The sequence below is a fragment of the Glycine soja genome, chromosome 9 (genome assembly GCF_004193775.1).
Source record: "Glycine soja cultivar W05 chromosome 9, ASM419377v2, whole genome shotgun sequence".
NCBI classification, from domain to species: domain Eukaryota; kingdom Viridiplantae; phylum Streptophyta; class Magnoliopsida; order Fabales; family Fabaceae; genus Glycine; species Glycine soja.
Window position 1 is genome coordinate 26,789,703 of NC_041010.1, and position 50,746 is coordinate 26,840,448.

The 50,746-nt window shown below is 32.2% G+C and overlaps 3 protein-coding genes and 1 long non-coding RNA gene across 4 annotated transcripts in view; 3 read left to right on the plus strand and 1 right to left on the minus strand.

The window, feature by feature from the left end:
- The window catches only part of LOC114367242 (MLP-like protein 43), a 1,537-nt gene extending 1,285 nt beyond the window's left edge, over positions 1 to 252 (minus strand). Inside the window, exon 1 of the mRNA XM_028324387.1 lies at positions 1 to 252. Within this exon, the coding sequence (XP_028180188.1) occupies positions 1 to 187 (187 nt within the window). The 5' untranslated portion in view covers positions 188 to 252.
- A 23,898-nt stretch (positions 253 to 24,150) lies between these two features.
- Positions 24,151 to 24,944, plus strand: LOC114368289. The gene is made up of 2 exons (XM_028325605.1): positions 24,151 to 24,525; positions 24,639 to 24,944. Exons 1-2 carry the CDS (start codon positions 24,151 to 24,153, stop codon positions 24,942 to 24,944), a joined length of 681 nt encoding a protein of 226 aa, XP_028181406.1.
- Positions 24,945 to 32,572: 7,628 nt separating this feature from the next.
- On the plus strand, positions 32,573 to 33,941 carry LOC114368648. The gene has a single exon (XM_028325863.1). The coding sequence runs from the start codon at positions 32,652 to 32,654 to the stop codon at positions 33,780 to 33,782; it is 1,131 nt and encodes a 376-aa protein (XP_028181664.1). The 5' UTR covers positions 32,573 to 32,651; the 3' UTR covers positions 33,783 to 33,941.
- Positions 33,942 to 40,060: 6,119 nt separating this feature from the next.
- LOC114425466 lies at positions 40,061 to 42,424 on the plus strand. Its single transcript, XR_003669228.1, has 5 exons — positions 40,061 to 40,278; positions 40,354 to 40,660; positions 40,891 to 41,013; positions 42,022 to 42,094; positions 42,175 to 42,424. It is a non-coding gene; the product is annotated as an uncharacterized LOC114425466 (long non-coding RNA).
- The last annotated feature ends 8,322 nt before the right edge of the window (positions 42,425 to 50,746 follow it).

Below are 50,746 nucleotides of genomic sequence, written 5' to 3' on the forward strand. Positions count from 1 at the left end.
CTATGGTAAAGTCCCAGTGTTTGACTGAACCAATATTTTCCCAGTCACCTTCATGCACTTTAGCTCCATGTACTCTTTCTGTAGACATGTTAGGAACATGATGAATTTGCTTTCTAAAGACGTGGTAGAACTTAGCTGCAGGTGCTTGAATCTCTACTTCAGTCTCCACTTTCCCACTCAGAACCATGTCTCTACTCTCAAAAAATTCAGAGAAAAAAGAATCTAGATTTCTTCTAAAGAAGCAAGGAAGGAAATTTACTTAAATAGAAGGTTGCCATTTTACTAATTAAACTTAATTATTGATTTAACATCTCTATCAAATGACGGGTTTTGGATTGCGTGCATTATATATAAAATTAATTTTATTAAGTATTGTCTAAGTTAACAAATTAATAAATAAAAATATTATAAAAAAATTATGGTAGACTTATATTAATAATAAAAAATTTATTTATTAATATTTTTTTTTTGAATTCTTCAAATGTTATCTTTGGAATTAATAAAAAGATTAAAATATATTTTTCATCTTCATAAATATAAAAATATTTAAAATTTATTCTTATAAAATTTTCAGTATATTTTTTTCGTCCTTACAAAATTAAATTATATTATTTTTTTTAGCTCAAGGTTAGACATCTAAACCTATGTGTATAGCTTTTTTATATCGGTTATATGGACAACTAATGTAAAAAAATGAATTTTACATTTACATCAGTTATATGTATAACGGATGTAAAAAGTTATCATCGTAAAGTACATCTGAGTCAAAAAATAATAAATTTTAATTTTATGAAAACGAAAAATGTATAAAAAAATTTACACAAATGAATTTCAAATATTTTTATAATTATGTGGAAAAAAATATATTTTAATCTAACAATAATTAATAAAAATAATATATAAAAGAAGTCAAAGTTGAATACTTGCCAATTGGCATTAAAATATGAAAAATGTTGCTGGACCAAATATTCGCTTACATAATATTGATTAGACAATGTTCTTCGTGTATCGCGAGATATACAATTTTTTAAATTTTGTTTTTTCTTGTAAGCTAAGATTTGTTGATAAGATGGCCTTAAAGTAGAGCACAATGTGTGTCCAGAAAGATTTAAAAAAAAAAAAAACAGTTACATGTGAATAGCCCTGTATGCACCAATTGCAGGGAAAAGAAAAGAAGAAAGAAATGCATGTCACTATACCAGCCATTCAAGAATTATATTTTCAGTATGCATGTATAACTGACCCAACAATTCGATGGTCAATATTACACTACACTGTCAATATTATACATGTTCCACCCTTTAATTTGTTGGTTTCACCAATTCAACTGTGCGTATCACATTGTACATATAAATTTGTATAATGAGGTAGCATGTCATCAACACTATACATCCAGGGCCTCGTCTAACATTGTACATATCAAAGAATTTTCGCCGCATTGCCTCTACCACCCACCAGCCGTGATATAAATTGAAAAGAACCATGATCAACTGGATCAATCTAGGACAAAACCAGCTGCAAAAGTTCCTTTCTACCTACTCATATGATCACCAGCATTCCTATTGAAGCAAAACATTAACATATTGAAATGTTTTTCCCGTATGTACAACACTTACCAGCAGAGCTTTGAATTGTATTTTCTAAATTGATCCATGTCGCTTGAACTGCATTTGACGAAAAACTATTAGGTAGTTTGGATTAAGGGTGTGCAACGGGTCAGGTCGATCAGATATAGGCCAAAAAACCTCATCCAACCCAACCCTACAGGTTGATATTCACGGACCAATCCCGCCCAAAGTACACTTTTGGTTTGGACGGGTTTGGATCAGTGTGGTGAAGGTCTTGTGTTACCATTGCCATAGACAACAACCCCCGCCTAACCCAGTGTAATTTTTGACGCCATCTCCCTCGTTTTTTATTGTCTCTCCATTAACAAAACAAAACAATGTTGCAGATATGCCATCGTCATGGTAGTGCTTACAAAAATGCCTCCACCATGGCAGAGATGTTGCCACCATCTCCATTGTTTGTCTCTCTCATTGGCAAGCTTTGCGATATGCCTTCGTAATCATCAGTGTTTCTCTCTTTCGTTAAAGATTTTGTATGTCTACTCCCTTGTGCCCTTTCGAACATGACTAGGTGAACCGTTAAACACACTAGCCACGTCGCCTCGTAATGCGGGGCACCACACCACTCCCTTTTCGAACAACTTGAAGGGTTCACCGCGAGTTTGAAATGGTCTCTTATGAACAACCTAATTGGAAGCCATAGAAGATACAGGGAGATGAAAACAAGATTTAGAACAAGAATATTCATAAGGGGGAAGCATGGGGAGTGTATGTTTGAAATTTGGAAGGGAACAAATCTAGGGTTTGAAAGTGAAAGAAGGGAACAACGCTGGATGACAAATGAAGGGCCAAAGGATTAACAAAGCTTTTATACATTGGGTTTTTAAGCACCCTCTTATCATTTGTTGATAATGGGTTTTGATGGGTCAAGTTTTTAAATTTGAAATTGATTTGAGGAACCTCTTTGGAACTGATTTGTCAACCCACTTTATCACTAAACCGTATAAACCCACCCGAATACTCCTTTTTTTTGTTCGGTTGGCTCGATTTTAGGGTCGGATCGGGCCTTTTTAACATCCCTAGTTTGGTGGACCACAATGTTTTGATAAGATGTAGAGTTTTCAATATATCCCTCGTCCACTCGTAGTCATCTAGTCATGCATGCATGTATGTATAGCCATTAGACGATATGTCCTTTGGAGGCAGAGTGTAACTTGTCGGGCATTTAGACATTAATTATTCTTTTACTAAGGCCATCCCAAGCTGATCCCTTAACAAAATCAGTATTTCTTCAATTAAGGGTTTTGTAAAAATGTCAGCAAGCTAATCATCAGTGGGTACAAACTATAGTTCCTATATTCCCTTCTGAACATGGTCTCTTAGACAGTGATGTTTAATTTCTATATGTTTGACTCGTGAATGCAGAGTAGGGTTTTTAAAGATACTTATTGCAACTTTATTATCACAATAGATAGGGATGTTTCTTCATATATATTGTAGTCTTCCAATTGATTCTTTATCCATATTAGTTGAGTACAACAACTTGCTACTGATATTTATTCAACTTTTGCAGTGGATAGTGCTACTCATCCTTGCCTTTTGTTGATCCAAGTGACTAGGTTTCCTCCAATGAGATGGCAGCTTTCACTAGTGCTTCTTCTTTCAATTTTGTCACCAACATAGTTAGCATCACCAAAACTAATCAACTTGAATTTCTTGCTATGCTTAAAGTAAAGACCAAGATTAGGACTTCCAATTAAATATCTAAATATTGTTTTGACAATAGTTAAGTGAACTTTCCTTGGGTCTTGTTGGAATCTGGCAAATAGTCCAACACTGAACAGTATGTCAAGTCTGGATTCCTCATTGCTGTGTATTGTGAGTTGTCTACTTTGTTGGATTCCTCATCCAATCCAAGACATGCCGTTGGATGCATATGAGTCTTCATTTCTCTTGCATCTTCCAGTTTGAACTTCTTGAGAAGTTCCTTAACATACATGGTTTGATGGATATAGATTGCATTGTTTGTTTGTTTTATATGTAGTCCTAAGAAGAACTTCAGCTCCCCCATCATACTTATTTTGAATTCAGCCTGCATTAGCTTAGAAAAATCCTCACAAAGTTCATTAGTAGCACCAAATATAATGTCGTCCACATAAATTTGAACTAATATAAATTGGGAGTCATAGTTCTTGTAGAACAGAGTTGTATCCCTTTTTCCTCTTTCAAATCCATTGCTTAAAAGAAATGAACTGATACATTCATACCAAGCTCTAAGAGCTTGCTTAAGTCCATACAAAGCTTTATTAAGTTTAAAAACATGGTGTGGAAAAGTGTTACCCTCAAACCCATGGGGTTGTTCTACATGGACTACTTCTTGTATTGCTCCATTGAGGAATGCACTTTTTACGTCTATTTGATATAGTCTCATTTTTGTATGAGCTGTAAATGAGAGTATAATGTGTATTGCCTTAGACGAGTAACATGAGCAAAGGTTTATGTATAGTCTATACCTTCCTATTGTGAGTAACCTTTGGCAACCAATCTTGTCTTGTTTCTCACAACCTTACTTGCCTTGTCTGGCTTGTTTCTAAACATGCGCTTAGCACCCAAGGCTCTTTTCCCTTATGGTAGTTCTACAAGCTTCTAGATGTCATTCTTCTAGAATTGTTCAAGTTCCTCTTGCGTGGCTTTTACCTAGTTCTTATCTTCCATAGCATCATCAATATGCTTGGGTTCCACTTCTAAAATGAGAGTTGTGTAACCTTGTTATCTGAGAAATCCTCTTGTTTGGACTTTGGTTGAGGGATCTCCAATGATTTGACTCTCTGGATGGTTCTTCCTTAGAGTTCATCCAGTTAGTTCTCTTTCTTCTTGAGGTTGTTCTGTTACTTGATTGGACGCGTCTAATCCTAAAGAATGTTTTGTCAGTGGTCCAATGCCTTCATACAATCTTATATCTACAAAAGATTCATCAAGCTCTGATATTTTTGTACCATGTATTGTGTCATTAAATCTTACATGAATATTTTCTTCCACAACTAAGGTTCTAGAGTTGTAAACTATGTATGCCTTGGATGTTTTAGAGTACCCAAGTAATGCTTCATTATCATACTTAGAATCAAACTTTCATAAGTTGTCCTTAGTGTTAAGAATAAAACACTGACATCCAAAAGGATGGAAATATGAAATGTATACTTCATATTCATTTAGCATCCTTTTACAGAATTTAAAGAAGACCTCAAAGGAATCATTCTTGTAAGCAAGGAACATCACCCATCTCCATCTTGAGAAGGGAACAAGGTTTTCCCCTGCAGATGTACCTTGCATACAAGAAAGAGAAGCACTACAGTGCAAGTTATCAAGGTAAAAGAATTAAAACAGAAATTAAATAAGGAATAAAAGAATAAAAAATGATTGCCCGCAAATTAGGGTTTGTAACAATCAAGTACGAAGGACAATGTCCCCAGCAACGATGCCAAAAATTTGTTAACTCATTGGCAAGTGCTCCAAATTCTCTCAAGTAGTAAAGTACTCGAAAGTCCAAGTGTCAAATTCACAAGGACTTTTTTTGTACTTAGATTGATGCAAACCCAATTTACAAGCAAGAGATAAGGAATTTAAATGTAAATTTTAAAGAAAGTAAGAGATAAGAAGGATAAGAAATTTAAAATAGAAGATAAAGAGAGGCAGGAGATAAGATAAAAATTTTAAAAGATAAGAGATTTAAAGATAAAATAGTAGAAGATAAAATAGATAAGATAAGAAAAGTAAAAGATAAAGATAATAATAAAAAGATGAATTTAGAATGCAAATATGTTAGGGCCTAGCATGCCAAAACTACTTCTGATGCAATGTTAATAATTTTCTCTATCTAATGTTATCCCAGTTTCCACCCACATCTACTATGACACTCTATCTTTGGTTTCCCACATGAAGAGCCTAATTTATCTATTTGTTTCTCCTAAATTTCTTTGCAAAGATAAAAATAATAAATCGCATTAAGAATAGAGATGCATGAAAATAGGCTAAACGAATATCAACCTATTTCTAGCAATGATTTCATTTAGATGTGTTGGATCAAGTGGCCTCGAAATAATTAAGAAGGGTGGGGGGGTTGAATTAATTATTAATGAGCCTTGACTAATTAAAAACTAATCATTCTTAATGTTACTAGATTCAATTAGGCTTTTACTACAAAGTTAAGATAGTAAAGAACAGAAACAGAAACTTAACCAAAAGTAAAAGCGACAATTAAAAGTACACAGAGGAAATTAAAGAGTGCAGGGAAGAAGAAGACAAACACAAGATTTATACTAGTTCGGCCACAAACCGTGCCTACATCCAGTCCCCAAGCAACTTGTGGTTCTTGAGATTTCTTTCAACCTTGTAAAAACCTTTACAAGCCAAAGATCCACAAGGGATGTACCCTCCCTTGTTCTCTTTGATAAACCAAGTGGATGTACCCTCCACTTGAACTAATCCACAAGAGATGTACCCTCTCTTGTTCTTAGTATAACAATCCCCAAGTAGATGTACCCTCTACTTGTACCACAAAGTATGTACCCTCCAATGTGTTGGGACAAAGAATTCTCAGGCAGTTAGTCCTTTGAATCTTTGTAAAGGGGAAACAAAAGATATCTCAGGCGGTTAGTGATCGAGGCCGTACCCGAATCAAATAAACATTAAAAATGCAGTATCTAGGAAGTGATCCTAGGTTGTCTCCCAACGAGCAATGATCAATCAACGTTCATAATAGATAGTGATAAAACAGTAACGAATTGGGGGGGGGTTGTTTGTTTTTGTAAATTAAACAGCAAGCAAATTTGAATTAGAAAATAACAGAATTAAAACATGTTGTTCCCTCTTGATTCACAAGCAAGTCTCTTTTCCTAGGTTACGAGGATTTATCCCTAATCAGTTCAACCACTTAATCCAACCCTAAATTAAATTAATAAGTGAAAATTAACATAAGGCTATCATTATGTGATTAAGCAACACATACACCAATTAATCATGAACGAAATTGATCATTAAGCATGAACGTAAATTAAGCGCAGAGGCAATTAATCAAGCACTAAGCATGCATGGATTAATAGCAACAAATACAGAGCAATTGGTGAAGAGGAAAAACTGATCAGAATTCAATAATAATAACAAAACCTCAAAGAGAGTTGTGCTTGGTCCTCAAGAGAAAACAACGCTGGAGAGTTAGCTTTCCATTAATCAACAGAAAATGAAATTGCAATTGGAAGCAGAAATTGAAATTGCAGATTGAAGCAGAAAACAAAATTGCAGAAAACGAATTTTATTGCTACGTGAACAATGCGCATGAACAGTAAAAACTGGAATTGCAAACCCTAAAATTATTCCTCTCTCCAAAAACTCCTTAAACTAAAACCCTGGTGCTGTTATATAGGTCATCAGCCCCAAAGCTTACAAATCTCTTTTAAGTCCAAGCCCATAAACGAAATAAAATAAAATCTGGACAAGATAAGATAAGATTGGATGAAATAAAATCTGGACAAAATAAAATCTAGATGAAATAAAAAGTGGATAAGATAAGATTTGATAAAATAAAATTATCTGCTCTTTTCAAGTCCAAGCCCAATTCCAGATTCAAACCCAATTGCTTATAATTCTCCTGAAATTAAATTAAAAACACAAAAATAGTCAAGTAGGCCCAAATGATAAAACTACATAATTAATTTGACAATTAAGGCTAATCAGTAATTAAAATGGTGACAAAAAGGGTTAAGAAATAGGAGAAAATAATGACACATCAATTAGTCCTTTGAAATCTTTTACTTAAGGGGAAGGGAAGAATCAAAAGAATTCTCATGCGGTTAGTCCTTTGAATCTTTTGTAAGGGAGAAGAGAGACACAAAAGAATTCAGGCGGTTAGTCTTTCATTCTTTTGGCAAAAGGAGAAGAAAGACACAAAAGAATTCAGGCGGTTAGTCCTTCGTTCTTTTGGCAAAGGAAAAAGAGAATGAAAAAGATGAATAGCACAAGTTTTTGAACAAAGAACTTTTCTTGGAAGAAAAAGTGTTGATAAAAAACTTTTAGAAAGATGAAGAGAAAAAGAATCAGAAAATTTTGTAGAAAAAGTTGAAAGATATTGAATGATGTTGAGAGAAGATTGAAAGATTGATTATTCAAAGATGATTTATGATTGATTCTTTATAAAGATGTTGAAGGATAATTTTTAAACTCATACCATGATCACATATTTATAATCTCTTGATGACTCAAGTCAAAGCTTGTGACTCTTGGCAATTTCTTTAAAACTAGTCACTTAAAAAGTTGTGACTTTTAAAAAAATCTTCAGAAGCAAGTCACTTGAAGAATTGTAACTTTTGGAAATCTATTTTTCGAAATCAATCATTGGTAATTGATTACCATTAAGGTGTAATCGATTACACATCCACAGATGTGACTCTTCATTTTAAATTTTGAAAATTAAAATGTTTAGAAACTCTGGTAATCAATTACAAGTATTATGTAATCGATTACACAAGTTAAAAAAGTTTAAACACAAGTTGTAACTCTTGAAATTTGAAATCTTAACGTTTTAAAATACTGGTAATCGATTACTACCTTCTGGTAATCGATTACAGCTTTGTAAATCAGTTTTGAAAATAATGCTGGCTACTGGTAATCGATTACTACTTTTTGGTAATCGATTACCAGAGAGTAAAACTCTTTGGTAAAAGATATTGTGAAAAATTCTTGTGCTACTCAATGTTTTGAAAAACTTTTTTAGTGCTTACCTTTATTGAGTCTTCTCTTGATTCTTGAATCTTGATCTTCATTATTCTTGAATCTTGATTCTTGAAACTTGATTGAATTTTGAAACTTGATTCTTTGGAACTTGCTTAACTCTTGATTCTTTGGCATCATCAAAATAATCTTGGAAGACATTGCTTCCACAAGATGCCCTTTCCCAGTTCTTTAAAAATAACCATTTTTCAGTGCATTACTACTTAAACACTATATGGGTGATCAGACCATAATAAACATTAAAGCACATAAAAGAGCACTAGAAATAGGATTGCATTAAGTAGATAATAAGAAAGAGATGTTGGACAAGTGGCCTCAATAACTTAAGAAAGGGTGAATTAAGTTTCAAAAATTTCCCACTAACAAAATTTTAACCCTCTTTTAAATGATAGGCTCAGAATGCAGAAGAATAAGCAACAATCAATTTAATCGATGTTCTTTCAACATGCAAGACAAAATTTATTGCAATAAAATAAATGAGATAAGGGAAGAGAGAATTGCAAACTCGATTTATACGCGTCCGACCACTTCCTGTGCCTACATCCAGTCCTCAAGAAACCCACTTGATATTTTCCACTATCTCTGTAAATCCTTCACAAACTTTGAACACACCTAGGGATCCCTCACCCTTGTGTTCAAGATTCTCACACTCCAAGAGACACACCGTCTCTTGATTACAACTAAGTTCAATAGATGAACAGAAAGATTTCTCCCCTTTAGAGTAGATGATACAAATTGAAGATCCTAGAGGAATTTCTCTCTTTTAGAGATGATAATAGAAGTTGAAGTTCCTAGATGAACTCTCGATAGATTTGCAAGTGTTTGGCCAAGGGTTACTTAGAGAGCATTTGACAATTAAGTTCTCTTTGAAAACTCTCTCTCTTACTTTTTGAAGTCAGACACACATGTATATAGGCCCCTCGTGCCTTTTCAAAATGGTTTGAAACATATGTGTCTTTGCAAAAAGTTTTTCTTAAATTTTCTCACTAGTAATTGATTACAGGGTTCTGGTAATTGATTACACAATTATATTTTGAAGAGTCATGACTTTTCAAAGCGTTTTTTGAAGTGTTGTTACTGGTAATCGATTACAAGATTCAAATTTCAAATTTCAAAACCCTTTTGAAAGCTTACTTGCAAACATGTCTTCTGGTAATCGATTACACTGTCTGGTAATCGATTACCGGTGCCTTGATTTGTTGGAAACAATGTGTTTGAGGAAAAAGTTGATCAAACAGTGATATTCTTTATCTTTTTCTTGATCTTGTTTATTCTAAGGCCTTATCTTTTTCTTGATCTTGTTTGTTTGACCTTGAATTAATCTTTAAGCAATCTTTGTTTGCTTAACCTTGAATGTTTGTTGAAGCAATCTTATTTGATTATACCTTGGCATCATCAAAACCTATATTAATACATTTACATTCTCCCCCTTTTTGATGATGACAATCATTATCAAGTGAATTCTTTTTGGCATCATCAAAACCTGCATGATTCATATTCTCCCCTTTTTTGATGATGACAACCATTATCAAGTATATTCTTTTTAACATCATCAAAACCTGCATGAGTCACATTCTCCCCCTTTTTTGATGATTACAACCATCTGTAGGTTAGGAGTAAAAAGAATATCTATTTCTATTGTTCACTCCCCCTAGATTTTGCAATGATTGCTTATATGAAACAGTTGAAGATTTCATATATAACAAAACTGTCTCAAAAAATAGATAATTCCCCTTACCATCTTATTTTTTATTCTCTCTCCATTTGTCAACATAAAAAACAAATCATAAGCAGAGAGAAGAAAAGCATTCAGCAATTTATAAGAAATTAAAAGAGTAGAACATGTCATACCGTTCAAAGTATCATTTCTTGGCCTAAAAGAAAATGTTACCACTTGTTGGAATATATGAGAATCAAATGATACCAAAAGGCCTTTATCACATAATTGATAAATACTTAATAAACTATGCTTGAGACCATCAATAAGTAAAACATTTTCTGTGGAGGTAGAGGGATTCGTACCTATTTTTCCAACTCCAACAATTTTACCTTTGTTGTTGTCTCCATAGATCACATGTTCACTATTTTTGGGAGAAATATGAATAGACTTTGATGCATCTCCAGCCATGGAGCAACCACTATCAATGTACCAACTTTGCTTCAAGGAGTCCATCATTCATATAATCATATTTTGATTTTGGTACCCAAATTTTCTTGGGTCCTTGAATGTTAATTTTGACTAAGGATCATTTTGGAACTCATACCATTTTTCCAATGCTACTACCATTCTTTCTAATATAACATGTTAATGCATTATGACCTTTCTTACCATAGTAAAAGCATGCTAAGAAGGGAGAACTAGTCTTTTGAGTGGAGGCAAAGAAACTTTTATACATCTTTTGTTGATTTTTAAGATTATATCATAATCCAGCCTTATCAAAAACACATATGTGTTTGCCTACTATAATATCTTAATTATTTTTACCAAGAGTAAATTTGCCAAGAGAAATTTTTAAATCTACAATTTCTTCTTTAAATTTATCACAACATTCACATGAATGAAATGCTTTAGTGTTTTCTTGTATTAAGCATTTTCTAGAAGATTGGTTTTTATCTACTGATTTTGATGGTTTAACTTCAGATTTAAGATTTTCTAACTCTTCATTTAATTTCAAAATTTCCTTTTCTAAAATTGAAATATTTTTCTTAGAAAACGAAACTAATTTGGCAAGTTTGACAGATTCTTTATGCAAATCATTGAATGCATCTTGGAGTTCATCAAAAGAAATAGATAAGTTATAGTTAGAAGACATTACCTCTTCTATGTTTCATAGTCCTTGGCCATGAGGCCTAGATTTATGATTTCATTTTCTGAATCACTTAATGAATCCATGTAATTATCTTCCCAAGTGATGTATGTTTTCTTATCTTTCTTATCTTTGAAACTTTTCTTGTCGGATTTTTTCATTCTTCTTTTAAAGACAGGACAATCAAATCTCAAGTGCTCAGGTTGATCGCATTCATAGCATTTAGGAACTAAGGAGGAATCTTCTCCTTTCTTCTTTGGATTGAAGTTTAATCTCCTTTGATTTTCTTTGTTTCTCAGAAATTTATTGAATCTCTTCACAGAGTCTGAAATCATCATCTTCTTCTAATTTCTTTTCATTTGAGTCTTTTTTGTCATTTTCCTCATGAATAGAAGAAGATGAGGTGCAATTCCTTTCCTCTTTTTGTCATCCTCTTCATGTTGATGGAGTCTCATAAGTTCCATTTCATGTTCTTGAAGTTTTCCAAAGAGAGTGGCAAGAGACATGTTGGTGAGATCTTTTGATTCTGCAATTGCTGTTACTTTTGGTTGTCATTGTCTGCTTAAACATCTCAACACTTTGTTAATGAGATCTTCATTAAGAAATATTTTTCCTAATGATCCAAGATGATTAACTATATGTGTAGATCTCTTTTGTATATCTTGTATGGTCTCATTTTGATTCATTCTAAACAGTTCATATTCATGTGTGAGAGTGTTTATTCTAGATCTCTTGAAATCAGTTGTGCCTTCATGGGTTACTTGTAGTGTATCCCATATCTTTTTTTGCATTTTTAAAATTTGAAACTCTAAAATACTTATCCATGCCCAATGCAGAAGTAATTATATTCTTGAATTTTAAATTATAATGAACCCTTCTTCTTTCATATTCATCCCATTGTTCTCTAGGTTTTTCTATAGTTGCATTTCCCACTATTATTGAAGGAATGAAGGGACCAATTTCAATGGCTTCCCATATATTTAATCTATGGCTTCTATAAATATCTGCATTCGGGTTTTCCAATAATGATAACCCTCGCCATTGAAAACAAGAGGCCTATTAATAGAATTTCCCTCGGGAAATGGAAAGTTAGATGAGGTCATACTTATTCTTGAAGTTTTTTAAACTTTAAACAAGAATCCTGCTCTAATACCACTTGCTGGACAAGTGGCCTCAATAACATAAGAAGGGGTGAATTAAGTTTCAAAATTTTCTCACTAACAATCTTTTAACCCCCTTTTTAATGATAGGCTTAGAATGCAGAAGAAGAAGCAACAATCAATTTAATCGATGTTCTTTCAATGTGCAAGACAAAATTGATTGCAATAAAATAAATGAGATAAGGGAAGAGAGAATTGCAAACTCGATTTATACTGGTTCGACCACTTTCCATGCCTACGTCCAGTCCTCAAGCAACCCACTTTATATTTTCCACTATCTCTGTAAATCCTATACAGACTTTGAACACACCTTGGGATCCCTCACCCTTGTGTTCAAGATTCTCACACTCTAAGAGGCACACCGTCTCTTGATTACAATTGAGTTCAATAGATGAACAGAAAGATTTCTCTCCTTTAGAGTAGATGATACAAATTGAAGATCCTAGAGGAATTTCTCTCTTTTAGAGATGATAATACAAGTTGAAGTTCCTAGATGAATTCTTAATAGATTTGCAAGTGTTTGACCAAGAGTTGTTTAGAGAGCATTTGACAATTAAGTTCTCTTTGAAAACTCTCTCTCTTACTTTTTGAAGTTAGACACACATGTATATAGGCTCATCGTGCCTTTTCAAAATGGTTTGAACAAATGTGTCTTTTCAAAAAGTTTTTCTGAAATTTTCTCACTGTTAATTGATTACTGGGTTCTGGTAATCGATTACACGGTTATATTTTGAAAGTTCATGACTTTTCAAAATGTTTTTTGAAGTGTAGTTACTGGTAATCGATTACAAGATTCAAATTTCAAATTTTAAAACCCTTTTGAAAGCTTACTTGCAAACATGTCTTCTGGTAATTGATTATATTGTCTGGTAATCGATTACCAATGCCTTGATTTGTTGGATACAATGTGTTTGAGGCAAAAGCTGATGAACCAGTGATATTCTTTATCTTTTTCTTGATCTTGTTTATTCTAAGGCCTTATCTTTTCTTGATCTTGTTTGTTTGACCTTGAATTAATCTTTAAGCAATCTCTGTTTGCTTAACCTTGAATGTTTGTTGAAGCAATCTTGTTTGATTATACCTTGACATCATCAAAACCTATATTCATACATTTACAAGAGTTACATTACAAGAGTTAGTCTATCAGGCTCCCAACAATGGGATTTAGTATGAGAGGCTTTATACTTTAGGGGCTGATGTGGATAGAAGAAAGGAAGGGATGGATAAAGGAAGAGAAGGGGATAATGGACATAGAAAGAGGGTTTCATCTATTTGAGATGCTCAGGCTTAAGATGTATTCATTAGAGAGCTCTGAGTCTCAATGTATTGGTGTGTCTTTCCTCTCCTTATCCTTTTATAGGCCTAAGGTAACTTACTTTTCGTGCTGACTTTGCACTGAGCGCGCACTCCTAGGCTTAGCAAGAATGGCAATTTAATCACGCGCTAAGCGCGACCTGGGGCTTTCTCGTGGGCCTTCTTCGTGCTAAGTGTGAGTTGGTTGTTAAGCGAGCATGCACGCTGAGTCGGTTTTGTGTGCTAAGCGAGCTGTCCAAATTTCCAACTTTTCTTCAAGGCTTTTTCTTCTAGGTTTTACATCAATTTTCCTCCAAAGCACTTGAAATTTTCTTCTTTTGACTTCTGCTAATAAAAACTTACAATGATATTAATTTCTTCATTATTTCATTAAAAACAATAATAAAGTGAAGAAATTATAGTCATTCTTAGTTAAAATTGACTATCAAATTAACTTAAATTTCACAATTATGAGGAGTATATAGTCAAATAGGTTTTGTGGGATTTCCTTTTGTCTTCTACAAGTCTATTATGGGTTGCATTCACGTTAGTATTGGCAACATATATGTTTACAAATTTTATATAGGTTGGGTTTAAATCATTTGGGTTACAACATTTAGCACATACATATTATGTTTGTAAGTTTGTAAGGGTGGGTACCACTTGTACCCTTCATCCAATTCCTCAATGAAATTATTTTTTTGCTAATAAAAATATGCTTTATTTTAAATTTTGAGAAAAATGACCAATGTAAAATAAGTTTCATTCAATTATAAACCACAATTTATTATAAGTTTTGTTGATTTTTGCAAAATTATCTTGAAAATCATACCAATTGTGATTTGTGATTGAATGACAATGTAAACCCTTTTTAGACTGTCACTGCATTACCATTAAACTCTTATTTTTTTGTGTTGAAAGTAATTAATTTATTGCGTGATCACACAATGAACTTTGTAACTAATATGTGCTCTTGGATCACACAAAGAACTTTGTTATGGAATAGGGATAGAGAAATGGTTGAGTCCATGATACTTGTTGACTGATCTTGGAGAGTTATGGATCCGCCCCTGCATTTATGTATGTGTCCATGGACTAAGATGGTTTTCAATATGATAAATTTTTTCTTTTGTGTGTGTGTGTGTGTAGGCTATGCACTGATAATGTAAATAATTTTACACCATTATTCAATCACAATTAATCATGCATGATAAGTTTATTAACTTTTATGATAATCATTTTCACTTTAGAAGTCATATCAATGATGAATTGTGATTGGATGATAGCGTAAAATTATTTTACACCCTCATCGCATGACTATTAAACTTCATACAAAGACATATGAAGTAAGGGTATTCAAATACAAACCGTTCCAAGTAAAAATCATAAATTGCAAAAAAAAAAAAAAAAACCTGAAAACTGATCCAAACAAATAACTTTTGGATTTGTTTGGATGAATGTGTGCTTAAATTGATCTGTTTGGTTCAGTTTGTGGTTTGTGTTTCTAAAATAGAACCAAATTGAAATGCATACTACTTTAGTGTTATGTTTTTTATGTGTATATCACTTGAATTTCACATTATTTTATAGTATTGCTTATATGAAACTTAAAGAGTATTTACTCTTTTCTTTTTCCATACGACTTTTATCATAGAACTGATGGAAATTTAGCCTATTTTTATTATAGAATGTTTATCATATTAACAAGTTTTGTAGATTCTTATTAACATTTTTTAATATATTTTGATTTTTAAAAAGATGAAAAGAAAGTATATAATTTTCAATGGAATAGTATGTTAGTAAAAACCACAAAAACCGATCTAAACCAAACTGCGAAAGATTGGTTTGATTCTGTTCAAATTTGATAGTAAATTCAAACCGAACCGAACCAAACTATATATAACTTTTTGTTTGATTCAGATGACTTTTTGATAATAAAAAATCAAATCAAACCGTACCGAGAACACATCTAATTTCAATAAATAAACTAGGTGTAAGGCTACCACATAATGACCTTGTTTTTTTATTAAAAAAAGTTATGTGGGTCTGGTTTAATATTCTTAGAATCCCAATCCCAGGTTTCACCTACACTTCTAAGCCCTAGCATATGACTCAGTGAATGGGTTACTTCTTTTTTATATAGGCTTAAATATATTTTTGGTCCCTGATATATATTTGATTTTTACATCTGGTCCCTAATAAATTTTTCCTTCGAACTAAACCCTTAATATTTTAAAAGTTTTGTCCAAGGTCTCTGCCTTTAGTCAGCATTCATTAAATGTTTACGTGGCCATTAATTGGACACGTTGACATGTGATGTGTGATGTCACGTGTACTCATTGCCTGAGAAGGATTACACGTAGGAAAAAAATAAGAATTTTGTTAATTAAAAATGATGTTGTTTGAGTGTTGATCTCTCTTCTTCCTCAGAAAACCTAGCTCTTTCTCTCCACCTCATTCTTTCTCTTTTCTACAAGCTCTCCATGCACCACCGTCACCATCAAACAACGACCCACACCACCAAATAACAGATCGCGACGCTAGCACACCACCATGACGCGTCCTATTCCATCGTCTCACACCATCATAACTCTTTTAGCCATTTTTTCAACCATTCATGTCAATTAATCTGTCACTCTTTTTAAATGTTCAATTAAAAAGAGTGAAAGAAGGGTCAAAAAGTGATACAAATAATCAATTTTAGGAATAATCTAGGCATTGAAAGAAAAATAAAGTATATTATTTTTGGTTCCTACAAATTTCATCAAAGCAAGTTCTTACTCCAAAATTTTTAAGTCTTAGAGAAAATCAGTTTTGGTTCTCACTGATTTCATCAAAGGATAACACGACAGTAAATTGGAGTTTGACTTTTGGTTTCACTCTTGATGAGCCGTGGAAAAGAAAACAGTAATTCAGTATATTTTTTCAAATTCTTGGCTCTCTCATGTTGCCATTCTCTGTCGAGACCATTCGAATTTGAAGCTCCAATCCAAACATCATATCAAAGATGTGATTTGTAGCTCAAAATAAAACAACCAGACGGTGGTTTGATGATTTGAGTTACAAAACCAAAAAATCATAGCAGTAACAACTGCGAGTCACAAAAAGGATACTAACTTCCTCCCTTATCTTCTTTCTAGTAATCTTGACATTTATCACCAACGATTCTTTGTCAATGAAAAAATATCAGAAGTGTAACGATGACTGAATTATGACTTATTCAATAAACTCACTATTCTTTTAAAAAAAAAATTGAATATAATCCCCCAATTCTTGCAGCCACAAAATTCAAATTTTAGGATGTAACACATAGGACAAAGGAAGTCAACATGTTACCTGGTCCACTAAAGTCAAAGGCAGCAAGCGAAAAACCACCACAATCCTGATCTACTAATCCATCTTATTTTCCAATATCCTCCCAACAGGTTAGTACTCATAACATATAAGTTTTATAATTTTGTATTCCTTATGTTTTCAATTCATCTTATTTTGGTGAAAAAAATATTAGCCACTGTTATAATATTAGAGCTAACAAATGTTTTTAAGTTTTTTTTATTCTTAAAAATTGAATATGGCACTAGAAAGTTTACAATACTCACACACCTTACTCAATCAACTAAATTAAATTCCTTACTAAACATTTTTATGTTCCGTTAATAATTAGGACAATTATTCTCCCCACTCCACTAAGATTATACATTTTTAAATTACCTCATTTAAAAGCTGAAATGTTTTTTTTGGTGTTGCAATAACTTCTCCCACTATATGTCCATCATGCCCTTGCAATTGCCTAGTCAACAGCAAAAAAAAAAAAAAAAAATGAACCAAAAAGGCAAAAGAAAGAGTTATTCATTCTTGTGTATCATTCTCAAATCTCAATAAGTAAACCCGTGCAATTATAGTTTGTCATAAAATTTATGTAAATATCTTAAGAACTTGTTGCCTCAGCTACCAATTATCCAACTAATGAGTAATATTTAACTTCATTTCAGCATTGTGTGCATTGCATATATAACCCGTGTAAATGGGCTAAAACAAATAATTTTATAAATCTAATGAGAAATATTCAGATCCATCAATATCATAGTCACTATAAATCTCAATCTAGATAAAATTTCTAGGAGAACCAACTATTAAGTATGAAAAATCATAAAATGTATAAAATATCATTTTAACTGCCAAAATCCGTAATAACACTCACCGCCACTGGCCTTTTCACGTGTCCTCAAATTACTCTTGGAAGGATTCTCACTTGTTGCACCCAAAACCCAAACAGAAAATATGAGATTGACAATAGCTACATAAGCAGTGACACAAACGGGATTAATTGTTAATTTGGTCTCCATATTATTATAAATGGTTTAATTTAGTCTCCAAAATTTTAAAAGATTTAATTTAATCTTAAAGTTTTTAAAAATAAATAAATTTGGTCCCTAAATTTTTTAAAGGTTCAATTTGATCATCAAATTCTTAAAATGAATAAATTTGATCTTCAAATTTTTAAAAACTTAATCAAATTGAATCACTTAAAATAATTTGAAAACCAAATTAATTGATTCTTAAAAATTAAATTGTACATTTTAAACATTTGAAGACCAAATTAAACCATTTAAAAAATGAAAGACCAAATTGATAATTAAGTTGACATAAACACTCCTATTGTTTTCTTTCCCTTTCAAACTTATAAAAAGGAAAAGATACTGATATCCCATAAAATTTTCCTTCATGTACTTTTCAGTGAATTTAGATGGACAATTGAGAGTATCGGACGTGATATTTGCAACAATCATCAGTCAAGCAAACCTCTTGACATGAGTTTTTTTTTTTCCTTAGTCTGGCCAGCAAGGATTTTGGTGAGCATCATGTAACCGAGAATGGCAAAGGCATTGCAGTGAATACCTTCGTATTCTAAAATGAGATTCCCTAATATATTACAGTAAATCTTTCAAATTTTAGGTTTTAATATTATATATAGGGTTACTTAATTTTCAAGAGCAATTGAAATATAACAATAAAAGTGCCCTAGACCATATGAACAGACTAATCATTCATGTCTTTATAGTTTTCTACCTAAGATGCATAAACTCCCTTGTGTTGATCCTTTCAAGAAACAACAGTAATCAAATTGCACATACATATTCTAAGGTATTCAACTTAAAAAGTGAAAAAGATAAAAGATGAAGAAAAAAACATCTAAGCACATGATTAAGAAAAGCCCAGTATAAAACATCCATATTCATTCAAACATTTCACCAAACAGTTGATGGGCAAAAATAAACTGAAATATGTACATGCTGCAAATCAGTTTAGGAACTTATCAATGAAGTATATTTATCAATCAGAAGAACAACAAACCTGTTTGGGAAAATGTAAAAGCCTCAACATGATTTAGTATAATTATACAGTAATGAAAAAAAACTTAAATATATTTTTAATCCCTAATAAATATCTGATTTTATATTTGTTACTTAATAAATTTTTGATTTGTGAAGAGTCTCTAATCAAACAATAATTTTATTTTTTATCTTTGACACTTATTTTTAGCCCCTAATAAATTAGCAAAATATGTGTTTGCTCCATGATAAATATTTTTTATTTGTTATTAATACAGACTAAAACAAAATTTGCTAATTTATTAGGAAGCAAACACAAAATTTTATAATTTATCAAGGACTAAAACAAGATATCAAGATCAAAAATAAAAATGTTAGTTTTATTATGTATTCAATGCAAAACAAAAAATTATTAGGGAGCAAACACAAAATTCGAGTATTTATTAAGGATAAAAAATATATTTAAGCCAAAAAAATAACTCACCCTGTCATGGTGACCAGCGACGCCTGCTACGAATATGCAAGTAGGTGTTAGCATGGCTTGTAAGTTGTAAAAATTCAGCAAAAGTACTTCCAATTTAATTTGCCCAATCAATTTCCTCCACACAAAAACTCAACAACATAACTATGAACTAGGGCATTTTGGTCTTTAATCAATCCTCTCAAAATTTTCAATGATTTAAAAAAGACTAAAATATATTTTTTATCCTTAAAAAATACTCTTAAATTTGTGTTTTGATTCCTAATAATTTTTTTATGCATTGAGTCTCTAATAAAATAATAATTTCATTTTTAGTCCTTGACACTTTTTTTAGTTCCTGATAAATTAACAAATTTGTGTTTGTTCCTTGATAAATAAAAAAATTATCAAAGAACACACAAAATTCCCTAATTTATCAGGGATTCAAAAAAAGTGTCAAGGACTAAAAACAAATTTTTTGTAAAAACAAAGAAAAAATATATTAAGGAACAAACACAAAATTTGGGTATTTATTAGGGATCATAAATATATTTTAGCTTTTACAGAAAAGTTGTACAATAAGTAAAAGAGAAGATTGATTAAAGACCCAAATGCAATAAAAATGAACAATTGTCACAAAGTAAAGAAGGCTAGAGTAGTTTTTTTATAGCATAAAAAAATTATATTTAGATAGTAGATGTACATCATACTTTTCTATAAATAGAATTTAAAGAATAATGAAGATAAGATGAAAATATGATTTTATAAAGGGTTTAAACATTTCTAATGATAAGATGAAAATAAGACTAACAAATATAGGGGAGTAAGATACACATTTATTTTCTAATATAGGAAAAGTCTTTCCAAAATAACATATATCTATTCCGGAAATGTATTTCCAAAACTATCATATAGTTTCAGAAATACATTTCCAAAATTGGTATGTTATTCTAAAAGACATTTCTAGAAAATAAAATTGGGTTCCAAGGCATGTAATGTAACACCTTGAAAACTACAACTCAATGAGTGTGTTTATTTATTCTTTTCTGAGTATTTGTCTATGATTAAATTGACTTTGAACTATGATTTAATTATAAAAAAAAAATCAATGTTAATTTATTTCTTGATGATTAAAAGTCTGAAATTTGTTGCTTGCAATTATTTGCCTGTGATATTTTGTTGTGATTTAAATTCTCTTTTTAGAGAAAGAAACTCTATTTTATCATTAGGATTTATTTAATTACACAGGAAAATACCTCATTCAAAAAGAGGAGATCGATTTATAGAAGTACCTTCCGTAAAGGTTTGATGATTTCCAGCCATTATAAGATTTTCTTTCAAAAACCATTTGAATGACTATCAAATAAAGATTTGATCACCAGTTGTTAAAAATAATGGCACATTGAATCATAAACCAAGAGGGGAAGGTGAATTGGTTCCAAATCATTTTTAGACCCACATGAAAACATTTCGGAAATAGCTTTCTTTAATCATGTTGATTCAAGAGTTATTAGGTGTGTTGCAAATACCCTTTGATTTCTTAAACTCGATTAATCACTTACGCAGTGATACATAATAATTATCAATACTCTATTGTTAAGAAACTTATGCAAGAAGCAATACAGGAGTTCAAAGGTTAGAGAAAAAGATGCGTACACAATTTATATTGATTTGATTTATAGGAAATCTACATCCATTTGATTCATAACAATTCACTAGGATCTTTCCACTATAACCTTTTGAGCTACAACCAAACTCACAAGAAAATGCACATTACAAATGCCTAACTCTTGAAAACCTATCTAGAACTAAATCCTACATGTAGAAACCCACTACATGCACACCATTGAGAAACTTACTCAATGAAAACAAAAATCAGAAGCATAGATTAAGGAAAGATTTCATCTAATTTGTGAAAAAGATGTGAAAGTCTGAAATACTTCCAATGTAGTCTCAACTTCTCTTCATTATCTCATGTAAAAATTCATTGAACCCAATGTGAAATGATGTTTCCAATCAAGGATCAAAGTGATGATGACACATGTGCTTAAACTTGTCCATAAATAGTAATAAAATACTTAAAATAACTTAATATCTTTTATAAAATAGTTAACTTTAAAAATTAGCTTTGAACACATAAAACAACTGAATTTTTTCAACAGGATCGTATCTACATCAAGGCAGAGTGTTGCTAGGTGCACCTAGCATTTTTGCCGGTGCACCTAGCAGTTCATGCAAAAAGACATTTGTACCCCTGGCTTAATTTTATTTAAAAAAAAAGGCTTCAGTCTCTCTCATTCCCTCCCTCCCACGTTGGCCTTCTTCTTCCTCCATCCCACCATTTTTTTCTTCTTCTTCCTCACCCCTAACCTCACCTCACCCGCGTTCTTGCTCCTCATGTCACCCTCGTCTCAAAAAAGCTTGACCCAGCATCGTCATCCTCCGTGTCGCGTTTGTTCTTCGTTGATCGTCGTCTTCTTCCTTCGCACCGGGAGTCCCTATTCTGCGACCGTGCCTCCGTTGGTGTTGAGTAGCCCAGGAAAATTGAGGGTGGTGTTCTCCCTCCGTGCGTTGGCATTGTCGAGGTAAGCAGTGTTTTCTCTTCCTTTGCCGACGTTCGTAGTTGATCCGTATAGGCTTATAGGTGATCCGTAAGTAGTAATTTGCAGTAAAGAAGCTTACGAATCAAGTTGATCCGTAAGAAGCTTATGGATCAACTTGATCCGTAAGGTGTTTAAGCTTCTTACAGATCAACTTGATCCGTAAGCTTCAATTTTAGTTTTTAAAATTGGCAAATATTTGATAAATAGTGACATTTTTGGAAATTAGGATTAGTTGATTAAGTTTATAATAGTTTGAAATTTGGGGGATTATGTGTACAATACAATAACATTTGAATTTGGTGTCTTTTTGTTCTAAAATTAGCATCTTACTCATCAAGGTTCTTTCTTTCTCACAAGGTGTTAGTTACACGAATTCTCAGGTAACTCTGCTCTTTTTGTTTCATGCTATCTTCCCTTTCTTTGCACTTCTACGCTATCAATGTTGAATATTAAATGAAGGAGCTAAGGTGTTTATTTGAGCTCTAAATTGTAAGTACTTTATATATTATAAACTTTCTTTTTCCAAAATTGAGTATTACTTTGGTAGAAGATTAAATAATACCTCTAATTTGGATCATTCTTATTAGATTGTTGTCACAATTTGCTTTGTCAATTTAGCAAGAGCATTGGTAACTGTGATGTTGTATATTATAATCTTGGAACCTGTTGGGGCTTTTTTGGTTTGAATTAAAGTTTACTATGCATACTACATTTTATTTGTTTTGGTTTTAATTGTTATCATTCAATTTTGAGGGTTAATGGTTGAAAAACCACCTTATAAGTGGAGTTAATGGTTGCATATGTGTTCCATTATGTTCCCTTTCCTAACTATTCCCTTCATCAAAGCATGCTCTAAAGTATTAGCCGTGAATCATTCATGACCATGAATGACAACAAAACGTGACATAACCTATAGATTCAATGCAAAAATATGGCAACACTCCCATAACCACAATGCACACTACATTTTTAACCTACACATCCAATGGCACTCCAGAAACTAAGGAGTGTCACTAGAGTCAAAGAATTAGGACAAAGTACTCACAAACTAAGGAAATCGACATTGTTCCCACAACAATACCGGTCTAGGGGGACTACTGTTATAAATGTATCTTAGGCCTATATCCTCCTAGATATGTCATCTCAATAGTTGGCAAAACATAGATAGCCGACATCATTACCTTCTCAGAAGTGAGAGCTTACCTGATTAGTCATGTGTTCTTAGCGGTTTCTCCCACCAAATCATCCCTATAAAAGGCTTCCACTCAAAGGCTTGAGCTAACTTCAACTAATGCCAGATATACACAAGGTCTAGTTCAAGAGAAATCATATGATCTAGTCTTTATCTTCCTCTTTCGCCCTCTCCATCGAATGCGACCGAAGCGGGCCTACGCTGCTATGCTGGAAGCCTACTTCTATCACCCTTCCAAACAACTTTTAAATAATTTCCATTGTAAATTACGATTTTAGGAGCTTTCACTTGAAACATATATATTACGTATTATCAACATGAGTAGCTTTTCGTTAAATATATTAACATTGGGTTTGATAGATTTCTAATTTTCTAAAATTTCTAAAAAATACACATTTAAACTAAACTTTTCAAATACATAAATGAGCTAAATTTAATTTCTTAATTATTGTGACCTTTAATTCACCATACCACTAGGTAATCGCATATGAGGTATTGTTTGTTTGGCATTATTCTAAGCTTCACAATTTTGTCCTTAATAGGCGCATTAGAGGGTTACAAAATAAAGGTGTTTATAAACAATTGTTGGTCTCGACTTCACAACTTTAAGCCTTGGCCTCGACATTTGTCCAAGTGATAATGATTGCTCAATATTAAATTTTCCTTGCCAAACTATGCATATTGATGGTTGCACAATATTTGTCTTGTTCACCCTTAAACCAATGACACGTAAGCATAAAAAACCTTAAGTCACCATAATAGTCTAAATCAATTATGTCATTGATTGCTCCATAATAAGTGTTACACCTAAATAATTGACTGAATGACAGCCCTACAATCAATAATATCCTGACAACTTGCATGACTTTGAGTCAATGAAATTTTCGTTAGACCAATGAAATTTGAGTGAATGAAATCAGTGATGGAATTTGCGATAGACATTTGCAGATCATGGTTAGGACTAGAGGATTAGGTTGTGCCTTAGGTCACGTTACTGGCAGAGGTGTGGGCAGAGGAGATCATGATGATTTCGATGATCCTCCGCAGCGTCGACGGCCTACCGTATCTGCAAGCAGGCAACGAGTACCTGTCACTGCTGCGGACGATGAGCCAGTGGTCCCTGCGATAGAGGCTGACGGAGCTTCGGTTGCGGCTGACGTATATGCGAATGAGCCGATGGCAAAAGGTGACGTACAGGACACTGGGGCAGACGCAAGCGCACAGGCTGTTGAGGATGAGCCTGAGGGATTTCCGGGTGGTCCGAGTGACCCATCCGTGCTGACCGAGTATACGAATCACGTTGCAAGCAGCGTATGGACTGGAGAGGTATTTATAATATTGAATTTTAGTTAGTTGTTAATTATACTTTATCATTGAAATTGTTTTTTCTTTAAAAGATGATGTTAACGAATTGTGTGTTCCTTTATAATTTAATTCAGGAGCGTCCTGAGTTGAAGTTATCCTTTCATGGGAGAAAGGTGCATAATTTAGGTAGGCTTGTCCCTGTCATTGAGGGGCTAGTTGTTGGGACAGGACTAAGTCCTCTGATCGCGTGTTCGATAAACACTGGTGATCGGGGACTTTTGTCTTCGTTTGTCGAGCGGTGGCACCGAGAGACTTCTATTTTCCATCTCCCTGTGGGAGAGGTGACGATCATGCTGGACGATGTCGCGTCTCTTCTGTATCTGCCCGTGGTTGGCAACTTGCATGCCTTTCAGCCTGTGCACGTGGATGATGTTGTATAGATGCTGATGGAGTTATTGATGGTCACTTCAGAGGCTGCCAGGGCTGAGACAAGGCAGTATCGTGGACCATACGTACGCCTGCAATGGGTATGTGATATCTATGAACGCCGATGCCGGGCAGGACATTGGACAGCTGCGGCTTGCACATTTCTTCTTCATCTTCTGGGTTGCACTCTTTTCGCTAACAAGAGTGCAACCCATATTCATGTTGTATTTTTGGAGGCACTTCATGACCTCAGTTAGACTAGGAGGTACGCCTGGGGAGTACCTGCACTGGTGCATATGTACGACCACCTAAATGATGCTTCTATCAACACCAGCCGATAGCTTGGTGGTTACATCACGCTGTTGCAGGTAACAAACATGTTTTTGGTTCGTTGAGGTTCAACAATGTTTAACTTGAAATTTTTGTAGACTTTCATTATTAATTTTTATGATTTTCATGTTACCTCTGTATGCTGGATATACGAGCACTTTCCCTCAGTCGCGGAGTCCACTGTTGATCTGGACTATGATGAGGATTCACCGCGTGCCTGTAGGTGGATTGCTAGTTTGCTACGAAGAAGACCGTGAAGAGCATACGTACATCGACATACAGGGAGCGCCTGGACCGACTTCGGATTTCGGATGTCTGTTGGATCCCATATGGGAAGCACCGACCGGTCCGGGACTTCCATATGATTTCATGTTATTTCGATATGTTGCGCTGGGGGCCCATTGTTCTATATTACCGACCAAAGAGGGTCATGCGGCAGTTTGATACACTCAGACCATTCCTGCTCCACCTGCCGATTCATGGGTGCCGTCTGATGATATACACAACAGGTGGATGCACTATTCGGACCATATGGCTGTAGCAGGTGACATCTGCGTTGTGCCAGGGCAGTGTGCCAGCGACTACATGGACTGATTCTTCCGCATTTCGCATCCATTCATGACACCGGGCCAGCCATCAGATCCTCGGGCAGATGGTCATGCTACGCAGCCCAGAGTTGCCCCTCAGGATCCAGACACAGATATCCGTCCGGTCACGGAGGCAGCAGCACCGTCGACATCTGCAAGGTCTGATGTCGACTAGTTGAGACATGCAGTGGTAAGTGTTACTAATAATTTACGTCATTAACGTCAATTTTTTCATAATAATTTGTTTGTTTTGTATTTAATAACAAGCTTGCAATGCGATTGCGGAGAGGTTGGAGCGCCATCTCAACTTAGGGGTGGTCACGCCAGGCACATCGACACATGAGGTGATCAAAGAATGCCTCAGGATTGCCAGGAGTGTCACACAAGACCAGCTAGTATATGTTAGGTCTCAACAAGGGCGACGCACGGATCAATCGTAGTTTATTTACACATTTTATATTGAAATTCGATGTATATACATATTTTGTATTTGAACCCATTTCATTAGTAGTGTTAGTTTTATTTATTTCCATTTTTGTTGTTCAAAGACCTTGGTCAATCTTTACAAAGTTTAATGAACAAAAATAATAAATATGGAAAATATTATACTATAATATTATTATAAATTATAAATTCTAAAAAAAATATGTTTTATATAATTTTAATTATGTAAAAAAAATTATTCTATATTAGAAAAAATCTATATAATTTATTTTCAAATATGTTTTCAAATTGAATTTAATCTATTTCCAACCATAGAAAAATTGTGCGTTTTAGTCTCTGTTTCTACTTACGGCTCTACTTTTACATTGATGAATTTATTCTTTAATTTTTTAAAAATATGATGAAATATTAGAAATGAAAGACTAAATTCACATATTTTAAAGTTTAAAAATCAAATTCATTGATAGAATAATATAGGAATAAACAAAATATACTGAAAACACTTTTTTTTCCCCAAAATCATATGTATGTATAAATTTATTTTTAAAATGTTAAGTGAATGACCCTATAGCATGGTTAAACAAAATGAAAGGGTTAATATTATATTATATAGAAGAAAAATGTATGAAAGTAGAAGAGTCATTTTGAATGCGTTCAATAGTTGAAGCATTATACATTATATTAAATTAATAATTGACTCATATAATTTATTTATTTTCTTGATTTCCATATTTTGCATCAGAGTTAAATATACTTTGTTAAATATTTTTAATCATTAAATTATTTTTAATTTATGACAAAATATATTTGAATTAAATTTTAATTTTATAGTAGTTTTTTAAAAAAAATGAACTACTCAAGTTTAAATAATTTGTCTAATTGTAATCTTTATAATTAATTGTTATTTTTTGTTTGTTGTAGTTGTTTTTTTATATTTAAAATAAATTTGCAACACCGACAAAAAAGTAAAAGTAGTAGAAATAAAATTTAACAGAGAACGACAAGTCGTCTTCCATTTTCAGAAAAACAAAAAAAGAACGATTATGCGATACATGAATTCAAACATTACATTAACTTCAACATAGTTGAACGAAATTAAATTTGCATCAAATACTACAACTAACTCATGCTAATTTTGCGACAAGGACAACTTGTCTTCCATTTCCATTACAGGTTTATTGAAAACAGCTAAAATTTCTATTGGCCCAATCTTTTTCCAGTAGTTAGACTCAATTAACACCTTCATCACGTCATCGTTGGTTTTGAGTTCAATTATTTCGAATTTGATATTTTTTTCTGAATACTCATGGTGATTTGGTTTTCGAAAAAATAATCATCTTACTGTTTGTATTTCATGAATACCATAAGGGGGAATCCCATAAGGCGCAACTTGCTTGATCAAATCCTTCAATTCATCCATGGTACATCCGGAAGGAATGTCAATCTTTTTGGGATTTTTTCCTATGAACGAGTAACCAACAAACTCATTTTGGCGTGACATGTTCCACCTCCCATTGTAATATAGCAGGGCATCATGAATAGGGGTCATAGTGGCTTGAAGTAAGTTTAAAATATCATCTGGTGTTCTAGCAATGGTACATAATAACTCAATCGAACCAACAAATGAAAATTGATTACACATTAACATTGTGTAAACATCAACATCATTTTTCAGTTGCATACATTGAAACCGAAATTGATTACCTGCATATGTGAAAGGTTGTCGATAGTAAATTTCATCCAAAAATTATTTGTCGGTTAGCTTAAGGGTATTGTGTATTCTGGTTTTTAACATTTGAAAATCACAACCGTTAGGTACTTGAATGGGAAATGGAGTGGAAGCTTGAAAACAAACATCACTGTCGTTGTGAACAATGGATCCATTTGGAAAAATAAAACCTAATGTGGAGTTCACAATTGTCTGACTGCTTGTCTCTCCCAAGAATGCCATAGTTTTTTGTAAGAGTTGGGTTACGACTGAAACTTGTGGTTTTTTACAATGTTAGGCAGTGTCATATATATAGATGAGTTTTAATATCAGTGTTGCATTTTTTAAAAATTAAAAATACGCGTGCACATACTTTCTGTATGTGTTGTCAACTACACCAATGATGTGACACGCTTTATCTTGCATCAGATATGCATGTGTAGTCATGTTGTGCAAGGTCCTGTCACGTGCTTTATGTTAACTCAGACAACAATTTATCATACATGTTTTTTTACAATGTATTGTCAACTCAGACAACGATATATCATACATGTTTTTTTAGAATTAAGTAATAATTTTGTTGTGGACGTAACAAATATACAAAGACACATAAATGTAATGTGAAAATCCAATTCAAAATGATCAGTCATTATAAATTACATGTTCAATCGTCATTTATGTCAAGATAGTCTCTATTGAACATCACAAAGCTCTTGTAATGTTGCATTCTACTAATATATGGAGTTGGCCACTGCTTCGCCGTAGGATGACAATTACTAGACCATAACAATGCTACAGGTGGTAAAGGACAATGTTCTTTTAAATAAATCTGTTGTACATGTGAAAAAAAGTGTTAACTCAATCCTACAAAACTAATTGCATAAATATAAAAAAACAATTCATATCTACAATGTACCTCAACAAAATGATTGTCATATACATGACCGATTCAAATTATACGATGCAATGAAAAATTTGACAGCGGTTGACTTCTAAGAGGAAAGAATGTCATGCTTTGTTGTTTAGACAAGGATACAACGATTACATTATATCTTGATGCAATGACATGTCCCATGTCCGTTATATCCATCCACTTATCCGTGATCACCTAAATGAAACAAATATACACGTCAAACTTAATTGTAAAGTTAAGTATTAAAAAGGAAAAACATAAGTTACATACCTTGGTTAACCCATCAACATGTAGTGACTTCCTTAATTCCTCAAATCTCTCCATGCCACCAAAGAGTCGGGTATAGTCTTCTGAGAATTTCCCAAGTTCTTTAAGAAGATGGTAGCGGACCACCGACCAAGAGTCTTCACCCATACCTGATAAATCGGTAACCGACCGATATCCACAGTTACCATCAACTTTGACATCAATAATCTTATCAATGAAGTCATGCATAAATGGCTAAAACTGATCCAACATGAGCATCATCATTCTTCGATTCAATTGCTCAGAGGATGATGCAGTACGCCTCACCGACGAATTGCTATTTTGCATAGATTCAAAGGCATCTACATACTCCCAGTAAGATGGATCGCGCTATGTTGACCTTGGGTTCCTGCTCATAGGTTTCTTCGGTGCCCCCTTTGTGTTAACCTTTGCTGGAGGAGCACACATCGAATTCTGATCAAGGTATGCAATTTCCCAAAGTTTAGTCTTCAGAGTAAACTTGTCACAAACATCAAGTTCTTCGAATCTTTTGGATATTGTTTCTATTTCTGCCTTGATGCTCACTTCGGACTCAGATAACCCTTGGTTTGAAAAACTTAGTCTCCTCCAAAACATATGGATTGAATCCAGTGGGATGCAACCACCAACATATTTGGATAGTTCACAAGCACAAGGAAGACCAAGCGTGGTTCTCACCACACAACCACAACTTGAAGGATTCTTGCCAGCATAGTCAACGCGCTCTAATTCATTTGCCATCTAATTTAAAGCATACCTTGAAACCATTCCAAGAAGCCTCATGTATAAGGTTTTTTTGAAGACATGTCCAACGACATGTGTACTTGTTTCAAATGATGCTTTAATCTCCGTGTGCTGCAATGTAATCATGTTGTTCATGGCATTCCACACACTGCATAAGTCTCTAAGGCTATTTTGTAACAATCTTTTTAAAGACGAGTGAGCAGATTCAACCCTACATTTCAAATACACAAATAACAATAAACATATACAATAATACAATTTCATCAATTCATCAACGTTAATAGAAATAGTTGAACAATTTCATACCTGTTTGTTGTTGTACTTCCTAAGTGCATCACCTTATTAGTCCAGGCGGAAACAAATTTTTTCTTATGTGGTATTATCCATGTTTCCTTGACATAGTCAACAAACATTGGCCAAGGTGAGCAAGCCATTTCGAACTTCTTTAGGCATTCATCAAACTGTTGTTCTGAAGGACAATCAGGCATCCCCTACAACCCATGACATAATCTCAAGCATTTTTTTGCCTAATTAGTGATTTACATTTGGCCTTCACATTCTTGTTTATGTGAAAGTTGCACATCAAATTTGTACAATCAGGGAATACAGTCTTCACTACATTCATCAATGTTTGGTCTCTGTCAGTGACAATAACTCTAGGGAAGGCATCACGCTTTAAAAAAAGGCCTCGGAAGCGTTGTAAAGCCCAGACCACATTATTAGCGCGTTCACACTCCACATATGCAAAATCGGCGGAGAATGTCATCCCAGTCAGTGTCACCCCAACAAAATCAAGCAGTGAGAGTCTGTACCGGTTTGTTTTGTAGGTGTTGTCTATCAAAAATACCAAATTACATGTGTTGACTAACTTCACTGCATCAGGGTGACACCAAAAGATATCACGAACCACGTCTTCATCCTTTATTCTGTGCCAATGAATATACTGATCACGTTCAAGAAGCTTCATCAGATGTTGCATTTCAATATCGATTCCTCTTATGGAAGAACGGAATGCACTTCTTGCATTGTATATTTGTTTAATGGTCGTGCAACTATTAGCATTGTGTTCCTTCAGAGTTAGTAGAATGTTTCTTGGCTTCATCATAGACTTCGTCATATCAGCAATAACTGTTTTTTCAGCTTTAGTCAATCGTTCCGCATATGGATGTCCAACTAATGAGTTGGTCAATTCATGATTATGCACTCCACAAATCAACTTCACCATCCAGCCTTCTCCTCTAACCACTGGCTTGCAACGAAGCTTGAAGGGACACCCACATTTCCTAGTCCTAATGTCTCTTCTAATAAATTCTTTTTTCCTACGCCTATACTCGTCACTCCTTTCACAGCCAATTAACTCAAACAAAGTCATTCCTCTACTACTTGTGTTTGTGTTCGACCTTATAATCACCACCACAAATCCGTTTCATGAGCAACGGATCGAGCCCACCGCAAAACATCCTCTCGGCTATCAAACACCTACAAAGCAATCCACATAATTTAAGTTTTCTACCAGTATTCATTTTATTAAATCACTCACAAACATGAACATTATAACCTGAGAAGTATTGAACGCATCGGAACAATCAACATGTGCTTCATTCGCACCACATGCTTCATCATTTTGATAATCCATATCCGCTTCTTCAGACATTATACTTTCATACATCCACTGATCTTCGTCCATCTAACTAACTCAAATAAAAAAATGACCATACAAACAAATTAATAATTTAAAAAAGGAAACTTAATTAAAAAACCATAATTTTTTTTTAAAAAAATTACTCTTACAGATCCGTAATAGGATTTTATCAACCTACGGATCAACTTGATCCGTAATAGATTTACGGATCAACTTGATCCGTAATAAATTTACGGATCAACTTGATCCGACAATTGTTATGGGACACGTACGGATTAACTTGATCCATAAGTCACTTACAGATCAAGTAGGTCCACTAACATAAAAGTTACTTATACTCTAGATGTTCATTAAGTGTCACACAATCACATCACATGAGTAAATTAACGTATCATAAATTAGAAAGGCTTAATAATGGCATGTGACTAATAAGATTCCAACAATTAAAAGAAATAATTTTAAAATAGGCACTTTTTATATAAAAAAATACTTTTTTAAGAAGCAAAAATATGTTTTACTTCTTAAAATAAAAAAATATTTATTAAATAAAAACAATTTGAACAACACAAGTAAAAAAAACATAAAATTACTCATTTTATTAAAAAATGTTTGTTTTTAAAAACAAGTTTAAAAAAACTCAATCAATATTATCTTGAAAATCACTTTTTTTAATATTTGTTTTCCAAAAATAGCCAAATACTTCAAAATCAATTTTAACCATAATCATTTTTACAAAATTAATTTTATTACCATTTATCCAAACGCAAATGCAAACTAAACAAAATTTTCAATAAAAATTAATTTTCTATAAAACTAATAAATACTTCATACTTAAAAAATAAAATCCTAGAAGTTCAACCCGTTTGACAAGAAATCCTCGAGACCTAAAGCAACTTATTAGACAAGAAAATGAAGATAATCGTTCACAACTGAAAATTATGTTGATACTAAACAATGTGAGTAGTTTTGTTGTTTCTTTTCCACGGTATCAAAAAAAAAATCGTTTATAAATATACTTCTAAGTTATAACCTATTAAGCTCGTAATCAAACAGCACCGAAACGTAACAATGCCAACACTCTCATCCAAACCCCCCTTTACCAATTACCCGGTCGGCGCCGCCGCGGCCACCACCCTTCTCTTCCTTTTCTTCGCCGTCGGAATTTCCACGGTCCTCGCTAGCAACCACCACGTCATCAATTTCCGGTCCCCGAACCTCTTCCCGGAGGGCCTGGCGTGGGACCCGACAGCGCAGCACTTCCTGGTCGGATCCCTCCGCCACCGCACGATCTCCGCCGTCTCCGACGCCGGCGTGGTCGAAACCCTAATCTCCGACCCCTCCCTCCCGGAAAACGTCACCTTCCTTGGCCTCGCCGTGGACTCCCGCAACAACCGCGTCCTCGTGGCGATCCACGCCACGGAGCCCCTCCCTCCGTTCAACGCGCTCGCCGCCTACGACCTCCGCTCCCGCCGCCGCCTCTTCCTCTCCCCCCTCCCCTCCGCCGCCGGCGATGACAAACGCGCCACCGCGAACGACGTCGCTGCAGACTTCAACGGCAACGCCTACGTCACCAATTCTGTAGGAAACTACATCTGGAAGGTTAATCTCAACGGAGAAGCTTCGATTTTATCAAATTCCCCGAAGTTCACCGTACACCCCGTGGTACGCGACACAGTGTATAGCTTCTGCGGCCTAAACGGCATCGTTTACAACAACAAGGGCTATCTATTGGTGGTGCAATCCAATACGGGAAAGATGTTTAAAATCGATAAGGACGATGGGACTGTGAGACAAGTGCTTCTCAACGAGGATCTAATGGGCGCTGACGGAGTTGCCTTGAGGGGAGACGGCGTCGTTTTGGTGGTGTCCTTTAGCAAATTGTGGTTTGTGAAGAGTAATGATGGGTGGGCCCAGGGTGCGGTGTTTGACAAGATTGACCTTGACGAGGAGGGGTTTCCCACTTCGGTTGTAGTGGGGGAGAGGGACAGGGCGTACGTGCTGCACGGGCGTGTGATGGAGGGCATTTTGGGGAATTCGGAGAGGGAGAGTTTTATGATAGAGGAGGTGAAGTCGCCGAAGGAGAGTGAGGGGGAGAATGTTTGGTTGTATGTTATGGTTGGAATTGGGTTGGCTTATTTCTTGTTTTGGAGGTTTCAGATGAAGCAGCTCGTGAAGAACATGGACAAGAAAATCAACTGATGATTTGTTGTTTGGAAACATTGTACTTTACGCTCAGTTTTTTTTGTTTGTTAGATTTGTAGAAGTGAAATCATATTATTTATATATGTGCCTTTGAAATTATCGTATTATTGGATGTTTTTTCTTCACGAAACATTGTATTTGCTAACTAAAATTGTATAATAACATTATATAATGAAGAGAAAAAAAAAGATTAAAACATGTATAATAAGATGATTTTCTTTTAAAATAATGAATCTTTTATTTTTAAACTTTCTACTACCATAATTTGTTATTTCTACTAGCATAACGACGAAATAGAACTGGCCATTTAGAAAATCAATCAATACTAGAAAATGCTGCAGGTGGCTTCATCTGAATCCAAAAGTATTGGAAAGGTGATCATGACAATATTCCTCATTCAATGTCATCTACTATTTACTATTAATGATCGATATGTGTATCACTTTCTTATTAATTTGATTTTCTGCCTTTTCTTTCTATCCTTTTTAGCATAATTGACTGCAATATGGTTAGTGTTTCTTGAAAAAATCATCTGGTTCTTTGACATCTTGAATCAACTCATAACATAAATCGATGTTGATTAAGCAATGGTCTACAATAACACCACTTTTATGCCTATTCCTAATGATACTCTTTCCTTCCATTGACAGATCATGTTTCTACTATTTTGTGGCACATTTTTGGCTAAAAGATATATATATCTTGATCTTGCTCATGTTCACCTTCTATCCTGAAACAACTCCATAGAATTGAATGGTATACAACAAATTATTTGTTTCTTTCACACTAGCGGTAGCAAACAACAAATTGTCATACGTAAAAAATAAAATAAAAAGTTATAGAAGGGGCTTGTCTAGTTGGCTTGTTATTATGACGTGAGGGTCATGGCTCTGTTTACGTTTTGATACTGAAGTATGAAGTCTCTGTTTTGGGTAGCTTATTTGCATTATTTTTGTTGTTGTTCTTGATCGTGCATTTCAAAAGTAATTGTTGTTTATTTGTTTTAATTTTGGGGCCATGTGATTAATTTTTTGGCACCTCTTTCTTCTTTTGTTGGGGAGAGCATGTTTTAGAAGCACATTTAAAAAATAAAAAATAAAAAACGACAACAAAGATCACGCTATTAAATCCCATTTCTCAATTATACCAAATTAATCTTATAACTGGGGGTGCAAACTTTGTGTGCAACTGCAAGGTCTACAACATTATATGTTATCTTTGTATCATGTAAAACTTTTAAGGGTTTCTTAAATTAATAATTATAAGAAATTAACATAATCTTGAAATATATGATTCTCACACATAATAAATAAACAATAAGTATATTTCTCCGTAATGAGGCCTCTCTCCATTATACTTTGATTTTTTGGAAAAGGAGAAAAATAAGATTTTACTCTCTTGACTGTTTTTTTTATCTCTTTATATTTGTGATGGTCAAATATTAGATAACACTTTATTTAACGTTAATAGGTATTAATCCCCTTTTACAACTACTACTAAAGTTACTTTTAGAAATTTTTCTTATTTAACTCAATTACAACTTAATCCTTAATTATTAATTATTTATTTATTAATACCTACATAAGTCACAAGTCACATACCTCTTAGATGAGACATTAATTCTAACACCACGTATTGGCTGGGTGGGGAGCAAATATAGCTTACATTCTGTTAATGTAGTTTAGGGTGCTTTGGGTTGTGTTGGACTGTTGCGTGCTGTAAACATTGTATAGGGGGCAAACATCTGTTTTTGTATTCAGATTTATAGGTACCTTTTGGACAAAGTGTTCAAACATGCCAATTTTAATAATATCTTTTTCCTTTCAAAAGAATAAAATAATAACAGGTGATTTACATAAATGGATCAGGCAAGGCCGTTAATTAGTTTCTTGCACCATTGCTTTGAAAACTAATGACAGTAGTACCATTATAATTTAGAACAACTAATATAATCTTATACAAGAAAAATAATTAACATCATATACCTACCATACCACTAACAAATCAGAGTATTACTAAGCAATAAGATTCTGACAGTAACTTCAGAATAAAATACATACCATTAATATAATGGTTGAAGTGATAAGAAGTTCATGGGTTCACACTGAAAGCGTAGGGGGGTTTCCTTTGGTGAAGCTTAATCTGTTTGGGACATTTGTGGAACTATGGAAACTAGCTTTGCTTCAATGGTAAATTAAAGTAGCCTTGCTATTCTTTTAATATGTTGATCTTAAGTTGATTTGTCCGTGCTAAACCCTTGATTAGTTTGAAACCAGCAGGGTGGAGCTTACCGTGAAGGGGAGCCACATGACCCAACCAAATATGTTACAAGGCAACAAAGTTCTTTTAGGGGTGGCAAATGGATGGATAAGATCATAATCATAATTTGTATTCTAATGAATCATATCAAAATAATCTATTAATTCATTTTAATTTATTAAAAATTATTTAATTGATCCGATGAAATCCAATCCATTTGATAACAAAAATCAATCTAATCCATTCACACAAGAATTCCATCCAATATATTCATACACAAAATTAAAACTTAATTATTTTTAGTTTAAAAATAATATATTTTAAAAAATTCATAATAATTTCTAAAATAATAATAATCCCAACAAAAGTCGACTAAGTTTGTTTTCAACTAACCTTGATCGATGATAATTTTTTTTATCAACATCAACTGAGATTATTTTTCAGTCAACGTTAACTGATGATTTTTTTTGTCAACATCGACTAAGTTTTTTTCGGCCGATATCGGTTAGGAATATTTTTTTGTTCAAGGTTGATTATGATTTTCTTAGTTAATGTTGGTCGGTGATGTTTTTTGGTCGACATCGGCTAGGATTTTTTTGGTCGACGTCGGTCATGACTATTTTTTGATCAACGTGGATTAGGGTTTTTTTGGCCGACATCTACTAGATTTTTTTGGCCGACACCAACCATAACTTTGTTTTGCTAACATCGACTAGGTTTTTATATCGATATTAGCTGAGACTATTTTTTGGCTGACGTCAACCGATGATGTTTGTTGGCCGACATCGGTCATCACTATTGTTTTGGCTGATGTTGGCTAATTTTTTGTCAATGTTGGAAATGGATTATTTTTTTGTCGGTTAGGATTTTTTGAACGATGTCGGTGAGTGAAATTTTTTATGTCGACCAAAAAATATCGCCAATTGACATCGTCTAAAAAAACCCTAACCAATGTCAGCCAAAAAAACCTAGTCGATGTCAATAAAAAAAATAGTCGTGATCGATGTTGACCAAAAATCCTACATGATGTCAGCAAAAAAATTAGTCATGATGGATGTTGACCAAAATCCCTAGTCAATGTCAACAAAAAAATAGTCATGACCAATGTTGAACAAAGCCCTAATCGTGTCAGCAAAAAATGGTATCGGCAACATTGACTGAAATAAAACCCTAGTTGACGTCGATTAAAAATATCCCCAATCAATGTTGATAAAAAAAACATCATCAACCAACATTAGCCAAAAAAAAACTATGGAAGAAATCTGCTAAAAACTAGTCCAACCCAAAGTTGGCCAAAAAATAGCATCAGTCGACGTTGACCAAATTTTTTTTGAATGAGATCGGCCAAAAAGTAGCATTGACCAAAGTCAATCGAAAAAATACTAGTTAGAAAATAGTCTTAGATGATGTTGGCTAAAAAACTCGAGCTGATATTTGCCAAAAAATAGTCTCGGGCAACGATAAAAAACTTCGTACCCCATTGCCCGGAGGCTCTTCGCTATGCGAAGGTATGGGGGAGGGATGTTGTACGCAGCCTTACCCTTGCATATGCAAAGAGGCTGTTTCCGGATTCGAACCCATGACCAACAAGTCACCAAGGCACAACTTTACCGCTGCACCAGGGCTCGCCCTCAATCAACGTTTATTGAGTATTGTCCATAAATTCGTTTATTATTCAGTTGGATCAATTTTGATTCATTAAGTATTGACTAGAGGATCTATTGGACTTTGAAAATTAATGTATGGATCATTAACTATTTATAAAATTAAATGTATGGATTTTGATTCATCCATTTTATTTTTATAATGGATGAATTGAATGGATTTATTATAGATGAATCTATATTCTATATTATAAAAGAGAACCCCAGGAAAATTACTATTGTGTCCGTGCTTCAACTGTTGACACTTGTCCATTTTATTGGTTTTTTGGTCATTTTATGCCCCTTCAGCTTTGCCTTGGTTTTGTGTCACGTTTTATGCCGCGTTGAGTGTTTAGCTTTGACTATTCTGTTGGTGATGCACGTGGCTTCTTCTCCAGCGTTTCCGATCATTTCCCTACCAACTTCAAACCTGCTTCCTTCATTTGTGTCATTTCCCCACCAACTTGTTTCCTCTGTTTCCATTCTTTCTTCTTCATTTTGGTGTCTTTTTCAGTTCCACTTTTTTCTTTTGTTTTTGGTTGAGTTTTAGAGTTGTTGAGGGCTTCCATCTTCATTCTATTTTTTGCGATTTTGGTTTGGGTTCTTTTTCTTTGATTGGTATGATTTTTTGTGGTTTTATTTTTGGAACAGGTTACCGTAACAATGACGGCTTTGGCAAAGAAGTTGTGGGAGAAGTTAAGAAGAAGATAGAGGTTCTTCTATTTTGATTTTATTAAAACTGTGTTTATGTTTTTTTTGTTTGATTTTTTGTGGTTTTTTTGGATGCTTCGTTGTTATTTTTTCCTTGAAAGCCTGTTGCAGATTATTTTGGTATCGCAGGAAATGATCCCTAAGTAATAATTTCCCCTCTCTTTTTTTTTTTGTGGTTGAGTCATGAGATTCTTCTCCTGTTAAAGCTGTTCACGCAATTTATAACAATATATATGAGTGTGATTTTCAATTTCTTGAATCTGAAATCTAATTACATGCATGTTTTTTGTATAGGCTCTTCAAACTATTGGAGATTCTCTGTAACTTCAATCCAAGCAAGGTGTGAGCTCCATCTTTTTCTTTAGTGGTACCATATATAATTAGTTTAGTTTTCGTTAAAAAAAATATATGTCAAAGTGATTTTAAATAATTTTGTTCCTTATTTATTATGTGTTTGTCTATTGAAATTTTGTTTTATCCCAAAGTTCATTATCTCAATCCTAAAATTCTGATTATTTTTAGAAATTGATAACAGTTGACGCTGTCCAACAGATCAAAGATTTCTATAAGATCTTCAGAATCAAGTGACAAGGAGATTCATGCATGCGAAACAAATCCAAAAAGAAACACAAACAAGATACATAGAGAGTGTGAGTGGAGATGAAGAGGGCAAGAGAGTTGCTTGACAATATATATGATTTGATATTATTTTGTTGTTTGTGAAGGCTTTAATTTTATTTTTTTTTGCCCTTGACTTGAATGGGGTTCTAATGTATTGCTTTCTTTTTGTTATCTATTTGTGTGTGAGAGCAGATGGTTCAGGGTCGTGCTACTCTTACAAAGCAATGAGTAATCCCTTTGCAGCATGCTCACCAAGTGTTTGAGAATATCACGCAGCGAAAGATCCCCGAAACCCAAATTCACGCAGTGTGCCTTGCATGCCCATCAAGCCTGATTTGAAGGTTTATTTTAGTACTGAATCTTATTTAAGCAAATGGACAAAGATTGAATTAAATTATACTCATAAGATTTTAATGAATTAATTACATCAATATATTTCACTTCAAAAAATTACATAAATTATTAATGAAGTTACTAAATTTTATAGTTGAATGCATGTTGTATTATTGGTTGGAAGCATGAGAACAAAATTGCCAGTTGTGGAAGTGGCATTACATTATCAATAATGACATTATATATACACTCTAATTTATTCAATATTGATTAATTTGTGTACTTTCTTTTTGTTGATTGAAAACCCTACTCTAAACTTTGTTCCTGTGACATTTGTTTTTACTATATATGTTACTGAAAATTTCATTCTAATCGTGGGTGTTAGATGTTTTCAATCTCAGTGTTTGGCACACCCACAGAAGCCTCTATACAATGGAGGAATTATCCAAAAACCAGAACTGAATAATGGACTTCAAGGGTGAACTGCATTTGGGGAGGCAAGAATAGAATATAGAGAATCATTAGGCAACAAATATGTGGTAGCCCATAGCAGAAATCAAGCACGTGATTGTGTCTCCCAGAAGATTTACCTTGAAAAGGATAAGCATTATATTTTATCCGGTAAAATTTGTACTAAAATATTATAAATCGTGCATATAGTTTTTCCCATTTATAAGGTCATTATTATTGTAAATGAAATATCAATAACCGAAATGCATTATTCTTCATTCATGGTTATGCTTGGGTTGAAATTATGCAGCTTGGATACAAGTGAGTGAGGGAAGCAACGTTCCTGTAACAGCAGTTGTGAAAACAACTACAAGATTAAATTTGCTGGTGCCAGTTTTGCTGAGTCTAATTGTTGGTCTATGCTTAAGGGTGGTCTCACAGTGGATGAATCAGGACCCGCTGAGCTCTATTTTGAGGTACTACCTATTGTTCTTCAATCTTCATAATTCTTTATGTACAAAATTTGATTCTCTCTTATATGCTGTGGACAGGCTCCTTTCTGAAAGGAGGTTATGCAAATTATCAGGAACCACAGATCAAAATGGATTCTTTGAGGCCAATCTTTTTCATCGAGACTATGAAATGGAAATCAGTCACCCTGCTATGAAGAATTACACCTGCAGTTTCAACTCGAGAAGCTTATTGACAACTATGTCAGTACTTGCTACTCCTCTGAAACTTCAACAATCTCTATGATTTTCTAAATTTTTTTTACCTTCGCAATTTCAACGCTCTCATATCACCCAGACAATTACCATTCCTTCAGACTCTCTTCTCAATGAACTTCGAATTGTTGAGGTTTGTTCTATTCTATCTAATCCAACCTCTTACTGCTGTATTCAAATATGGAGACACGCACAAGTACAACAACAATCTCTAACGTCTTCAAGTCCTATTTATTTGCTTACTAATATTTTTAACTCTGTAACACTATGGTAGTGTGTTTGTCGAATCTACCATGAGATGTTTTCATGTATGCTGCCGTCTTGCTCGATTTTAACTGTATTTATATTTTGTTTAATTTAAAGGGATTTATGAGGCCCTTGAATTGAGAGATGGAGCAATTTCTTGCCATTCATGGCATTTCTTATCTCAACCGGAGCAGTTTCCCGCAAGACTTTATTTTCGGGTCATCATCCTCAGCATATCAGGTACATTATATCATATTAATTTCTCAATCAATTTTAACACTTTGTGTGAGCTGGATCGATAGTTAGTAGTTTAAGATGTGAATATATAACTAAGACCCCTTTCATCTATCGCTAGATAAGAGCAAGTAACAAACTAAATTTGGCAAGAGAAAGAAATCGGATATATACACTATGGATAATAAATGAGATAGCTCATTTATGTGCCACTAAACGCCCAGAAGTAGACGCAAATGGATACATCATTGTTCTTTACGGTACATTAGATCCTAATGGACCACCGTTGATTTCTGAGTGCGAGAGAGAGGGAAAGAGAGAGTAGCTAGCTTTGGAAGAAGCAAACTTATACTGAGATCGAAGCCAATGTATATCCAGAAAGAAGATCTTGATTTGTCTAGCTACTAGCTAGGCATCGAAACATGTACAACTGAATGAATGGAAAATATGGCAGTGCGTTTATGCATAAGGAGATTGAGGTGAATTTTTTTGTAGTTAAATATTAATGATTAGTTTGTTAATTTTATTAGTAGAAAAAATTGAACTGTATTTTTTTAATATTTAATTACTCAACCAATCTTATATTTTTCATTTGGTGGTCAAATTATTTACTATACTAGAAGTCCTATAAGAAAAGACCATTCCATCCGATCCTGATTTAGTAGCATAAGTATATCAACCTGTTATAAATTCATCATGATAATTCTCAATTGAAAAAGCATATCAAATGTACATCTGCTTTCAATAACATAACATATAACATATGTATACAAATGAACAAAGGAAAGTAATGAGTAAATTGGGGCAGAAAATTAGTACCATCATAAAGCTTGATGAGTAAATAAATAATATAGGAAAAATAGTAAGCCAAAGGCAAATAAAAAAAAACTTTTAAATAATACATGAAAAGGGAAGAAATGGACAGATACTGAGGAAACTAAGAACTAATTTTGACAATAGTAGTTACTGCTTTATATATCAAAATTGAGTGCTTTTTCTTATGCATCAATATAGGGCTCTGATTTTGTGGCAAAAGCTGTGGATTTAGCAGCCAGAGAATTAATAACAAGTGCATCACTAGGACAAGGTTTGATCTGCGTTGCTTTTTGTCTCTTGTTGTGTATCCTGATATGTGTCAAATTAAATATAGGTTTCCTGCAATGGCAGTTACACAGGTACAACTTGACCGAGCCAAGGTATCCACGAAGTCTGCAGTTCTAATGAATTTAGAGTCCAGAGTATGCTCTTTCTAACTCTCACTGGTAGTTTGAATGATATCTAATTTCTTTAATTTGAATGATATCTAATTTTTTTCATTTACTCTTCTCTTCGCACCTGAATTAAAAATAATGTGTCCCTCTTGCGTCTTTGCTTCCTTCTATATTATGATATATTTTGCCGAATCCCAAAAAAAAAACAATTGTAAATTAATACGCAACGAGTGTAATTAAAATAAAATAAAATTGAAGTTAAAAATAAGAGGACCACTTCTTCAAATTTTGTGGTTGCCTTCACCTGCTCATGGTGGCAAATTTGAATCACGGGAATATCGTAGACAACACCCTAGCATAGTCATGGTTACTTGACTTGAATAATAATAATAATAATAATAATAATAATAATAATAATAATAATAACAACAACATGTAGAAAGGGGAATTGGGTTGGTTTGATTTCACATAGTACGTCATGTGTTTCAAAACTCATTGCTTTTGCATATGATTGCATCAGAAGATATAGTAAGGCAGGTATTGACTTATGGAGACAGGTATTTAATCAATCAGAGGCCTTTCTATTTTTTCTCTCATTCTTCAGTCCCAACTTTTTTTTCTTTTCACTTAAATTTTCCTGTTGCTACTTGAATTCAAGAAGCATCACTTAAATCATGAACTTAAATTGTAATATGAGAATTTGTGAGGTGATTCATTTCAGGAAGCCTCTGGAGCAGTTCTTAAATGAAGTAGATTTTCATTTGTGAGGTGATCCATTTCAAGAAGCCTCTGGAGCAGTTCTTCAAATTACTGAAGACTTATTGTTATTATTATTATTGTTGTTATTGTTGTTACTTAAGACTTATTGTTATTATTATTATTATTGTTGTTGCTGTTGTTGTTGTTATTATGTTAATTTGACATGCATACCCGAGACCATATCTGGATTGTTCAAATTACTCAGACTTTGCTTGAATATCAATTGTCAATAAAAAAAAGTAAAATATTGGACTACTCTTTTAAGAAACGGGCAATGGAATCAAGTCAAGGGAGTACCTTTTTAATCTTCTAAGCCCTTTTTTTTATTTTCTTTGTTATCACCACCTACACACAATTGAAATTCTACAACTACAATGCATTTCTACAGAATAGAGAAACATAGTGTGCGTATTCTAAGAAATTACATAAAGGCAATTCGAGTTTGGTACCTTCTACAATTTGAGGAGCTGATGGTATCATTTATTTCTTGATTTTTCTAACATAATCATAGTTATCTTTAGGTTATTGTTGTAGATCTTTTATGTAAATTTATTTTTTGAATGTTGTTATGAACAGATTATGTATATATTTTTTTATTTACATGAAAAAATTTGGCTAATTTTTTTCCTATTATTTTACGGACAATGTTTTGTTAATTTTGTTGTTTCAATAATTATTTTTTTTATCAATATTTAGCTTTATTATGCTTTAGCACTATGTTTCATTTTATGTCTATGTTGCAAATGAAAAAAATGTATACGAAATCAGTTAACAAATGACCCGTGAGTATGCACACTAGACTGCCTTCAGTTCCAACAAACAATGTTAATGTTTATTCATGCTATCTTGCTGTTAACATTTTGCTGTTAATTTTCATTTCCCTGTTAATCAGCTTTATCATTTTGGTGTTCATGAACATGTAGAAAACGCTTACCAAACAACTCGTGCATGTGCACGGGTTGCATACTAGTAATGAATAAATGGATTCATTTATCAACCTTATTCTCCATACAAAGTTTTAATGCAACTGTTTTTTGTAGGCTTAACTCGAATATCATTGTTTAAATTAAAATTCTCATATCCGCCGATCAATACACTCATTGGTAGATACATAAATCTTCGGGTATGCTTTAGGGAAACCTTATTATAATATATAGTGATAGTATTTTTTGTCCTGCCATGATAGTATTTCAACTCATATATAGCTCTATTGTTTTTACTTTTTACCATTGGCATTAGTAACTCACACACAACCTCCTAAAATTGAAGAAACAACACTTGAAATGAAGACTGAAAATTAAAAGAAAAAGGCTCAAAGTCAAGTATTAACATACCAAAGGAAAAAAAAAAACACAAACATTGACTCGTTCAGAGAAAAAGAGGTGAAACAATAAAGAAATGTTTGGTTTGGTTGTTTTCTGTTTTCATTTTCACTGGAAATAGAAAATGATGATGAAAATGCGTTTGGTTAAATTTTTGAAAACATTTTCAGTAAAAATATTTTCCTAAACGAACCAAAAATTGGAAACAATAAAATCTCGTTTTCAGTTGAAATCAGAAACCTCATTTTGGTTAAAATAGAAACACGGTGACAAGGAATGTAATGTTAAGCAAATCTAAAAATGCATTTCCTTTTGAAAACGCATTTTCAGTGTTTTTATTTCTTGAAAGCAGAAAATAAGAAGTCAAACCAAACATATTTTCAGAATTCTAATCTTTTGAAAATGAAAATAATTTTCAGAAAATAAAAACAAAAAAAGAAAACAGAAAATGAAAATACAAACCAAACACACCCTAAATATTTCATTTGATAATGTAAGGTTCTCCATAATTAATCACTGAAAATAAAATCATTACAACTCAAATCAATTAAACATATGCTTAAGTTGAATTTGTCCTCTATTAATAACATGGTACGAGAATACCAAAAAAGTTACAATAACATCAACAAGGAAATCTTATCTCACTTGAGTAAGTTCAACTACATAAATCATATAAGGTCGTCATTTGACAATGTTAAAACTAATACCTCAAAAACATTAGATAACAAGAGATATTTTTTAATGGTTCCTTTTGTTTTTGGTTTTCCTCTCTTTCTTTTCACAAAAAACTATGCAATCTACTCTTCTTACAATTAGCTAGATATATCATATATTTCTTATGCATGCATCTATCCTTGACAAGTGCAACTAAGGACAAAAATTATAGTAATCATCTGGGAATGAAGCTTTGCTGTATTTGTAAGGGCTAAGCTTGTTGTGACATGAAGAGGGTCCAGATGGTGGCACTGGCCCTTTGGGTAATTGGCTTCCAAACAAGCTTTCGAAGTCCCTTAAGTCTCTTGTGCACTCACCTGTACTTGAAGCCCCCAAGAGTACCAAAACAAAGAGAATCAAACAAGATCTCCCCAAACACGGCATAATGGCTAGCTTGTTATGCTTTTCTCCTAATTCTCCTGAATTTGACAATACCCAAACTCTATCTACCTCTATGCTTTATGAAGGAGAATATGCATATATATAATATGTACACTGTTGGTTAAGAAAACGGTGGAGATGAGACATTGAATTTTTGTACTAACAAGGAAAGCGAAATGTATTAACTTGTTTCATGTTTTTTCAACGCCCGTGACGCAAATCATAAAACATCAAAAGATGCTTTTTGTAGTGGAATTAGCTAGCTTCTTTTGAACGAGGGTTTGAAAACGTTGTTGTGAATTGAATATATTAATAGCGGCAGCCAATTTAGAAAACAAGGTGACAACCGATAAAAACGGGACTTTTGACACTAATTTTCACCAATTTTGAACCTCAAGCTAACCTAGTGTACGTGTGCCCGTGTGTAAACTCCAAAATTATATACAACCTTAAATACATTTTTAGCCCTGTAATTTTTTATTTTTTTATTTTCATGCAATATTTTTTGTTTTAGTCTTTGTAAAATACAATTATTTTATTTTTCATCTTTAAGGTGCTTTAGATAGTGTGTTAAACAGTAAAAAAATGCTTTGAACATTGAAAAAAGTATTATCTAAAGTAATTTATGGACAAAAAATAATACAAGCATATTTTATAATGATTCAACGGAAAAAATAAATTTATAAGAACAAAAATACAAAAAAAAAAATTACATATACAAAAAATGTATTTTTAGCCTTTTCTAAAACATTTTACACCACTAAAGAAGCAATTTCTCATTCAAAATCTATTAAGTTTTAAAATTGTTTTCAAAATAAGTGATTTCAAAACCAAAAAACAGATAATTACTTGAACACAATGTGAAATACCACATATCAAATTACTTCTATTTGTACGTGGCTAACAAAATTCGTACGTGTTTAGTTCATGGTTCGTGATATTAATGTCATAAATTAGTGTTGTTTTCTTAGTGTGGCGTCTAGAGACATTCACGTACTACATATAGGTTTTTAATTTATATATGTTTCTTTTCTATATTCTTGTTATGGTTTTTTTAAAGCAATTGTTATGGTATGTGACAAAATTGTGTAATTTCTTAGATGCCAATTGTTTAAGGTTTAGATTATGCGTCAGGTTATGAAAGGCAAAATGTGATTTATGTCAGAACATATATAATTAGCTAGTGTTCACGCACTTGTGGTATATATAGTATAAAAATCAAACGATTTCCAATATTTAAAATTCATTTTTTATAATTTATTAATCATTCTATGTTGTAAATTTGAGTCGTTATTTATAAAAAAATTTATTGTACACGCTTTTATCTTTCTGTTTTTTGCTGAATATACACGCTTTTATCACATGTAACTTTATCATTTTTTAATACTTATTTATATACTTTAAAAAATAAAACTACTAATAATTAATTTTAAAACTTTTTTTTATCAAATCTGAATTTTAATTATTTTTAATTGTGTGAAATTTTATCTCATTAATAACATTTTTTTATCTAACAATTAGTAAAAATATTGCTATTATTTTTTAAGGTAAAGTAGTCATTTTTATCCTTGAAATATATAAATCGCTGAAAGATAAAAATTCAAATTTTAGTTTCCGAAAGTGAAAAAAGTGTGACAAATCTATTTATCCGTTAATTTTCGTCCGTTACCGTTAATGAAAGAGCCTACATGACACATTCATGGACGAATTTGTGAGTGCTTTACACATTTAGGAAAAAAATGACTATTTATCCGAAATATAATTTAATCTTCATCTTTTCCCTCTCCCCTTTTTTAATCGTTGCAAGCATAACATTACAATAAATACTTAAAAAATAGGAAAACGAATATAAGTTAGAACAAACATAATAATAAGCATAATATTGATTAATAAGTATAACCTGTTTATTCCTTTGAAATTTCTAATGTGACATTACCTTACACAAAACATGAGACTCAAACAAAAATACACAGTCATTAAATTAATCCTTACAAAAAATGAGATCCAACTTGGTTTTGTAACAACATTACAACCTAATGTTGTTACAATAGAAATTTTAGAGCAATAGACAGATTATGCTTATTAATCAATATTATGTTTGTTCTTTTTAAGTGTTTTTTGTAATATTATGCTTGCAACGGTTAGAAAAGGGGGAAAATAAAGATTAAATTATATTTTTTATAAATAGTCATTTTCGTTCTTAAATGTGTAGAACACTAACAAATTTGTCCCTTAATGTGTCGCGTATGCTAGCTCTTTCAGGAATAAATTTGAATTTTAGTTGTTCGGAGACAAATTTTTCATTGTTCTAGATATTCAGGAACGAAAATGACTATTTATCCATTAATTTTATCTATAGGAAGCTAGAACTTGCATATTTCACACTACTGCAAATGCGATCTTTAATAATATTTTTTTATCTAATTATTAGTAAAAATATTACTAAAAGCTTTTAATAAAATTTAAAAAATATCATCAAATATGAATATATGTTACTAATATATTTCCGTAACATTTTATCAAATGCTATGTATATCGTCTGTCACTAAAAGTTTTAATAACAAGAAGCATACACAACATTTGATAAAATATCACAAAAATATATTAACAACATTTATTCATATTTCACGATATTTTTTAAATGTTGTTAAAAAATTTTAACAATATTTTTACTAAATCTTAGTAAAAAAATATTATTAAAGATCATATGTGTAGTAGTGTCAAATTGAAAACGTATATATTTTGACTGTAAAAATATAATTTTATATTAGTAAATCCAAAATAAATGATTGAAAGGAAACTAATTTAAACATGATGTCAAAATTAACTGTTGAAAACGTAGTTGTCTTATAATTTAGTCGAGAGAATTGTGACACCTTTAATAATTATATTTAATTTGAACCAACTAAAGTGGGCCAACTTCAGAAAAACTAAAAGGCTGACTTGAATTTCTCTGTTTATCTTATCTAATACTATATTTAAAAACCTCAAAAGGTAGTACAGCATTAAAAAGAGGAAATGTTTATGTATTAACAACAATACGCTTGGAACAAATATTTACTGATTTCATCTGTTTTTATCGAGCGAAAAACGTTGTTTGAAAAATAAAAAAATAATATATATATATATATATATATATATATATATATATATATATATATATATATATATATATATATATATATATATATATATATATATATATATATATATATACACACACACACGAAAAAGGATTGTATACTCAGTAATCATATACTTTTTCCAGTATCAAATATAACAAAAAAAATTACACCAATCTTAATTAAAAAATAATTTTTTTTTCCAATTTATTCATCATTAGAATTTAATATCATGAATAAAAATAATCATTAGAATTAAAATCTTAATTAAAAAAAAGATATTTTAGATATAATCACATTGAGATAAAGTTAGTTAAAAAAATATATTTAAAATAAAAATTGTTTTTTTCTTATGTATGAGACCGGTTAGAATATATAGATTAGTGACTTTTTTACCATTTGGGTGCACTTTTTGTCAGCTGTTTTTATATGGGTTGCTTTTCAAATTATTTTATAAAAGAAATAAGTCACAACAGATATTATGAGTTGAATTAAAAGTTGTAATTTCTGTTACGACTTATTATTATTTTTTGTAATTTTGTAAAATTATTTATGATTTCAATGTATTTTATTTTTAATTTACAACTTTAAAGTCATTAAGTTTTTTTTTTTAATTTTATAACTTTAAAGTCATAAGTTGTTTTTCTTAATGGTACGACTTTGAAGTCGTAGTATTTTTTGTTACTGTTTTTGGACTTTTTTATTTATTTCTATTTCTTTGATTTGTTGTCATTTTAAAAAAGATGTAACTAAATTTTAATTATTTAATTATTAAATAAATATTTTTAATTTTACTTGTTATTAATTTTATTTAATATCTTGTATATATTTTTTATATGATTTTATTTAGTATGTTATATATTTTTTAATATTATTTTATTTAAAATATTTTGTATACTTTTTAATATTATTTTATTTAGTATATTTAAAATTTATATAATTTTTTAATAATGCTATTGAATTCTATTTGTTTTGTAAATGAAATAAAAAACTAACATAATGATATTTAATATTTTTTTGAATATTTTTTTATTTTAAATACATAAATTTTAGAAAACAAATTTTAAAACAAATATTAAAATATTTTGTTATTAATATTAACTTATAATTTATGAAATAAATATTATTTATTTTGTATAAAAGAATTTACTATTAACAACATCTAATAATTTAATCATGAAAGTAGTTGTTAAATTAAAAATAATTGAATACATTAATATAGAATGAAGAATACAACTTGAGAAACATAAAAAAAATTATATAGTCATCTACTTGTTTATATGCATATTTACTACGATTACGTTAAATATATAAAATATTAAAATTTACAAAATTATCTAAATTTTAAATATATAAATTATTTTAGATAAAAAATTATTAAAAAATTGTTAAAAATATTTAGAATAAAAAATATTTTAAAAAATATATGACATATTAAATAAAACTATATCAAAATATATACAAGATATTAAATAAAACTAATAAAAAGAAAAATTAAAAATATTTATTTAATAAGTAAATAAATAAAATTTAATTACAATTTTAAAAAAAAACTGAAATCAAAACAAAAAATACAAGTAAATAAAAAAAATTCTAAAACTGTAAAAAAAAAAAGCAAAAAGACTACGACTTCAAAGTCCTCCGAGTAAACAAGAAACTTACAACTTTGAAGTCGTGAAATTAAAAAAAAAAACTTAACAACTTTGAAGTCATAAATAAAAAATTAAATTAAAGTCCTAAATATTGTATGACTTTAGTTAAAAAAATAGGTTGTAACAGAACAACTTCTAACTCAACAGAAGTCGTAACAGCTGTTATGATTTACCTCTTTTGAGAAATAATTTAAAAATCATCCCATATAAAAAAAGTGGAAAAAAATTGCACCCAAATGGTAAAAAAGCCTAAATTAGTAGCAGCAAAACTGATATTACAAATTCAATTTTAAATGTATTTTAAATTTTAGAAATAATTTGTAATCACACACATATATTATATAAAGAAGAAATAAAATTCTAGTGGGAGTAGCTGCCCCATTCTCTCTCAAATAGATATGTCATTATATATATTGATAATGTAAAAAATTTATACCGTCTTACAATTACAATTCATTAAATAGCTGCCCCATTCTCTCTCAAATAGATATCTCATTTTTAATAACTAAAAGGTGCTACAATCTCTATAATGAAAAAACTATTTAAATTTCTATAAGCAAAGTAATAATCACTTAAGC

Coding starts and splice junctions, on each gene's coding strand:
- LOC114368289 (XM_028325605.1), top strand. CDS start 24,151: ATGGTTAGGACTAGAGGATTAGGTTGTGCCTTAGGTCACGTTACTGGC. Junction 24,526..24,638: donor GCAGCGTATGGACTGGAGAG/GTATTTATAATA, acceptor AATTTAATTCAG/GAGCGTCCTGAGTTGAAGTT.
- LOC114368648 (XM_028325863.1), top strand. CDS start 32,652: ATGCCAACACTCTCATCCAAACCCCCCTTTACCAATTACCCGGTCGGC.